At 46.2% G+C, this 72089-nt stretch overlaps 1 protein-coding gene across 4 annotated transcripts; it reads left to right on the top strand.

The window, feature by feature from the left end:
• Positions 1–20453: 20453 nt before the first annotated feature.
• LOC125509296 (putative 1-phosphatidylinositol-3-phosphate 5-kinase FAB1C) lies at positions 20454–27695 on the top strand. Of its 4 annotated transcripts, none has more exons than XM_048674234.1 (12): positions 20454–20876; positions 20970–21261; positions 21546–22247; positions 22333–22486; positions 22568–22909; positions 23099–23791; positions 23889–24220; positions 24300–24426; positions 24523–24681; positions 24788–26269; positions 26351–26617; positions 27121–27695. In XM_048674234.1, the coding sequence occupies exons 2-12, from the start codon at positions 20972–20974 to the stop codon at positions 27373–27375; spliced, it is 4803 nt and encodes a 1600-aa protein (XP_048530191.1). In that variant the 5' UTR covers positions 20454–20876; positions 20970–20971; the 3' UTR covers positions 27376–27695. The 4 variants fall into 4 exon arrangements, with proteins under 4 accessions (XP_048530191.1, XP_048530193.1, XP_048530190.1 ...); XM_048674236.1 differs by having other exon boundaries at positions 20954–21261; XM_048674233.1 differs by having other exon boundaries at positions 20454–20880.
• The last annotated feature ends 44394 nt before the right edge of the window (positions 27696–72089 follow it).

Raw genomic sequence — 72089 nt, 5'->3', positions numbered from 1 at the left:
CAGGGAGGTACCAAAGTAATCCAGGAGTGGATCATTGGACAGCGGTCAAGAACATCCTGAAGTACCTGAAAAGGACTAAGGATATGTTTCTCATATATGGAGGTGACAAAGAGCTCATCGTAAACGGTTACGTTGATGCAAGATTTGACACTGATCCGGACGATTCTAAATCGCAAACTGGATACTTGTTTACATTAAACGGTGGAGCTGTCAGTTGGTGAAATTCTAAACAGAGCATCGTGGCAGGATCTACGTGTGAAGCGGAATACATAGCTGCTTCGGAAGCAGCGAATGAAGGAGTCTGGATGAAGGAGTTCATATCCGATCTAGGTGTCATACCTAGTGCATCGGGTCCAATGAAAATCTTTTGTGACAATACTGGTGCAATTGCCTTGGCGAAGGAATCCAGATTTCACAAGAGAACTAAGCACATCAAGAGACGCTTCAATTCCATCCGGGATCTAGTCCAGGTGGGAGACATAGAGATTTGCAAGATACATACGGATCTGAATGTTGCAGACCCGTTGACTAAGCCTCTTCCACGAGCAAAACATGATCAGCACCAAGTCTCCATGGGTGTTAGAATCATTACTGTGTAATCTAGATTATTGACTCTAGTGCAAGTGGGAGACTGAAGGAAATATGCCCTAGAGGCAATAATAAAGTTATTATTTATTTCCTTATATCATGATAAATGTTTATTATTCATGCTAGAATTGTATTAACCGGAAACATAATACATGTGTGAATACATAGACAAACAGAGTGTCACTAGTATGCCTCTACTTGACTAGCTTGTTAATCAAAGATGGTTATGTTTCCTAACCATGGACAAAGAGTTGTTATTTGATTAACGGGATCACATCATTAGTTGAATGATCTGATTGACATGACCCATTCCATTAGCTTAGCACCCGATCGTTTAGTATGTTGCTATTGCTTTCTTCATGACTTATACATGTTCCTATGACTATGAGATTATGCAACTCCCATTTGCCAGAGGAACACTTTGTGTGCTACCAAACATCACAACGTAACTGGGTGATTATAAAGGAGCTCTACAGGTGTCTCCAAAGGTACATGTTGGGTTGGCGTATTTCAAGATTAGGATTTGTCACTCCGATTGTCGGAGAGGTATCTCTGGGCCCTCTCGGTAATGCACATCACTTAAGCCTTGCAAGCATTGCAACTAATGAGTTAGTTGCGGGATGATGTATTACAGAACGAGTAAAGAGACTTGCCGGTAACGAGATTGAACTAGGTATTGAGATACCGACGATCGAATCTCGGGCAAGTAAAATACCGATGACAAAGGGAACAACGTATGTTGTTATGCGGTCTGAACGATAAAGATCTTCGTAGAATATGTAGGAGCCAATATGAGCATCCAGGTTCTGCTATTGCTTATTGACCGGAGACGTGTCTCGGTCATGTCTACATTGTTCTCGAACCCGTAGGGTCCGCACGCTTAAGGTTTCGATGATAGTTGTATTATGAGTTTATGAGTTTTGATGTACCGAAGTTAGTTCGGAGTCCCGGATGTGATCACGGACATAACGAGGAGTCTCGAAATGGTCGAGACATAAAGATTGATATATTAGACGGCTATATTCGGACACCGGAAGTGTTCCGGGTGATTTCGGAGAAAACCGGAGAGCCGGAGGGTTACCGGAACCCTACCGGGAGAAGTAATGGGCCATATGGGCCTTAGTGGAGAGAGAGAGGGGCAGCCAGGGTGGGACGCGCGCCTCCTCCCCCTGGTCCGAATTGGACTAGGAGAGGGGGGGCGGCGCCCCCCTTTCCTTCTCCCTCCCCACTTCCTTCCCCCTCCTAGTAGGAGTCCTACTCCTACTAGGAGGAGGACTCCTCCTGACGCGCCAATAGGGGCCGGCCGGCCTCCTCCCCTTGCTCCTTTATATACGGCGGCAGGGGGCACCCCTAGACACACAGTTGATCCTCATGATCATATTCTTAGCCGTGTGCGGTGCCCCCTTCCACCATAATCCTCGAAAATATTGTAGCGGTGCTTAGGCGAAGCCCTGCGACGGTAGTACATCAAGATCGTCACCACGCCGTCGTGCTGACGGAACTCTACCCCGACACTTTGCTGGATCGGAGTCCGGGGATCGTCATCGAGCTAAACGTGTGCTAAAACTCGAAGGTGCCGTAGTTTCGGTGCTTGATCGGTCGGGCCATGAAGACGTATGACTACATCAACCGCGTTGTGCTAACACTTCCGTTGTCGGTCTACAAGGGTACGTAGATCACACTCTCCCCTCTCGTTGCTATGCATCACCATGATCTTGCGTGTGCGTAGGAAAATTTTGAAATTACTACGTTCCCCAACAGAGGCATCCGAGCCTAGGTTTTATGTGTTGATGTTATATGCACGAGTAGAACACAAGTGAGTTGTGGGTGATATAAGTCATACTGCTTACCAGCATGTCATACTTTGGTTCGGCGGTATTGTTGGACGAAGCGGCCCGGACCGACATTACGCGTACGCTTACGCGAGACCGGTTCTCCCGACGTGCTTTGCACAAAGGTGGCTAGCGGGTGACAGTTTCTCCAACTTTAGTTGAACCGAGTGTGGCTACGCCCGGTCCTTGCGAAGGTTAAAACAGCACCAACTTGACAAACTATCGTTGTGGTTTTGATGCGTAGGTAAGATTGGTTCTTGCTTAAGCCCGTAGCAGCCACGTAAAACTTGCAACAACAAAGTAGAGGACGTCTAACTTGTTTTTGCAGGGCATGTTGTGATGTGATATGGTCAAGACATGATGCTAAATTTTATTGTATGAGATGATCATGTTTTGTAACCAAGTTATCGGCAACTGGCAGGAGCCATATGGTTGTCGCTTTATTGTATGCAATGCAATTGCGCTATAATGCTTTACTTTATCACTAAGCGGTAGCGATAGTCGTGGAAGCATAAGATTGGCGAGACGACAACGATGCTACGATGGTGATCAAGGTGTCGCGCCGGTGACGATGGTGATCACAACGGTGCTTCGAAGATGGAGATCACAAGCACAAGATGATGATGGCCATATCATATCACTTATATTGATTGCATGTGATGTTTATCTTTTATGCATCTTATCTTGCTTTGATTGATGGTAGCATTTTAAGATGATCTCTCACTAATTATTAAGAAGTGTTCTCTCTGAGTATGCACCGTTGCGAAAGTTCTTCGTGCTGAGACACCACGTGATGATCGGGTGTGATAGGCTCTACGTTCAAATACAACAGGTGCAAAACAGTTGCACACGCAGAATACTCAGGTTATACTTGATGATCCAAGCATATACAGATATGGCCTCGGAACACGGAGACCGAAAGGTCGAGCGTGAATCATATAGTAGATATGATCAACATAGCGATGTTCACCAATGAAACTACTCCATCTCACGTGATGATCGGACATGGTTTAGTTGATTTGGATCACGTAATCACTTAGAGGATTAGAGGGATGTCTATCTAAGTGGGAGTTCTTTAGTAATATGATTAATCGAACCTAAATTTATCATGAACTTAGTACCTGACAGTATCTTGCTTGTTTATGTTTGATTGTAGATAGATGGCCCGTGCTGTTGTTCCATTGAATTTTAATGCGTTCCTTGAGAAAGCAAAGTTGAAACATGAAGGTAGCAATTACACGGACTGGGTCCGTAACTTGAGGATTATCCTCATTGCTGCACAGAAGAATTACGTCCTGGAAGCACCGCTGGGTGCCAGGCCTGCTGCTGGAGCAACACCAGATGTTATGAACGTCTGGCAGAGCAAAGCTGATGACTACTCGATAGTTCAGTGTGCCATGCTTTACAGCTTAGAATCGGGACTTCAACGACGTTTTGAACGTCATGGAGCATATGAGATGTTCCAGGAGTTGAAGTTAATATTTCAAGCAAATGCCCGAATTGAGAGATATGAAGTCTCCAATAAGTTCTATAGCTGCAAGATGGAGGAGAACAGTTCTGTCAGTGAGCATATACTCAAAATGTCTGGGTATAATAATCACTTGATTCAATTGGGAGTTAATCTTCCAGATGATTGCGTCATTGACAGAATTCTCCAATCACTGCCACCAAGCTACAAGAGCTTCGCGATGAACTATAATATGCAAGGGATGAATAAGACTATTCCCGAGCTCTTCGTAGTGCTGAAAGCCGCGGAGGTAGAAATCAAAAAGGAGCATCAAGTGTTGATGGTCAACAAGACCACTAGTTTCAAGAAAAAGGGCAAAGGGAAGAAGAAGGGGAACTTCAAAAAGAACAGCAAGCAAGTTGCTACTCAAGAGAAGAAACCCAAACCTGGACCTAAGCCTGAAACTGAGTGCTTCTACTGCAAGCAGACTGGTCACTGGAAGCGGAACTGCCCCAAGTATTTGGCGGATAAGAAGGATGGCAAGGTGAACAAAGGTATATGTGATATACATGTTATTGATGTGTACCTTACTAATGCTCGCAGTAGCACCTGGGTATTTGATACTGGTTCTGTTGCTAATATTTGCAACTCGAAACAGGGACTACGGATTAAGCGAAGATTGGCTAAGGACGAGGTGACGATGCGCGTGGGAAATGGTTCCAAAGTCGATGTGATCGCAGTCGGCACGCTACCTCTACATCTACCTTTGGGATTAGTATTAGACCTAAATAATTGTTATTTGGTGCCAGCGTTAAGCATGAACATTATATCTGGATCTTGTTTGATGCGAGACGGTTATTCATTTAAATCTGAGAATAATGGTTGTTCTATTTATATGAGTAATATCTTTTATGGTCATGCACCCTTAAAGAGTGGTCTATTCTTATTAAATCTCGATAGTAGTGACACACATATTCATAGTGTTGAAGCCAAAAGATGCAGAGTTGATAATGATAGTGCAACTTATTTGTGGCACTGCCGTTTAGGTCATATCGGTATAAAGCGCGTGAAGAAACTCCATACTGATGGGCTTTTGGAACCACTTGATTATGAATCACTTGGTACTTGTGAACCGTGCCTTATGGGTAAGATGACAAAAACACCGTTCTCCGGTACTATGGAGAGAGTAACAGATTTATTGGAAATCATACATACAGATGTATGTGGTCCGATGAATGTTGAGGCTCGTGGCGAATATCGTTATTTTCTCACCTTCACAGATGACTTAAGCAGATATGGGTATATCTACTTAATGAAACATAAGTCTGAAACGTTTGAAAAGTTCAAAGAATTTGAGAGTGAAATTGAAAATCATCGTAACAAGAAAATAAAATTCCTACGATTTGATCGTGGAGGAGAATATTTGAGTTACGAGTTTGGTGTACATTTGAAACAATGTGGAATAGTTTCACAACTCACGCCACCCGGAACACCACAGCGTAATGGTTTGTCCGAACGTCGTAATCGTACTTTACTAGATATGGTGCGATCTATGATGTCTCTTACTGATTTACCGCTATTGTTTTGGGGATATGCTCTAGAGACGGCCGCATTCACGTTAAATAGGGCACCATCAAAATCCGTTGAGACGACGCCTTATGAACTGTGGTTTGGCAAGAAACCAAAGTTGTCGTTTCTGAAAGTGTGGGGCTGCGATGCTTATGTGAAAAAGCTTCAACCTGATAAGCTCGAACCCAAATCGGAGAAATGTGTCTTCATAGGATATCCAAAGGAAACCATTGGATACACCTTCTATCACAGATCCGAAGGCAAGACTTTTGTTGCTAAATTCAGAAACTTTCTGGAGAAGGAGTTTCTCTCGAAAGAAGTGAGTGGGAGGAAAGTAGAACTTGACGAGGTAACTGTACCTGCTCCCTTATTGGAAAGTAGTACATCACAGAAACCTGTTTCTGAGACACCTACACCAATTAGTGAGGAAGCTAATGATAATGATCATGAAATTTCAGAACAAGATACTACTGAACCTCGTAGATCAACCAGAGTAAGATCCGCGCCAGAGTGGTACGGTAATCCTGTTCTGGAAGTCATGCTACTAGATCATGATGAACCTACGAACTATGAAGAAGCGATGGTGAGCCCAGATTCCGCAAAATGGCTTGAAGCCATGAAATCTGAGATGGGATCCATGTATGAGAACAAAGTATGGACTTTGGTTGACTTGCCCAATGATCGGCAAGCAATTGAGAATAAATGGATCTTCAAGAAGAAGACTGACGCTGACGGTAATGTTACTGTCTACAAAGCTCGACTTGTCGCAAAAGGTTTTTGGCAAGTTCAAGGGATTGACTACGATGAGACCTTCTCACCCATAGCGATGCTTAAGTCTGTCCGAATCATGTTAGCAATTGCCGCATTTTATGATTATGAAATTTGGCAAATGGATGTCAAAACTGCATTCCTGAATGGATTTCTGCAAGAAGAGTTGTATATGATGCAGCCGGAAGGTTTTGTCGATCCAAAGGGAGCTAACAAAGTGTGCAAGCTCCAGTGATCCATTTATGGACTGGTGCAAGCCTCTCGGAGTTGGAATAAACGCTTTGATAGTGTGATCAAAGCATTTGGTTTTTTACAGACTTTTGGAGAAGTCTGTATTTAGAAGAAAGTGAGTGGGAGCTCTGTAGCATTTCTGATATTATATGTAGATGACATATTGCTAATCGGAAATGATATAGAATTTCTGGATAGCATAAAAGGATACTTGAATAAGAGTTTTTCAATGAAAGACCTCGGTGAAGCTGCTTACATATTGGGCATTAAGATCTATAGAGATAGATCAAGACGCTTAATTGGACTTTCACAAAGCACATACCTTGACAAAGTTTTGAAGAAGTTCAAAATGGATCAAGCTAAGAAAGGATTCTTGCCTGTGTTACAAGGTGTGAAATTGAGTAAGACTCAATCCCCGACCAATGCAGAAGATAGAGAGAAAATGAAAGATGTTCCCTATGCTTCAGCCATAGGCTCTATCATATATGCAATGCTGTGTACCAGACCTGATGTGTGTCTTGCTATAAGTCTAGCAGGGAGGTACCAAAGTAATCCAGGAGTGGATCACTGGACAGCGGTCAAGAACATCCTGAAATACCTGAAAAGGACTAAGGATATGTTTCTCATATATGGAGGTGACAAAGACCTCATCGTAAAAGGTTACGTTGATGCAAGCTTTGACACTGATCCGGACGATTCTACATCGCAAACCGGATACGTGTTTATGAAAGTGCAACTATCCCTAGGTGGTTTTGGTAATTCATAACAACATATAGCTCATTGAGCTAATACTATTCCAAGATAATTATTTCAGGAAAGCTCAATGATTGGCATGGCATGGATGTGAAAGTGGAACCCTCAAAATGCTAAGGACAATGGATTGGCTCAAGCTCAAAAGCTCAAGACTCTTCATTTTATATTTTAGTGATCCAAGATCACATTGAGTCCATAGAAAAACCCAATACTATTAAGGAGGGATGAGGTGTTGCTTAATGAGCCTCTTGCTTCATGTGCTTAGTGATATGCTCCAAAAACCCTCAACTACTTTCCCATATCCACATTTGACCTAAACCCTAAGCCAAACTCGGTCCTACCGATTCTTCCTATCCGGCGCCACCGAGTTTCACTTGTCATTAGCCACTGCCAAACCGTAGCAATTCGGTCCTACCGATAAGGATCTCGGTCCCACCGAGATGGGGTTGCAAACTCTCTGTTTCCCTTTCGTAACTTTTCGGTCCCACCGAAAGAGCGAATCGGTCCCACCGAGATTGCAATGTAAACTCAGTGTTTCCCCTTTGTAACTTTTCGGTCTCACCGAGTTCCACTCGGTCTCACCGAAAGAGCAAATCGGTCCCACCGAGTTTGCCTGACCAACTCTCTGGTTAGCTAATTACCAAATTCGGTCTCACCGAGTTTGTGTAATCGGTCTCACCGAGATTATGTTATGCCCAAACCCTAACCGAATCGGTCCTACCGAGTTGCATGTCAGTCCCACCGAAATTCCTAACGGTCACTAGGTTTACTATTTCGGTCAGACCGAGTTTTCTGATTCGGTCCCACCGAGATTGGTAAATTGTGTGTAACTGTTGGATTTTGTGTGGAGGCTATATATACCCCTCCACCTCTTTCTCATTCGATGAGAGAGCCATCAGAACACACACACCATTCCAACTCATATGTTCTGAGAGAGAACCACCTACTCATGTGTTGAGACCAAGACATTCCATTCCTACCATATGAATCTTGATCTCTAGCCTTCCCAAGTTGCTTTCCACTCAAAATCTTCTTTCCACCAAATCCAAATCCTATGAGAGAGAGTTGAGTGTTGGGGAGACTATCATTTGAAGCACAAGAGCAAGGAGTTCATTACCTACACACCATTTGTTACTTCTTGGAGAGTGGTGTCTCCTAGATTGGCTAGGTGTCACTTGGGAGCCTCCGACAAGATTGTGGAGTTGAACCAAGGAGTTTGTAAGGGCAAGGAGATCGCCTACTTCGTGAAGATCTACCGCTAGTGAGGCAAGTCCTTCGTGGGCGATGGCCATGGTGGGATAGACAAGGTTGCTTCTTCGTGGACCCTTTGTGGGTGGTTGCTTCTTCGTGGACCCTTCATGGGTGGAGCCCTTCGTGGACTCGCGCAACCGTTGCCCTTGGGTGGAGCCCTGTGTGGACTCGCGCAACCGTTACCCTTCGTGGGTTGAAGTCTCCATCAACGTGGATGTAGGATAGCACCACCTATCCGAACCACGGGAAAAACATCCGTGTCTCCAATAGCGTTTGAATTCTCCAAACCCTTCCATTTATATTCTTGCAAGTTGCATGCTTTACTTTCCGCTGCCCATAAACTCTTTGCATGCTTGCTTGAATTGTGTGATGACTGCTTGACTTGTCCTAAAATAGCTAAAATCTGCCAGGAACTAAAATTGGGAAAAGGTTAAGTTTTTATTTGGTCAAGTAGTCTAATCACCCCCCTCTAGACATACTTTCGATCCTACAGTTTATATTAAACGGTGGAGCTGTCAGTTGGTGCAGTTCTAAACAAAGCGTTGTGGCGGGATCTACATGTGAAGCGGAGTACATAGCTGCTTCGGAAGCAGCAAACGAAGGAGTCTGGATGAAGGAGTTCATATCCGATCTAGGTGTCATACCTAGTGCATCGGGTCCAATGAAAATCTTTTGTGACAATACTGGTGCAATTGCCTTGGCAAAGGAATCCAGATTTCACAAGAGAACCAAGCACATCAGGAGACGCTACAATTCCATCCGGGATCTAGTCCAGGTGGGAGACATAGAGATTTGCAATATACATACGGATCTGAATATAGCAGACCCGTTGACTAAGCCTCTTCCACGAGCAAAACATGATCAGCAGCAAAGCTCCATGGGTGTTAGAATCATTACTGTGTAATCTAGATTATTGACTCTAGTGCAAGTGGGAGACTGAAGGAAATATGCCCTAGAGGCAATAATAATGTTATTATTTTATTTCCTTATATCATGATAATGTTTATTATTCATGCTAGAATTGTATTATCCGGAAACATAATACTTGTGTGAATACATAGACAAACCAAACGTCACTAGTATGCCTCTACTTGACTAGCTCATTAATCAAAGATGGTTATGTTTCCTAACCATAGACATGTGTTGTCATTTGATTAACGGGATCACATCATTAGGAGAATGATGTGATTGACATGACCCATTCCATTAGCTTAGCACCCGATCGTTTAGTATGTTGCTATTGCTTCCTTCATGACTTATACATGTTCCTATGACTATGAGATTATGCAACTCCCGTTTACCGGAGGAACACTTTGTGTGCTACCAAACGTCACAACGTAAATGGGTGATTATAAAGGAGCTCTACAGGTGTCTCCAAAGGTAAATGTTGGGTTGGCGTATTTCAAGATTAGGATTTGTCACTCCGATTGTCGGAGAGGTATCTCTGGGCCCTCTCGGTAATGCACATCACTTAAGCCTTGCAAGCATTGCAACTAATGAGTTAGTTGCGAGATGATGTATTACGAAACGAGTAAAGATACTTGCCAGTAACGAGATTGAACTAGGTATTGAGATACCGACGATCGAATCTCGGGCAAGTAACATACCGATGACAAAGGGAACAAAGTATGTTGTTATGCGATCTGACCGATAAAGATCTTCGTAGAATATGTAGGAGCCAATATGAGTATCCAGGTTCCGCTATTGGTTATTGACCGAAGACGTGTCTCGGTCATGTCTACATTGTTCTCGAACCCGTAGGGTCCGCACGCTTAAGGTTTCGATGATAGTTATATTATGAGTTTATGCTTTTTGATGTACCGAAGTTTGTTCGGAGTCCCGGATGTGATCACGGACATGACGAGGAGTCTCGAAATGGTCGAGACATAAATATTGATATATTGGAAGCCTATATTTGGATATCGGAAGTGTTCCGGGTGAAATCGGGATTTTACCGGAGTACCGGGAGGTTACCGGAACCCCCCGGGAGGTATATGGGCCTTAGTGGGCTTTAGTGGAAGAGAGGAGAGGTGGCCAGGGCTGGGCCGCGCGCCCGTCCCCCTCTTAGTCCGAATAGGACAAGGAGAAGGGGGCGGCGCCCCCCTTCCTTCTCTCTCTCCTCTTTCCCCCTTCCCGAATTCTATTCCAACTAGTAAAGGGGGGAATCCTACTCCCGGTGGGAGTAGGACTCCTCTTGGCGCGCCCTCCTCCTGGCCGGCCGCACCCCCCCCCTTGATCCTTTATATACGGGGGCAGGGGGCACCCCTAGACACACAAGTTGATCCACGTGACCATATTCTTAGCCGTGTGCGGTGCCCCCTTCCACCATAATCCTTGATAATATTGTAGCGGTGCTTAGGCGAAGCCCTGCGACGGTAGTACATCAAGATCGTCACCACGCCGTCGTGCTGACGGAACTCTTCCCCGACACTTTGCTGGATCGGAGTCCGGGGATCGTCATCGAGCTGAACGTGTGCTAGAACTCGGAGGTGTTGTAGTTTCGGTGCTTGATCGGTCGGGCCGTGAAGACGTACGACTACATCAACCGCGTTGTACTAACGCTTCCGCTGTCGGTCTACAAGGGTACGTAGATCACACTCTCCCCTCTCGTTGCTATGCATCACCATGATCTTGCGTGTGCGTAGGAATTTTTTTTGAAATTACTACGTTCTCCGGCACTTGGATGAATCAAAATCTATGAGATTGCAAATCACTCACATCTTGAGCAATATCTACATCACCAAGTCTCAACAACATGGTGGTGAAAGAAAAGGAAGCATGAAACCTTTCAAAATATCCTTTGACAAAATCTTTATATCAAATTTCAATTGGTATCAAATTCATGACTGTCATTTTGGATACACAAGTGCTCTTCCTTGCAAGACTAAAACCCGTGTAGGTAGATGAACTCAAACTACAAGTGATGCTCCCAATCATTGATGAGCTACATCAACCTTGAGCATCCCACACAAGTTCAACTACATAATCAAGTTCAACACCACAAACCAAGGTATGTTATTCCATCTTAGAGAAGCTTTACCCCAAGTCATGGGTCAAAGCAACTCAACAAGATGAGAATACATCAAATGCTTAAACGAAAATGGTAACCCCATTTTGAGCTTAAACAATGAGTATGACCTATGATCAAGTGTTCTCACTTGACTCCTAAGTCAATATACTCTAACATAGGTGACTTTGTCGCCGACCAATTCTACATGAAGTTCTCTAGTGCTTCTTTGTGTTCTTGCATTTTTCTCTTGCGTATTTGTTCCTCTTCATCTAGATTTCTTTTCTTTTCTTTGTCTTGTTCTGCATTCCCTGCATCCAATTCATTGCAAATCCTTCAGTTAATTCCTTGCAAATATTTTTGAGATCTTATTTACCTAGTGAGTTAAGATGACAAATGTTCTTTCTGTGTTGAACTCGGACACACCGGTTTGTCTCTTTCGGTCAAACGAACCATCTTGGTGCCACCGAAGAAAACAACTCGGTGTTACCGATTTCAATGCTGAGAAAACACTTTGCCATTTGCATCCTACATATTTACTCCAGCTCCACTCAATGATTCTTGTCCTCTACCTGCATCACATTCTATATGCTGCTTTGCTCTGTGACTCAAGGACCAAACCTATTTTGACTCACACTCCAGAAGATCCCTTATTGGAAATTGATGTCAAAGGGGGAGAGAGATCACATCAAAGCTTAATCACTTCAAAAGGGGAGAGTACTTCAAAGGGGGAGAATGCTCAATCACATCAAAGAGCCCCGAATGCTTGGTATTCAAGAGGAGAGAAGTCACATGTCTTTAAGAGGGGAAAGACATGTTAGTTTGTGCTATGTTTCTGTGTGATCTGATTTATTTTGCTCTGATTTTCTTTTCCCTATATTCTCCCATTATCCAATATAAGATTCAAGGGGAGAAAGACTTCTAAGGGAAGGAAATCTTTGAATTCATTTCATATCTCTACCCTTGGGGTCATGTCTATATACAATAGAGTACCTAGTACTCACTCTCTACATGTCATCCCAGTCTTGGTACTCTTGTGGTTTGCTGTTCTTGCTCTGTTTAGTAGATGTTTCTGTGTTATCTAACCTTGTTTACTCAGGTTCATCTCTTCCAAATCTTGCTCAAGACCACAAGGTAAGTATATGCATCACACTCATGTGCATGATGATCTCTTGCTGATGTACATATTGTTTGCAAGAAGGACTCATGAACATGAAAGTACAATTCCTATATTCACATCACTTGCTCTCATGCATATAGCAAAGTTACATGTAACACATTGCTTGCTCTGTCATGCTTATGCAGTCACATGCTCTTATATTCCATATTTACATGATTGCATACATGTAGGGGGAGCCTGTGCATGTTAAATGTCTTTCCAAAGCTTTACTTGCTATTCTTTATATCTTTATCTAAAGCTTTGATGTATGTTATCATCAATTACCAAAAAGGTGGAGATTGAAAGCACAAGTGCTCCCTGGGTGGTTTTGGTAATTAATGTCAACATATCTCTTATTGGACTAATGTTTTATCTAGTATATTTAAGATAAGTTCAACAAATGGAGTGGCATGGACAAGAGGATGTGGAACCCCTGCAAGATGCTAAGAACAAAGGATTGGCAAAAGCTCAAAAGCTCAAGACTCTACATTTTCATTTTAGTGATCCAAGATCACATTGAGTCCATAGGAAAGCCAATACTATTAAAAGGGGATGAGGTGTTGCTTAATGGTTTGCTTGCTCAAAGTGCTTAGTGATATGCTCCAAAGCCCTCAACCACTTTCTCATATCCACATATGTCCCAAACCAAAAGTCAAACTCGGCCCCACTGATTTGATCTATCCGGCGCCACCGGGTTCACTTGACATAGCCACTGCCAGAAACCCTAATCAATTCATTCTCACCGATGGGATCCCGATCTCACCGAGATGGGCTTGCAAACTCTGTGTTACCTGTTGCAATTATTTCGGTCCCACCGAGATAGGCAATCGGTCCCATCGAGTTTGCCTGACCAACTCTCTGTTTAGCTTATTACCAAAATCGGTCCCATCGAGTTTGTGTAATTGGTCAAACCGAGTTGAGGTTTTACCCTAACCCTATCACATCGGTCCCACCGAGTTGATCATATCGGTCCCACCGAAAAGCCTAACGTTCACATTTTGAACTAAATCGGCCTGATCGAGTTTAACGATTCGGTCCCACCGAGTTTGGTGATTTGTGTGTAACGGCTAGATTTTGTGTGGAGGCTATAAATGCCCTTCCACCCACTCTTCATTCGTAGAGAGAGAGCCATCAGAACGTCCCTACACTTCCGGCATACATTTTCCGAGAGAGAACCACCTACTCATGTGTTGAGACCAAGATATTCCATTCCAACCACAAGAATCTTGATCTCTAGCCTTCCCCAAGTTGCTTTCCACTCAAATCATCTTTCCACAAAATCCAAATCTATGTGAGAGAGTTAAGTGTTGGGGAGACTATCATTTGAAGCACAAGAGCAAGGAGTTCATCATCAACACACCATCTATCACCTTTTGGATAGTGGTGTCTCCTAGATTGGTTAGGTGTCACTTGGGAGCCTCCCACAAGATTGTGGAGTTGAACCAAGGAGTTTGTAAGGGCAAGGAGATCGCCTACTTCGTGAAGATCTACCCTAGTGAGGCAAGTCCTTCGTGGGCCATGGCCATGGTGGGATAGACAAGGTTACTTCTTCGTGGACCCTTCGTGGGTGGAGCCCTCTGTGGACTCGCGCAACCGTTACCCTCTGTGGGTTGAAGTCTCTATCAACGTGGATTTACGATAGCACCACCTATCGGAACCACACCAAAAATTTTCGTGTCTCCAATTGCATTTGCATACTCCAATCCCATCCGTTTACATTCTCGCAACTTGCATGCTTTACTTTCCGCTACTCATATACTCTTGTCATGCTTGCTTGAAATGTATTGTGAATGTTTAAACTTGTGCAAAATATCTACCTTAACTTGAAGAAAATAAAAATTGCTACTTTTATTTGTTAAGAATCTATTCACCCCCCCTCTAGACACCTCTTCTTGATCCTTTCAGCACTCAACTCGCGGATTCCCGAGGTGACATTGGGGTAATCTATGCATAGGGGTTGATGCACGTTCTTGTCTTTGTTTCTCTGGTAGAAATCTCGGTGCACTCTTTGAAGGTTCTTTGTGTTGGATCGAGTATTATGAATTTGAAATTGTTTGATGCGTATCATATAATTAACTCATGGATACTTATGGTGACATTGGAGAATCTAGGTGACATTAGAGTTGGTTGATGCATATCATATGGTGTTATTTTAGTACAAACTCTTGGATAGATCGAACAGAAAGAATAACTTTGCGTTATTTTAGTACGAACTCTTGAATAGATCGAACAAAAAGAATAACTTTAAGGTGGTTTCGTACCCTATAAACAATTTCTTCTTATGTTCTCTGCTAGATAAGAACTTTGGAGTGATTCTTCATCACACGTTGAGGGATGGTTATATGATCCAATTATATTAGCATTGTTGAGAGATTGCACTAGCGAAAGTACGGACCCTAGGCCTTGTTTTCAAGCATTGCAATACCGTTTGTGCTCACTTTTGTTACTTGCCACGTTGCTGTTTTCTATTGCTCCTATTACAAAAATCAATATATACTATCATTACTACACTTGTATCATCATCTCTTCGCCGAACTAGTGCACCTATACAATTTATCATTGTATTTGGTGTGTTGGGGACACGAGAGACTTTTTATTATTTGGTTGCTGGGTTGTTTGAGAGAGACCATCTTCATCCTACACCTCCCACAGATTGATAAACCTTAGGTCATCCACTTGAGAGAAATTTGCTACTATCCTACGAAACTCTATGCTTGGAGGCTCAACACGGGTCTACAAGAACAAGTTGTGTAGTAAACATCAACTTCCTAGTTTCTTCACAAGCTTGAAGACCGCGCATATCGCTTTACAAGAGTGGGCCAGCCTAGCTAACCAGCTAGGATGACGACCCGTCAATGACCCATGAAGCATGCCACATTTTCCCTTAGGTATCCACCCACCAGATTTTTTTAACCAATTCGCAATATTTGTAGAGAGGCCCCAAACTTTGACAGAATTGCAAGGAAGTCCTTCCACCTTAGAAAACTTTATAGAGTAGCAATTTTTCAGTAGAAGGACCCTAGATGTTCTGAAAATGGCGCCCAGGCCCTTGGAATTTTGGAAAATTACACAAATACCCTTGATTTCACCAGAATTTTGTCACGATGCCTAAAAAATTATCAAAAAATTCAAAAAAAATAGAATCCCCGAAATTCACTCGAAAATGCACCGAGGACTCCGGGAAAAATTGATGTAAGAAAATCACCAAATGATCATGGAAGGTGATGGGGAGCTATGAAAAGTGCGAGAAAAATACCGGGACGAACAGGGACCCATAAGGCACGATATCCTGGTGAAATACTCCATGTTCATGCAGTATATCTTTGAGTATAATAAAAAATAATCGGAGGAACCCTAGATTCCCGCAATGTATCCTCGGATCCTCAAAATTTGTGCAGGTGCCCCAAATTAATGCAAGGTATTCCTTGATCCTCAAAATTTGCGGAGCTGCCCCAAATTCCCGCAAGGTGTTCTTGGATCCTCAAAATTTGCGAAGGTGCCCCAGATTCCTGCAAGGTATTCCCTGATCATGGATTTTGCAGAGGTGCCCCGGTTTCTCATAAGGTGTTCTCAGATCCTCAAAATTTGCGGAGGTGCCCAAAATTCCCTCAAGGTATACTCAGATCCTTGAAATTTGAGGAGGTGCCCCACATTCCCATGGAGCTTTGCGACGACCTGAATCGCCTAATCCGCAACTATTATTGGGGTGCAGAGAAGGGAAAGAGGAAGACTCATTGGCATGCATGGCATAAAATTACTCGGCCAAAGAAACAAGGTGGCCTGGGGTTCAAAGATTTTTGCTTGTTCAACCAAGCTTTGTTGGCACGCCAAGCCTGGAGGATTCTGGAGTTTCCACATACTTTGTGTGCCAGGTTACTTAAAGCCAAATACTTCCCAAATGGATGTCTCTTGGATACTGTGTTTTCTCGCAGCCCATCGCCTACTTGGCAAGCGACTGTCCATGGTCTAGATCTCTTGAAAAAAAGCATGGTATGGAGGATTGGGATGGGCCAAAATGTTCGCATCTAGAGGGATCGATGGATTGTTAGGGAGCCATTTGGTGGCCTTATTTCTTCACGAGGGAGGTGCCGCCTCAAATGGGTCTTGGAGCTCATAAACCTCCATGGTAATTGGGACATGGATAAACTAACTCAGTTTTTTCTCGCAATGGATATTGTGGAAATTCTGAAAATCCGTTTGTTTACTCGCTTTGGGGAGGATTTCTTAGCATGGGCACCTGAAAAGAATGGTGTGTTCTCTGTCCGGAGTGCATAAAAACATGCTAGTGATGAGTTGATGAACCCACGGGGACACTCCTCCAGCGTCAGATCAGATGGTTCATGGGAGTGCTGGAACCACATATGGCAAAGTATGGCTCCACCAAAAGTTCAGAGTTTTGCGTGGAGATTGGCCACGGACTCATTGGCAAACTGGACTAACGAAGTCAAAATGAAACTAGAGGCGTCACCGTTATGCCCAATGTGTGGTATGGAAGAGGAGGATTCATTCCATGTTTTATGCAGTTGTAATCATGCTAGGGTGCTATGGAAGCTGGTGGCAAAGGAGTGGAAGCTCCCATCTAGATCATTGTTAAAGCCGGTCGGCTCTGATTGGTTTATCAATCTCTTGTCTGAACTGAATGATGAAGGCAGAGTGCATGTGATTATGTTATTCTGGAGAATCTGGTTCATTCATAATGAGATTGTTCACCACAAGCAGCCACCTCCAATGGATGTGTCAGTGCGGTTTTTGTCTAGTTACCTGTCTTCACTTTATAACATCAAAGTCGATCCACACTCTGATCCTATCAAAGGGAAGGCCGTCGTGGATACAAGTATTAATCCAATTCGGCCTTTTGGCTGCTCTGTGGATGGGTTGGTTGAGGCCCTTTGGGCTAAACAAGACATTGGTAGAGTGAAACTAAACACAGATGCTTCGGTGGCTGGCGAGGAAGCATGATCTGGTATGATTCTAAGGGATCATGAGGGTTCCATTGTCTTCACTTCATGCAGACACATACAGGGATGCAGTGATGTTCTGGAAGCCGAGCTCCTGGCCTTGCGAGAGGGTATTTTGTTGGCGTTGCAATGGAGCAACTTACCCTTGGATATTGAGTCGGATTGTCTGGAAGCGGTCAAGATGATAAACGGATGCAGCAGCAATAAGTCTAAGTATGCTTTCATTATAAGAGAGATCTCCAGTAGTTTGGGGGAACGAAGTTCTTGCATTGCTCATACTCGTCGGAGTTGTAATAGGGCTAGTCATTCCTTGGCTAACTTTGGTAGGTTGCATCACCGAACTATTGTTTGGCTAGGCTCTGGTCCGGAGGAAGTCCTGGAAATTGTTGGACGAGATTGTAACCTGTAAACCTAAGTGAGTAATGCAAGGACTTTATATCGCAAAAAAATCTCGATCCTTAATTTGCGGAGTGCCCCAAATTCCCGCAAGGTATTCTAAGATCCTCAGATTTGTGGAGGTGCCCTAGGTTCCTGCAAGGTATTCTCAGATCCTCGAAATTTGTGGAGGCACCCCACATTCCCACAAGGTATTCTCGGATCCTCGAAATTCATAGAGGTGCGTGCGCCAAATTCCCGTAAGGTATTTCCAGATCCTCGAAATTTGTGGTGGTGTCTCAAAAATGCCCGCAAGGTATTCTCGGAGCAATTCATGGCTCTACAAAAATAGTGAAAGGACCCGAATTCCCGTTGGATATTCGTAGAGATTGAAATGAAAATTTTCAAGACCGCAAGGACATGCCCGAACTCCCAAGATGACGATCATGAGGGATAAGGGACTCGAGTCAAGATATCGTATTTCTTGACCCGACGAATACCTCGCCTTGATCTCCACTAGCAAGAAATACTAGAGCTCATCAAGCATCCTCATGGCTTAAAGAACATCTGTAAGGACATGACATCAATAAGAAGTACACCAAGGCCAAGTTTATTGACCTGAAGCCACAAAGAATACTTTGATGACTCCGGCGCAAGTCCATTCTTGTTGTAGTAGTGGATTTTAACCCTACTTGAGGTCCACCCTACATGGAGTGGCACCCATGCAGTCAACAGTAGTACAAGTCACCCCCTGGGTCCAAGCAGACTGCTCCGACCAACGAAAATCCAAGCAAGGCTTCATATCAATAAGTCAAAGGAGGAAGACCACAAAAAAAGAATAAGTCAATGGAGGAGTCAAGGGAGCAAAGAGGTCCAAGACCAAGCAAGAAGGCCTCTTCTAGTGTAGGGATTTCCCCCCTGATGGGACACAACCCACCTTCTAGCCCAATAAGGAGCACATGGTCTAAAGAACGGAAAATTACCTAGTTCTACCCTTCCACCTCCTTTCTTCGAGGGTAGCCTTGGTCATTTATCAAGGACACCTAGGCTATATAAAGCCCTGCATGGGCATGTAATTTACTCACTCCCCCTTCCAATCCCTTCAGGAGGGCAAATGAAAGCCGAGAGCCCGGAGTCAGAGGGACCTAGTATGGCTCAGACTGGTCAAGAGTCGTGGGACTCTGGAAATGGCCGCACTCTAAGTGCCCCGTGCACTACTCTCAATGACCCTCCCATAGGACGTAGGTCATGCACCCATGAGGCGGCTGAATTTAAAAAACATCGTCTTATCACTTTGGGGAGTGTACGGTGACCTTCAACATAAGGATGTCGTACACACCCTCGCTAATTTCTGGCCACGCTACTACGGATACCCCCTAGTACAAAGTCGATTCTTGAACCCTCAACACATAGTGTTTCCCCGAAAAAAACAGATAATGTTACTATCAACATCCTAAAATGCATGATTTCACATTAAACTAAAACTAAATCTTCTCTAACTTTGACAAATAATTAACATGCTAGGAAAATATTGTACCATCAGACTATTCATAATTTTTCTCTTGAATTTAAATATCATTTAACTAGTATATACATTTTAAACAACAGTCAAAGTAGCATCTCAAAGATTGTGCCCATATAGAAAAAGATAATGTATTTTGGCGCCGACTAAGTATTTAATGTTGTCTTGTAACATTAAAGTATCCTAATATTATGTATATACTTGCTCAAATACGTGTATCCAGTATTCCAGTGCATTGATAACGAATATATAAGCAAATAAATTACCCATACATCAAAATCTACAAATCTGCCATTAATAATGTCCGGTTATTAAGACATAGATTAAAAAATTCCATCCAATCCACTTTCCTTACATCATGCAAGCTTTTACAATTATTGTCAGTAACAAGCAATAACGAGTGTTATAGATGAGGTTATGTTTATGTTTATCATATTCTCCTTACCGCCAATAGTCATCATTTACTCTCCACATCCCTTTTTATAAGTATTATGTTTTTTTTCATAACCGTCATGAATTGTAAGGTATATCTTACTTTATGAGAGATTTTCATTGATCTTTCCCAAGCTTTCTTCTTCAAAATTGAACTTAGTGAAATAAGTATACTTAAAACCCGACATTATATGCCATTGATAATGACCCATTATCAACAACTGCAAACACAATTTTTTTTTATTTCATTTCATTTTAAGTACCGTCCACGTACACGTGTGTAGAACACGCGCGTTGCGTGGACAGTCGTGCGGTGTGAAGCGAGTCGTAAGACCTGGTTCTGCACGTTCATGTTTTTAATAGCAGACAATTAATTAGGAGTATTTCACAACCGGGGTTGTTAATAATCACCAAAAGAGAAGAGAGAAAAGATGGATATCATTAAGTGCTACAGATAAGATTACATCCACATCCATTCCATATTTCCTTGGATTAATAATCATCCATCCTTTATAGGTACTCCTATATGGATATCCACCCTACACAAGGCGAGGCCGAAAGGAGGAAGGAAACGGGGTTTCGACAGCGCACGCAGCCTCCCCTCGCCGTTAGCGTCCCCATTTTACGGCGTCACTTTCCTAGTATTCACTCTCAAATCTCCCTCCCAATCTCCATATCCGTATAATAAGCACCGCCGCTTCGCCGCCGCCGCCCCCGCCTTCCCCTGCTCTGCTCTCTCCTCCCTCCTCCAAGCCTCCCAAATCTGCAACCAAGCCGCGCTTCTCCGGCCCCGATCCTCTGGCCGCCGCCCGCCGCTCCCGCATTGGCTGAATCACCGCTCCGCCGCCTCCTCGCCGGAGCCCCGCTCCATCTCCGACCGCCCCCGCCCCCCGGGGCCTGGGCACACCAGTTAGTTCCGCGCGCGTTGGTGGGGAGGTGGACGGTGGCTTTGGGAGGAAGGAATCTTCCGCGCGTCCGCGTCGCGTAGGTTCGGCGCGCCCCGGTGTTTCTTGCTCCATTTTTTTTTGGCAGTTTTTTTTAGTCGGTTGGTTTGAACGTAGCGTGGTGGCCTGGTAGGGATGGGTGTTCTGGATTTCGCGGTGATGGGCGCACCGGAGAAGACCAGATCCCTCGTCGCCGACCACCCGCAGCGCTACATGCACAAGGGCGGCGCCGATGGGGACGCACTCGCGCGCATAGAGACGCGACGCCGCCGATCGGTGGGCCTTGGCGGCGGCCCGCCCGGGCGGCCAAACAGCCCGGCGTCGCCTGCTGAGCCGCCCACGACGCCGCTGCGGGCGCCCGAGGCGAGATCCAGGAGCAAAGGCGACGTGGCGCCGCGCTCCCCTCCTCCAGACCGCGATATTAGGTAACGGAAATCTCTGTCTCTGTCTGTAGTGCAAAATTAATTGGTTCCTAACACTAAACTATAGTAGTACTCCTGATGATATGGAAGTTAGTAAATCAGTTAGTATTATTTACTTCCGTTGCCTTCTAATAAGTGCAAAATGTCTGGTCAATTGACTTAGAATGGCTTTAATTATCGCCCCTCTTTCTTTGGAAGTAGTGGTTGATGGACGCTGATGTCTTGAGTAGAGGTAGGTTGTCTAGCTCTGGCCACTGTTGACGAGTTCTGAATAATCTTTGATGCAGGCAAGCGGACGACGAGGAGGCTCATGAACCCAGGGTCCAGTTTTTAGCCCCAGGGACTTACTTCTTAAATGACTTTTCAGATACAGATTCTAGTGTTAGTGTTAGTAACTCAACATACAGATCGATGACCCCAAGCCCCACAGAGAGTCCTACTTGTGCGGCGAGGCAGAATGATGGTGCAATTGCAGCAATCGACTCAGATGATGCTCATGATCTGGCTGATGTTAGCATCGTTGAGAACAGCAAAGCAAGCCATGTGCCGTCCTGTATCTTCGACTTTGGTGAAAATATTTGGTGCCCACCACCGCCTGAAGATGAGATTGATGATGCTGAATCGAGGTTATTTGGATTCGATGACGATGATGATGAAATTGGGGACTCCAACAACATTTTCGCCCCAAGTTGTTTCAGTGCTAAAACTAATAGAGCAACTGGTGTTAGTAATATTAATTGTGGGTCCCACCAAGAGAGTGTTCAGAAGGATCTATTTAGGCATTTTCAAGCTCTAGTTGCACAGTTACTGAAGGCGGAAGGTGTTGGGTTGGCCAGTGAGAAGGATTCCAAAATCTGGCTCGATATTGTGTCCTCGTTAGCATGGCAAGCCGCTTACTTTGTGAAACCTGACACCAAGAAAGGCGGCAGCATGGATCCTAGTGATTATGTGAAGATCAAGTGCATAGCATCTGGGAACCCAACTGATAGGTATGTGCTCACTTCCGTTGTTTCTACGCATTGCATGCTTCTACTGATCATAATTTGGAACTGATTGATAACCCGTTGATTGCAGCAATTTTATAAGAGGAATTGTTTGCTCCAAGAATGTAAAACACAAACGCATGGTCTCTGAGTACAGTAATGCCAAATTGCTCATTTTAGGAGGTGCACTCGAGTACCAGAAAGCTTCTAATAAGTTAGCATCAATTGGAACTATACTCGAACAGGTTTGTGTCTGTGCATGTTTTTGAAATTTAAGTATGATGTTTAGTTGTTTGCAGTCTTGCTGACAAATATTCTATCTGTAGGAGAAGGAATATCTACGAACTGTTGTTGGAAAGATTGAGTCTAGGAAACCTAATGTGCTGATAGTTGAGAAGAGTGTCTCATCTTATGCCCAGGAGCTCTTAGCGAAAGATATCTCATTAGTTCTGAATGTAAAGAGGACACTTTTGGAGAGAATATCAAAATGCACAGGTGGTCAGATTGCCTCGTCAATTGATAACATTGCTTCAGCAAGGCTAGGGCAATGTGACATGTTCAAGGTGGAAAAGGTTCTGGAATCATTTGCATCAGGACATGCAGAGAAGAGACCAACAACAAAAACACTGATGTTTTTTGAAGGCTGTCTGAAGCGCCTGGGTTGCACGGTAATTATCCCTTTGTGAAGATACTTGATTGGAATAATAAAATGGTTTGTTGGCATTTATTTACACTTCTCCTATCATTTGATGTGCTCAGCTGTTGATCTTATATACTTTGGAACTGTTCTTGAATTGCTTACTCATATATTATTCCAGAACCATTCTGCAAGCTAAACGTGCAATGCTTTTATTTAGGTCCTACTAAGAGGAAATTGTCGAGAAGAACTGAAGAAGATTAAGCATGCAATGCAACTTGCAGTGTTTGCTGCTTATCATCTGTCCCTCGAGACATCATTCCTTGCTGATGAGGGCGCAACAATTCCACGAGTTATTTCAGTAACTGCAATGAGTGCACAAGAAGCATGGACCAATACAGATCACATTTCTGCTAAGTCTGCTGGTCGTGATACTACTGATAGTTTCAGAGCTGCTGAAGAGAAATGGCCTCATACTGCTGCCATCACGCAAATGTTTGATGGTATTTCTGCATCACCGCCTTCATTACGATTGGATGGGGAAAGCCTTGGAAGTGCACCTGAGTGTACCAAATCTGAATTTCCTGTTAATCATGCCAATTCTCTGAATGCCGTTAATGCCTGCCAAAAAGCTGTCTTGGCAAAGATGCCCGTGGATTTATCTCATTTGGAAAACAGTGGGAGTGGCCTACCACCAGATGACTTCCAAGCAGGAGGCCTAGATAACCGGAACAGGCTTTCATGTAGCTACTTACCTGGTACTGACAATCATCAGAGCATCTTAGTTTCCCTTTCAAGCACCTGTATCCCCAAAAACATAGCATGTGAGCGTTCCCACCTCTTCCGCATCAAGTTTTATGGTAGCTTTGATAAGCCACTTGGGAGATACCTTCGTGAAAACTTATTTGACCAGGTACATCTGATATGTGCCTATGCATTGTATTCTGTTTTCTCAAATATTCCTTATCATTTTTTTCAAAATAGAAATGTGTTGTTGTATTTCTTTTCAGGCATATTGCTGTCCGTCATGCAAGGAGCCTTCAGAATCACATGCCAGATGCTACATGCACCAGAACGGCAGCCTAACAATAAGTGTTAGGCGTCTCTTATCCCAAAAGCTGCCAGGTGAACACGATGGAAGGATATGGATGTGGCACAGATGTATGAAGTGCAAATTTGAAGATGGATTGCCGCCTGCTACACATAGAGTGGTCATGTCTGATTCTGCTTGGGGTCTATCCTTTGGGAAGTTTCTAGAGCTCAGCTTTTCTAATCATGCAACTGCCAACCGAATTGCGAGCTGTGGGCATTCTCTACAACGGGACTGCCTTCGTTTCTATGGGTCTGTAGCTCATTCATATGTTTCAGCTCTCTGTATCCAGTCCTATCGTGAAATTGAATCTGCTTACAAAACATTGCAGGTATGGAAATATGGTAGCAGCCTTCCATTATAGTCCCATGGTTACTCGGTCAGTTAACCTCCCACCCTCGGTGCTGAATTTCAATTGCCACGGCATGCAAGACTGGGTGAAAGGAGAAACAGTCATGGTATGCTGTTTAATGTTCTATGTTAAACAGTTCAGTGATTCATTTCTGTGCTCTTCATTCTCAACTTTGGTTATTTGCAATAATTTTCTTATGTAGGTATTTGATGAAATGGAATCCTTACATATGGAGGTATATGGTTTCCTTAATAGTATTGAGAGGAGTATCACCACCTTGGACGAGCCAGTAAAAACAGGTATACGGAGGCAGATTATAGAGATGAAGGATTTGCTTAACAGGGAAAGAAATGAATACGAGGTCCGCCTTCTATTTTTTTCTTTGTTTATTGTCTGAGTCTTTAGCGCCTTTTGTGTGTGTATGTTTTCCATTGTTTTTCTTATCCTCATTTTGTTTTGTTTTGCAGGGTTTGCTTCTACCAGTTATAAAGGGGAGTGTTCATTCCATGAAATCAACTATTGATACTTTGGAACTCAACCGTGTGAGACGTGGTCTCCTCCTAGATGCATACGTTTGGGACTGCAGGTTGTGTAACATTGATTCGCTTAAAGCAAATGGCCATATTGCCAGAACTGATTCTTCCAATTCAGAAAATCTCCAAGCCACCAGCATAAAGGAAGATAAATCTGAGCTACTGACCACTGTTACACAGCATGGAGAAACACATGAAGGACCTGCTACATACAGAAGGTGCTCCTCTGGAAGTCCAAGGAGATCTCTACTATCCAGAGAGGCCTCAATGGATAACGGGAATATCTTGGTTGAGACAAATTTGCCGATTGGGCAGGTGGATGGTGTGAGTGGTGCAGGAGATCTTGACGTGGTCTTTAGCCAATTCAGTGTGTCTGAAAATGGACGTCGCCTTTCCATGAATTCTATCGAGACGGTACCAGTCGAGAGGTTACCCTCTCTTGCATCTATTTTATCTGATAAAATAGATATGTTATGGAGTGGATCTACTGAAGCACACTGCAGTCTTCCACAAGATTTGATCAAAGCTGATGGAAAGGGGTCTTTTAGTTTGTTGGGCAATCCAAATTACAAGAAGGCAATCTCCCCAGTTCGAGTCCATTCATTTGATTCTATATTCAGATTGCATGAACGGGAACAAACTGGATTGTTGCCTGCTTCATTACATTTGTCCTTGAAAATGAGATCAGTTGATTCCTTCAGAGATTTGACAAGCCTTGTAAAGGATCCGATGACAAACATGCGTAGGGCTTTTTCTCAAATATCTCCTAGATCAAGGGGAAACTTAAATGTTATTCTTACTCGCGCACCTACATATCTCAAGTCTGCTTCTCATATGGTGAGTGATGGGGCACGGCTGCTGCTGCCTCATATTGGTTCTGAAGGTGCCCTTGTTGTTGCTGTCTATGATGATGAGCCAACCAGTATCGTATCATATGCCATGACGTCACAAGAATATGTTGAGCATGTTACGCATAAACTGGATTCAAAATCCAGCTTTCAACATATGTCAAATTGCTCTGCGGTCAGCAATAGCGGACTTGAGAAAGCTTTGCCTTCACAAGAAGGAGCCCACTTTAAGTATTCGTTTGACGATGAAGCATTTTGTGCAGATAATACAAAGTTTTCAGTGACCTGTTATTTTGCAAGGCAGTTTGCTTCACTTAGAAAGAAGTGCTGTCCAAGTGATGTTGATTACATACGTTCTCTCAGTCGCTGTAAAAGATGGAGTGCTGATGGTGGAAAAAGCAATGTTTACTTTGCAAAGACAATGGATGAGAGATTCATTATTAAACAAGTCACCAAGACGGAGCTAGACTCTTTTGTTGGGTTTGCTCCTCACTACTTCAGGCACTTGACTCAATCATTGACTTCTGGAAGCCCAACTTGTCTGGCCAAAATATTAGGAATTTATCAGGTTCGCCACTTTGCACATTTGATCCGGCAGCACACTTTTTTGTTCAATCTTTTATTAATTTATTGTGTTGCTCTCATCCAGGTTAATATCAAGGGCTTGAAAGGAGGGCGTGAGGTTAAGATGGATCTTATGGTTATGGAGAACATTTTCTTCCAGAAAACAATATCGAGGGTGTATGATCTAAAGGGTTCCGTGCGTTCACGCTATAATTCAGATACATCTAGCCACAATAAAGTACTTTTGGACTCTAATCTCATCGAGGAATTACATACAAAGCCTATATTTTTGGGCCGTAACGCGAAGCGAACATTGGAAAGAGCTGTCTGGAATGATACATCAATTCTTGCGGTATGCAGCTCTCTCAACTTACGTTGTTTCATACAACCAAATTATAGGAACCTTTATGATGCCAAAAGGAACATTTTACCAGCAGCACCCCTGTAGTCTTGTTCACCTTAATTTCACAAATAAAGTACTGCTGATCACACTTTGTTTCACTGATATGAAGACCATCATTTACATGACACAAAAAAAGGAGCAAGAAGAAGCATCTTTCTCAATGCACCGTTTTTACTGGATTGTGTTCATAGAACCGCACAGCTGAGCCTAACATATAATTTTGAGAACCCATGAAAATTGAACAGCCCTAGTTCCTGGTCTTCCTCATGAAGTCAGAATAGCTTGTGTTTTTCTCCACAAAGATTGCTCGTATTCATTATCTTCTACCAGGCCTTATTTACGTATTACTTGTTGCAAACCTAAAACATAAGTACTTATTTGATTTCACTTTGCGTCATCCTGATGATTTTAGAGAAACATCTGCGCTTAATTAATTCAATTCACTTTTGCAGTCGTTGGATGTCATGGACTACTCGCTTCTGGTGGGCATTGACGAGGAGAATAATGAGCTTGTGATCGGCATCATCGACTTCCTGCGACAGTACACCTGGGACAAGCAGCTGGAGACGTGGGTGAAGGCCTCAGGCATCCTAGGCGGCCCCAAGAATGAGACCCCAACTGTCATATCGCCGGTCCAGTATAAGAAGAGGTTCAGAAAGGCCATGTCGAGGTACTTCATTGCCATCCCCGACCAATGGTCCTCTTGAAGATCGCTCCTTCTTCTGTCACCTGTCAGCAGAAACCGCATCGTTCATTCCTCCATGGTAATTTTTTGACCAAGGATACCGTGAATCGATACGGATAGCCATTCTTTGGTTGTTTGTGTTCTTTTTAGCAGATCGCATCATTGTGGCAGCTTACTTAGCTGTAGGATATTCATATGGCTCGCTCCATGTAAATTGGTGATCGACGGCGGAGTTTTAACGCCGAGATGCGCCGGCTCCTTTTGATGTAACCCGGCTTCTATACCGACAGTTGTAGGACAAAGATGAGAGATTTTATGACATGTAACAGCTCAGTTACTTCATCTGTACATTTGCATTGTGGTCTCATGTTTTTGTAGGGGATTAGCGCCTCATGTTTTTTTTAGGGAAAGGCAGCTGACTTTATCCAATAAAAATAGGATCAGTCTAGTCTTAAGGCCTGTTCGGCAATCCACCGCTCCGAGAAATACGAGAATCTACGGATGTTACGGCATATCTCTCTCAAGATAGTTTTGGTAATTGATGACAACATGTTTGCGGACTAATCTTGTGTTTTGAATAATTCACAGATTCTCCCCTGGCACGAGACGCTTTCTTTCCCTCGGAGTGTATTTCAAGACGGTGTAGCTCTTTCGTTTCTTTCTCGGTGGACTAGTTGCGTAGAGGGCACCGTACTATCAAGAGGCGGTCCGCTAGGGTATTGCATGGGTGGAATCATCACGAACACATCAGCTTCTCATCCTCCGAGCGTCTCCATTCCATTGAAGAGATCTCTCCTCTCTTCCTTGTCCTGACCGGGTCCAAGCGGTAGTACCGCGCAACCCAGCGGTAGTGCTGCTGAGGAGCCACAAGCGGCAGTACCGCTCCATAGCGGTAGTACCGCCCGTGGCTCTACAGCAGTAGTACCGCTGGGGTGTCTGGCACCTCCGCCTCGTCCTCAGCATCTTTGAGAGATTCTCTCTCTCTTTTGCGCCCCAGCGGTAGTACGGCCGAAGGGTCACAAGCGGCAGTACCGCTCCACAGCGGTAGTACCGCCCGTGACCCCGCTGCCGTAGTACCGCTTCGAGAGGTCTTTTTCTCGTGTCGGGTTTTGCGGCACTAGTCGCGGTTGTAGAGGCGGTAGTACCGTTCTAGGAGCGGCAGTACCGTCCCTACCACCGCGGTAGTACCGCGGTTGGGTCCTTTCCTACTAGTCTCCTCTGCGCGGCAGTGCCGCTGGCTGGTGCGGCAGTACCGCTGTCCTGGCGGTAGTACCGCCCCCTCTCAGCGGTAGTACCACCCTGTGCGCGGCTGGTTGGTGGGGAGCAACGGTTGGATTGTTGCCCCCACTATAAAAGGGAGTCCCCTTCTTCTCTTTGACCTACCTCTTCCTCCCCCAAGCTCCATTTATTGCTCAAGCTCCATTAAATGCTCCAAGCTTCATTTTCATCCGATCTATCTCTCTAGCCAATCAAACTTGTTGACTTGCTCGGGAGTGGTTGAGAAGGCCCCGATCTACACTTCCACCAAGGGATTTTCGATTCCCCCACTCATCCCTAGCGGATCTTATTACTCTTAGGTGTTTGAGCACCCTAGACGGTTGAGGTCACCACGGAGCCATAGTCCATTGTGGTGAAGCTTCGTGGTCTTGTTGGGAGCCTCCGATTAAGTTGTGGAGATTGCCCCAACCTTGTTTGTAAAGGTTCGGTCGCCGCCTTCAAGGGCACCAATAGTGGAATCACGGCATCTCGCATTTATGTGAGGGCGTGAGGAGAATACGATGGCCCTAGTGGCTTTTTGGGGAGCATTATGCCTCCACACCGCTCTAACGGAGACGTACTTCCCCTCAAAAGGAAGGAACTTCGGTAACACATCCTCATCTTCACCGGATCCACTCTTGGTTATCTCTTACCTTTACTTGTGCAAACTCTTTAGTGTTTTTTTCCTTGCTTGCTTGTATGCTTGTTGTTATTGCATCATATAGGTTGCTCACCTAGTTGCACATCTAGAAAACCTACTTTGATGCAAAGTTTAATTTTGTAAAGAAAAGTAAAAATTGGTAGTTGCCTATTCATCCCCCCTCTAGTCAACCATATCGATCCTTTCAATTGGTATGAGAGCCTCGTCTCTTTATTAAGGACTTTACCGTCCAAAGAGTATGGTTGATACCGTAGACGGTGTGGAGGAACACTCCGGTGTGAATCCGATCTCGTCTACGGGAGATGGGGGAACCTCGGTCTCTCGTGAGGAGTTCAATGTGGCCTTGGAGATATTGAAAACCTCCATGACGACCGAAGTTGAAAGCATGTTTACTAAATTTCTTGAGGGGCTTAAACTATCCACCGCACCGTTGAAAGTGGGTGACCCCGCCAACAAGGTGATGGATGCTATCCCCGACAAGGGGGAAGCTAGTAGTGAAAAGGCTCCTTCTTCTAGTGGTAAGAATGGCACCGGCATCTTTGCCCATGTGGAACCACCACTTGTTTATGGTGGACCGGTTCCTTCTACTCATTTGAATCATGCCGCCCCCCCTAAGATTGTGAAAAATGAGGATTTTGATTCTTGGGTTTACCGCTTTAAACGTCATTTAAATCATGTGAACACTAACCTTTGGAGAATCATTGAAGAAGGTTTCTATCCACATGATCCAAGCAACTTCACTCCTCGGGAAGCTGCGGACAATCAATTCAATGAGAATGCTCTCTTCATCATTCAAGATGCAATTCCACCCGAAGACCTACCTCATCTTCGTCCCTTCGCCTTGGCCAAAGATGCATGGCATTGTGTTGTCTCTCTCTACCGGGGAAGCGCAAGCATTCAACGCTCCAATTATGAAGTGATACAAGATGAGGCCGATGAGTTTGCAATGAAAGAAGATGAAGAACCTCATGAACTTTATCGGAGAGTAACCAAACTTGCGGTCTCACTACGAGATCACGGGAGCAAGGACACGGATGACAATTGGATCAAGCGCAAATTCCTCAAGGAAATGATGCCCTATCACAAGGCCATGTCCTTCGTCATTCGTCAGAGACCGGACTTCCACACTTTGACCTCAAGCGAAGTGTTGGATGAGTTTGTGGCCATGAACATTTTGGACAAGATCGCCGACAATGCGATGCTCCGTTCTCAACGGGCAAAGAAGCCTAACCTTGCATTGAAGGCCAAGCTTACCGTGGAAGAAGAAGAAGAGGAAGAAGAGGAGAGCAACCCCGAAGATACGAAGTATGCATATCATGAACACATGGCACTTGCTTCAAGGCAATTTTGGAGCAAGAAAAACTCGAGGCCAAACTTTAGCAAAAACAACTCGAGTGGCACAAGGGGCAAGCAACTTGTAAGGACTTGCTACAATTGCGGCAACATGAGTCATTTTGTCGCGGAATGTACGTATGAGAAGAGGGAAGACAATGGTGGCAAGCTCATCTGAAAGGACAAGGCCAAGTCGTTCCCCAATAAGAACAACTTCACCAAGAAGACTCCTCCCAAGGCTTTGGTTGTGCAAGAAGAGTACAATGAGGATGATGACGATGATGAGTCGGTTGCCATGGCCTCCATTGCCATTGCAACAACGTCACGGGTGTCTCTCTTCGACTCACCCAATGAGAGCATCACCGCCAAGTGCCTCATGGCTAAAGCCACCAACAAGGTAACCTCCAACATCAAAACTACCATCATTAATCATCCTTCCCCGACGGATAGCATTAATGAACTTGAGGGAGCTAATGTGGAGGCTAACGAGTTTGAGGCCTTTATGGGCAAACTCAAGGAAAAATCCAAGAAGCACTTTGTTGCTCTCTTGGAACAACTTGGTGAAGCCAATGACATGATCGAGGCTCACGAAGACACCATCTCTAAGATGGAAGGGCATAGTCGTGACTATGCCGATGAGATTTTGGATCTTTCCAATGCTCTTGAGGAAGAGCGTGGTCTTCGTTTGGCTCTTGAGAAGTCACACAACGTTGATCATGCTAAGTTAAAGAAAGATTATGATCATGTCCTCATCGTTTCTCGTGTGCTAAATTCCGAGAAGGCTATACTCGGGGTTGATCTTGCTAGACTCAAAGAGGAGTTTGATATACTTGACAAGGCCCACAAGGCCTTGAAGGGTATTCACGCTAGTCTCAAGGAGTCTCATGATCAACTCCAAGTGAAGCTAACTAAGGAGAAAGCAACTTTTCCTCATATGGTTTTAATTGATAATGCAAATGCTACTAACCCGTGTTGTGAGCATATACATCTTGTTGAGGAAAATGCTAAGTTGAAGGAGCAACTTGAGAGAGGTCTTGCGACTTGCATACAAGGCAAGAAGAACCTCAACGATCTCTTGATCAACCAAAAGGGAAGTGTGGTCAAGGAAGGGGTTGGGTACGTGCCCGACTCCAAGAACAAGAAGAAGAATGACAAGACCAAACGACCTCCCCCCCTCATGCAAACCTTTGTGAGGGAGGAAGAGAGTGCCCCCGAGGAGAAGAAGAAGAACAATGTCAAGAAGGGCAATGTCACCCCTCTCAACAAAGCCGGCGATTTTAACCCTTCTTATGTGTTATGCCGTGCTAGTGATGGGCATGTTTATGCTAAATTCATTGGTTCTCTTCATGAGTACATTGAATGGTCTATTTGGGTTCCTAAGACCCTTGTTACTAACCTCAAAGGACCCATTACAAAATGGGTACCTAAAACCAAGCATTGATCTCTTGTAGGTGTTTGCTTCCGGTGGTGGATCATGGTTGCTCGATAGCGGAGCTACAAATCATATGACCGGAAGCAAGGACTTGGTGGTGGACGTGCACAAAGTTCCATCTATGCCCACCAATGTCGAGTGGGGTGACGCCTCATCTTCTAAGGTATTGGGACTTGGCAAGGTGGTCATCTCTCATGATCTCACGATCGAGAAGGTCATGCTTGTTGAGTCCCTTGCATACAATTTACTTTTCGTTCGTCAACTTGCAATCATGGGCTTTGCCACGTTCTTTGATATCGATACCGTGGCCCTCTTGTGGAGCAAGACTCTTAAAGTAGCTTTTGTTGGGCATGTCGAGAACGGTCTATATGTGATTAACTTTTCGGAGCGACCCACTAAGACCGCGACATGCCTAATGGCTAAAGTTGATGTGGGATGGCTTTGGCATCGCCGTTTAGCCCATGTCAATATGAGATCTTTGCAAAGTCTCCTCAAGGGGGACCATGTCCGTGGACTAACGAATGTTAGTTTTGCTAAAGGTCGTGCTTGCAGTGCCTGTTTCGAAGGAAAGCTACATGAGAAGGCTCACCCTCCCACGACTATCATTTATTCAAAGAGGCCCTTGGAGATCCTTCACATGGATCTCTTTGGGCCCCCATCCTTTGATAGTCTTGGAGGTAGGAAGTATTGCTTGGTGATTGTGGATGACTACTCAAGGTACACGTGGGTGTACTTCTTCAAAAGGAAGAGCGAGACCCAACAAACCGTCATTGACTTTGCAAATGAAGCACAACGTCAACACAATGCAAAGATCTTGACAATAAGAAGTGACAACGGCACCGAGTTCAAGAACTACACCTTGGATGAATTTCTTAGTGATGAGGGAATCAAGCATCAATATTCCGCACCATACACCCCTCAACAAAACGGTGTTGCGGAGAGGAAGAACCGGACGTTGATGGATGCGGCAAGGACCATGATGGCGGAGTTCAACTCTTCGTACAACTTTTGGGCTGAAGCCATCAACACCGCGTGTCATGCATCCAATCGGCTCTACCTCCGCAAGGGCTTGAACAAGACTCCATACGAGATACTCACCGGTAACAATCCCAACCTCAAGTACTTCCGGGTATTCGGGTGTAAGTGTTTCATTCTCAAGAAAGGTGTTCGGTTGTCTAAATTTGAGGCTAGAGCTTATGAGGGCATATTTGTTGGCTATGCTACAAACTCTCATGCTTACCATGTCCTCAATAAATCCACGGGACTTATTGAGGAGACGTGTAACGTGGAGTTTGATGAGAATAACGGCTCCCAAGTGGAGCAAAGTGGCACTTGTGATGTAGGTGATGAAATTCCTCCCCAAGACATAAGAAGAAGGGTGTTGGATTTATCCTACCCATTGAAGAACCCCTTATGGCCGAAGGAGAAGGACAAAGCTCCACTCAAGTGGACCCATCACCAACCCAAGGTCCACACGCTTCCGAAGAACAACATGAAGGCCCTCATCCTCAAGAACATGATCAAGGGCAAGATCACGCTCAAGATGGTGTTGACACATCAAGTGATGCCCAAGGTCAAGTTCTCTCCTCCGAGCAAGTTCAATAACAAGAACAAGTCCAAGACGACGCTCAAGATGATCAAGTGACCACTCCTCGTCTCACCCCCAAGGAGGAATTAGAGCATCGTGCCGCCAAGGTTGCTTCCAAGCTCTCCACCAAGGATCATCTCATGACGAATATTCTTGGAAGCTTAAGAAAGGGGGTAAGCACTCGTAGACAATTAGCAAATTATTGTGAGCATCACGTGTTTGTCTCTTGTGTGGAACCCCACAAGGTCTATGAAGCGCTAGAAGATCCGGATTGGCTCAATGCCATGCATGAAGAACTCAACAACTTCGAGCGCAACAAAGTGTGGAGATTGGTGCCAAGACCGACTAGGAATCACAATGTCATAGGAACCAAGTGGATATTTAAGAACAAGCAAGATGCCCATGGGATTATCATTCGCAACAAGGCTCGTTTGGTATCACAAGGCTACTCCCAAGTCGAGGGTATCGACTACGGTGAAACCTTTGCTCCCGTTGCTCGTCTTGAATCCATTCGCATGTTGATTGCATATGCTTCTCATCATAACTTTAAGTTACAACAAATGGATGTGAAGAGTGCTTTTCTTAATGGTCCTATTAATGAATTTGTTTACGTCAAGCAACCCCCCGGGTTCGAGGATCCCTACTTCCCCGATCATGTGTATCAACTCAATAAGGCACTCTATGGCCTTAAACAAGCCCCACGTGCATGGTATGACCACCTTACCGAGTTGCTACAAGACCGTGGTTTTGAAGTTGGGCTAATCGACCCCACTCTTTTTACTAAGAAGGTCAAAGGGGAGTTGTTTGTGTGCCAATTATATGTTGATGATATTATCTTTGGTTCCCCTAACAAAGCTTTCAATGAGGAATTTGCCGCTCTCATGACCTCAAAGTTCGAGATGTCCTCCATGGGAGAGTTGAAGTTCTTTCTAGGGTTCGAAGTGAAGCAAAGAAGAGAAGGAACCTTCATCAATCAATCCAAATACACTCAAGACATGCTCAAGAGATTCAAGCTAAGTGACGTCAAGCCGGCCTCCACTCCAATGCCCACCAAGTGCCAACTTGACTTAGATCCCAATGGTAAAGTGGTGGATCAAAAGGTATATCGCTCCATGATTGGATCCTTGCTTTACCTTTGTGCATCTAGACCGGACATCATGTTGAGTGTGGGAATTTGTGCACGGTTTCAAGCCGCACCTAAGGAAAGTCACTATGTGGCGGTCAAACGAATCTTTCGATATTTGGCTCATACCCCAAACTTTGGCTTATGGTACCCAAGAGGATCAAACTTCAAGCTTGTAGGGTACTCGGATTCCGATTGGGCGGGAGACAAAGTGGATAGGAAGTCCACTTCCGGAGGGTGCCAATTCCTTGGTTGCTCTTTGGTAAGTTGGTCTTCCAAAAAGCAAAGTTGTGTGTCTCTCTCGTCCACTGAGGCGGAGTATGTTGCCGCCGGTAGTTGTTGTGCACAACTCCTATGGATGAGGCAAAATTTAAAGGATTACGGTGTTAGTTGTGACAAAGTGCCTCTTTGGTGTGACAATGAAAGTGCCATCAAGATTTCTCTCAACCCGGTGCAACACTTCAAGACGAAGCATATTGAGATTCGGTATCACTTCATCCGGGATCACATTAGGCGAGGAGAGATCGAGCTCAACTATGTCAACACTCATGACAACCTTGCAGATATTTTCATGAAACCCTTGGATGAAGCAAGATTTCGCGAGTTAAGGCATGAGCTAAATATCATTGATTCGAGCAATGTGGCTTGAACCCTTGCACACCCTACCACGCTCAATTTGTTGTCTAGTTTAGGTGTAGGCATGGACATAGGGGGAGTGTTGTTCTCTCAATGAACTCTCCCTCCCCCCATTATACATAAATTGATCAAGTCTTTCACTTTAGCCATTGTTGATGGTACTTGTGCTTCAAAGACGAGTTTTGGTCATGGGCCCAAGGTTAAAATCTTCGCGGCGCCATACCTTTTGACTCAAACATAGGTGGCCTCGGCCACCGCCCTCGTTTGAAGAGGTGTGTCTTGGTCTTTTTGCTGGCTCTTTTTTTTCTCTTGCCGTTTTTGTCGTTCCTTCGAGCAAAAGCCTTGTTGGTTTGGTTGCCATGGCGTGCTGGGCGGTACTACCGCTGGTGGTGCGCGGTACTACCGCTCATGAGCGGTACTACCGCCCCCAGCACGGTACTACCGCTGAGGGACGGGACCAGGGGGTTAAGTCGGGGCAGGGGGAGGTTTCTTCTCCCCCATACCCATTCACTTCTCCCCCTATTTCCTCTTCCTCTCTCCAGCCTCCACTCGCCGCGGGAGGGCTCCGGCGGATCTCCGTCTCCGGGGCGTCCCTCTCCATTTCCTTTGGTGGAGTCGATCCCCACCTCGTTCTCTTGCCATGGATGCCGGCATTGCCCCCGTTCCTTCTTTCGTTTTGTCTCGTTTTCAGATCTTGTTTCTTAGGGGAAATGGTGGTTGCATCTCTAGATTTTTGGCCAAATCTAGGCTTGAGTTGGTTGGAGAAGGCAACTAGACTATCTCGATTAGAGTTTGGTAGGAATATTTTTGAATTTGGTAGGCCGGTAGTGCCGGATCTGACCACGATAGTAGGAAACCGCTGTTTCACCGCCTCATGCTGTAGGAAACTGCTGTTTCTCCGCCTCGAGAAGTACTACTGCTCTCATTGGAGTGGTACTACCGCTTGACCTCGAGTGGTACTACCGCTCTCTTTGGGGCGATACTACCGCTTGGGGCGGTACTACCGCGGGCATGTCACGGTACTACCGCTGCATGCCAAATTCCATCATTTTCCTGCCTTACCTTGATCATTTTTGTTGAGTTTTTTGGCTTATGCTCGTTCTTTCTGGTTGTTTTGCGTGTTCTTGTGTTTGGCTCCAGGTGATGACCATTCCGAGCAGCAAGGTCGCCCTATCAACCCCGGGCACCTCAGAGCCAGCCGGTGGTTCCTCGAGCACCCAACCGCCTCCAGCAAGTGCATCTGCAAGTGTTCCTCCACCTCCTCAGCAATCGAAGCGATCCGCCAACAAGCCAAAGGGGAAGACTGTGACTGAGATGACCAACAAGGAGTTTTAGGAGAAGCGTCGCCGCAACCCCTATGCGGTGGACCAAGAACCCACTTTGGTCAACCACCCGTTCTGGAACCGTTTTCAGTTTGCCATCTACTTTGATGTGATCAAGGCCAAGAAGAATCTTTTTGTTGATGTTCGCTCCATTGACACTGATGCTATGGAGAAGGACCCGGAGTACTTTGGCGAAGCCCTTCAGATGTGCACTCAGCTGAACATTCTCAGGATCATGCAATTCAACAAGGATTTCGATGCAGATTTAGTGGCTCAATTCTATGCCACAGTCCATCTTGGGACGAATGTCGAGAGGACTCTGACATGGATGACCAATGGCAAGCTGCTTTCGGTCAAGTGGAAGGCTTTCATGGAGTTACTTGATGTGGTGGATCACGGGCTTGGGACTCCTGTCGGTTTCCGCCCTCACCGTAATGCTACGTCCACCCACAAGCAAGCCCTTTGGCCCTACTACACTGTGAAAGTTCACGCAATAACTGAGAATAAGACCTATGAGCTGTCTCCGTATCTGGACATTCTTCATCGCATCTTCCGTGAGACTCTCTTCCCTCGGATAGGGAATCTGGATATGGTCCACTCTTACCTCGTGGACATGCTCCTTTTCTGTCAGCATGAGAAGGAAGCAAGCACTGGAGAGAGCCTGGATATTTCTCATGTCATGTGGTCTGAACTTCTCTCTGCCGTGTCTGAGCGCAAGTGCCCTATATATGGTCCATTCATCATGAGGCTCATTGAGAGGGCCTGGGCACATACTTATCCCAGAGTGTTGCTAGAAACTGGAGACTTGGTTTCTCATGAGATCAAGCGTCTGAGGAAGAAGGACAATTGGACAGCGCCTCACACAGGGGGTCCATCTGCTACTGCTGCCACAGGGGGTCCGTCTGCTGCTACTGATGATCATGAGGAGGACTTTGGCCCCTCTAGTACAGAACCGTCGTGGGCACAGAAGCTTAAGCGCAAGATGAAGAAGCTTTTCTGCATGGAGTCTCATGGTCAGTACATGACTCATGTGGCGGAGAAGCATGCCAGGATGCGCCACAAGGAGCTCATGTGTCAGATGGGAGCAACAGTTGCCAGTGGGTCTGAGGGTCAGATCACTGAAGAGGAGGAATGGATTCATCAGCATTGCCCTTGGACCGACTCCGATGCCGAGCAGTTTTCGACCCACGATGAACATGCAGAGATGTGATGTTCGAGATCTTCATCTTCCCATCACCTGGAGTCGTAGCATCACTGTTTGTCCTTTTTGGTGTCTCGCTGCCAAAGGGGGAGAGAGTGTAGGGATTTGTGTTTGTTGCCGTGCTTTGAGTTGTCTTGTGGGTTCTTGTGTGTTTTCTCGGTGTCTTTATTTGGTTTGGTTTGGTGTGAGACCTAAGTTCTAGACATATGGTGTGAGACATATGCTCCCTTTCGCTACCTTATTACTTATGTCTATTCAGAGTACTGTAGTTTATTATGAGATGCATGCTTGTCCTGTTTATTCTCTTCTCTCATATATCTTGTGCTTAGTATTGTTGGACTATAAAATATAGGGGGAGTGTTGATCCGAATGTGTGTGTCTTGCCATATCTAGGTGCACACATTCTGGGGGAGCCCGTCTATATTTTGTAGTTCTTAGTTTTCTTCGTTTTATTTCTTTTCCTTGCGCAAATCCCTAGTTGTCATCAATCCACCAAAAAGGGGGAGATTGTTACGGCATATCTCTCTCAAGGTAGTTTTGGTGATTGATGACAACATGTTTGCGGACTAATCTTGTGCTTTCAATAATTCACAGATTCTCCCCTGGCACGAGACGCTTTCTTCCCCTCGGAGTGTATTTCAAGACGGTGTAGCTCTTTCGTTTCTTTCTCGGTGGACTAGTTGCATAGAGGGCACCGTACTATCAAGAGGGGGTCCGCTGGGGTATTGCATGGGTGGAATCATCACGCACACATCAGCTTCTCACCCTCCGAGCGTCTCCATTCCATTGAAGAGATCTCTCCTCTCTTCCTTGTCCTATCTGGGTCCAAGCGGTAGTATCGCGCAACCCAGCGGTAGTGCCGCTGAGGAGCCACAAGCGGCAGTACCGCTCCACAGCGGTAGTACCGCCCTTGGCTCCACAGCAGTAGTACTGCTGGGGTGCCTGGCACCTCCGCCTCGTCCTTAGCATCTTTGGGAGATTCTCTCTCTCTCTTTTGTGCCCCAGCGGTAGTACCGCACTGCCAGCGGTAGTACGACCGAAGGGTCACAAGCGGCAGTACCGCTCCACAGCGGTAGTACCGCCCATGACCCCGCTGCCGTAGTACCGTTGGGCAGTCTGGCTCCTACCGCCTCGATTCGAGAGGTCTTTTTCTTGTGTCAGGTTTTGCGGCACTAGTCGCGGTTGTAGAGGCGGTAGTACCGTTCTAGGAGCGGTAGTATCGTCCCTACCACCGCGGTAGTACCGTGGTTGGGTCCTTTCCTACTAGTCTCCTCTACGCGGCAGTGCCGCTGGCTGGCGCGGCAGTACCGCTGTCCTGGCGGTAGTACTGCCCCCTCTCAGCGGTAGTACCGCCCTGTGCTGGGCTGGTTGGGGGGGGGCAACGGTTGGATTGTTGCCCCCACTATAAAAGGGAGTCCCCTTCTTCTCTTTGACCTACCTCTTCCTCCCCCAAGCTCCATTTATTGCTCAAGCTCCATTAAATGCTCCAAGCTCCATTTTCGCCCGATCTATGTCTCTAGCCAATCAAACTTGTTGACTTGCTCGGGAGTGGTTGAGAAGGCCCCGATCTACACTTCCACCAAGGGATTTTCGATTCCCCCACTCATCCCTAGCGGATCTTGTTACTCTTGGGTGTTTGAGCACCCTAGACGGTTGAGGTCACCACAGAGCCATAGTCCATTGTGGTGAAGCTTCGTGGTCTTGTTGGGAGCCTCCGATTAAGTTGTGGAGATTGCCCCAACCTTGTTTGTAAAGGTTCGGTCGCCGCCTTCAAGGGCACCAATAGTGGAATCATGGCATCTCGCATTGTGTGAGGGCGTGGGGAGAATACGGTGGCCCTAGTGGCTTCTTGGGGAGCATTGTGCCTCCACACCGCTCTAACGGAGACGTACTTCCCCTCAAAAGGAAGGAACTTCGGTAACACATCCTCGTCTTCACCGGATCCACTCTTGGTTATCTCTTACCTTTACTTGTGCAAGCTCTTTAGTGTTTTTTCCCTTGCTTGCTTGTATGCTTGTTGTTATTGCATCATATAGGTTGCTCACCTAGTTGCACATCTAGACAACCTACTTTGATGCAAAGTTTAATTTGGTAAAGAAAAGTAAAAATTGGTAGTTGCCTATTCATCCCCTTCTAGTCAACCATATCGATCCTTTCAACGGAGCATCCATTTCTCCACTCCGTATTTTCAACTAAAGCTCGGGCCACTCCGGGTGCGGAGTGGCGAGACTCCGAACAGGGCTTTACAAGTTGTCTGCTCCTCATTTGCCCTGGGGAGCCAGCAACCTAGGAGCTGGGAGTGGAGCTAAGGATTTGACGAAGTGGAGTGGATCCGAACAGCCCCTTAGTCGCCTAGTCGACTGAGACTTGGAGACTTAGCTATGTCTCAGTCAAATGATGTCATTCATGTATGATCGTCCGGTTTGATCGCTATTTCTGGTCGCTGGTTTTTTGCTTTTATATTTTTTGAGATGATTTTGTGATGTTTGCTTGTTGGGCTTGTTTGTGGCTCGGTTGTCCTTTTTCCGTTGTTTTATGTGATGGGCTTGATTGAGTTGGGCTGGCTTGCGTTGATTTTTTTATCTCTTTTCTTTTTTCTTTTTGCATATAGATAGTTAAAGGGAAAAGAAAAAGGAATGACAAAAACAAAAACAAAAAACTAGCTATGGAAAAGGGAACATGCCGTCCCACGTGACCAAGAAAGGGGAATGGTAGTGTTACACACAAACCAGTAGACACACATGCTAAGAAAACAAAATAACTAGAAGTGATAGAACGCTAGAATTGGTAGTATGGATATTGCTAGAGAAGATAAAGCGGTGAATGACGGTCTTGTTCTCTGCAAACCAATAGAAGTGGTATTAACGCTAGAATGAAAAACAGTAGGCCACGAGTGCTAAAAATACACAATATAATAAAATAAAATTAGAAGGGGTAAATGATAGTAACTCAGAAATGATGAAACAATTTTTAGTTTCTTGTGCCTTGGATGACTATGATCGTTTAATCAAAATAAAAGAAAGCTAAAAATATTTTCAAGAAAAAAACTCAACTTAGGATGGCCTTTACTACTTAATTTTTTTGATATAAGAACAATTACTTTGATTGTATTTATGTGCAAGTGGGCCTTTGGCCGGCTCACAAGTAAGGACAAACGCTTGCCCCCTTTGGCCCTTCCCCTAGTTGCAGTTGAATTACAACGTGTAAAGTTGTGAATCGGGAATGGACATGCAACTTCCGCACGAGGTTTTTTGTAAACAAAAAATCCTACGGTGAAAAAACATCCCCCATAGGGGATCTTGTATTAGGATGTTCCTTCATGCACTGGGGAAAAATTGAAGAAAAGGAAAAAAGAGAAAATGCCCCTGTTGGGCACCCTCCTCTCCCAAGCGGCACATGCCACACAAGGTTTTTGTTGTTCAAAAAACGAGTACAATGAAAAAACATCCCCGCACCACTCGAGATCTCGCCTTACATGTTTTGCACTGGGAAAAAAGAAGAAAAAAGGAAAAATAGAAATGCCCCAGCGGCTCCTCCCTCCCGCACCCCCACCGACTTCACACAACAAGAACACACACTCACTCCCCTTCCCCCTCTATCTAGTTGCAACTCACCAACACAACACTACACAAAAGAATTGCCCTCACCCGACACGACAAAAGCAAGATAGAAAAGAGGGGCTAAAAACCAAACAAAATAAGAAAAAAGAAGACAACTTAAAGTTTGTGCCCCACATTGAACACATGCAGTTGCAGCCAAGAGCGCCACTTGCAGTTGCATGCCTGGTGGCAGACATGCAATTGTCCTACATCCATCCTCCTTCAGTTGCAGTCGTGATGTACCCTTGCAATTGTAGGTGGGTTGCAACTCCTGTAGTTGCAACTCTAGTGGCGGGCATGCAACTAACCAACATCCCTCCCCTCTAGTTGCAGTTACATTGACCCCCTTGAAGTTGTAGACTGGTTATGACACATGCAGTCGCAACTCTAGTGGTGGACATGCAATTGGCCAACATCCCTCCCCACTACAGTTGGAGGAGGGTTAAGACTTCCACCCCAAGTTGCAGCCATCTTTAAGACATGTAGTTACAGTTGAGGGTGACACTTGCAATTGAGTACCTAGTGGTAGACATGCAAATCCCCCCAGACAAAACATAACCCCCAGTTGCAGTCGCGTTGAAGACATGTAGTTGCAGTCATGGGTGACGCTTGTAGTTGGATGCCTAGTACCCCCAATTGCATCCCCTCACTCAACAAAACAGCACTAAGTTGCGTTCGTGTTTGAAGATATGCAGTTGCAGTTGGGGAAGACACTTGCAGTTGTGTGCCTACTGATAGACATGCAACTCCCTCTCCTTTGACAAAACACCATTAAATTGCACTCGCGTTGAAGACATGCCATTGCAGTTAGGGGACACACTTGTAGTTGCGTACCCAGTGGCAAACATGCAATTACCCATGCCCTACAAACATCACTAAGTTGCAGACGTTTTGAAGACATGCAATTCCAATCGGGGGTGATACTTGCAGTTGTGTGCCTACTGACAGACATGCAACTGCCTCCCTCACCCCAAAGATAAAACACCACTAAGTCGCAGTTGCGTTGAAGACATGTAATTGCAGTCGGGCGACACTTGTAGTTACGTGCTTAGTGGCAGACATGCAACCGCCCCATCCCTGACAAACACCACTAAGCTATAGTCACGTTGAAGACATGCGGTTGTAATCAGGGGCGACACTTGCAGTTACGTGCCCAGTGTCAGACATGCAATTGCCCACCCCCAACAAACAAGACATGCAACTGCCTTCCTCACCTCAAAAGACAAAAACACCACTAAGTTGCAGTCACGTTGAAGACATGCAATTCCAATTAGGGGTGACATTTGTAGTTGTGTGCCTAGTGACAGAATGCAACCGCCCCCTCCCCAACAAAGACCACTAAGTTGTAGTCACATTGAAGACATGCAGTTGCAGTCAGGGGCGACACTTGCATTTGCATGCCTAGTAGCACACATGCAATTCATTCCCCTCCCCCTGCGGACAAAACACCACTAAGTTGTAGTCACTTTGAAGACATGCAATTCTAGTCAGGGTCCACACTTGCCTATCTAGGGAAAACATGCAGTCGTCCTACTCCCGAGAAAGCACCACTTCTGCCCTCAAGTCGCAGTCGGGGACGACACTTGCAGTTGTGTTCCCTAGTGGTAGACATGCAATGCCCCCACCCCCCACACACAGCACACCACAAACACCATAAAGTTGCAATTGCGTTAAAGATGACCAGTTGCGGTTGGGGGTGAAACCTGCAGTTGCATCCCTAGTGGCAGACATGCAACCCCCACCCCTCCTTCGAAAAACACCACAAAGTCAGCCGCGTAGAAGACATGTAGTCCAGTCGGGGCGACACTTGCAGTTGCGTGCATAGTAGTAGATACGCAACTACCCCCTCACTCTTCGAAGAAACACTAGTAAGTTGCAGCCATGTTGAAGGCATGTAGTTGCAGTCGGGGGCTACACTTAACCCCAACAAAACACCACTAAGTTGATGTCGCATTGAAGACAGCTACAAGCAGGGGCGACACTTGGAGCTTTGTATCTAGTGGCATACATGCAATTGACCTTCCCTTACCTTTTCTTTGCATGTGGATTAGAACACTTGTAATTGCACGCCGACACTAAGAAGTGCAACTGTACGTGGCAATTTCACAACATAAATGCATATTACAGTGGTCTCGACTTTTGGTGTTTTTGCACGTGGATCAAAAATAAGAAAATTATAAAAGAATACAAAAATGTAAAATTATGAAATGCCTGGGCATGTTCCCAAACTCATCTTCGCACACACGCCACCCCAGTTGTGGTCGTGTTATATGATGACCCACAAGTATAGGGGATCCTCGTAGTCCTCCCGATAAGTAAGAGTGTCGAACCCAACGAGGAGCATAAGGAAATGACAAGCGGCTTTCAGCAAGGTATTCTCTGCAACTGCTGTAAGTAACAGTGATAGATAGTTTTGTAGCAAGATAATCTGTAACAAGTAACAAGTAAAAATAGTAGCAAAGGTGCAACAAGGTAGCCCAATCCTTTTTGTAGCAAAGGACAAGCCTGAAAGTTCTCTTATATAAAGTAAAGTGCTCTCGAGGACACATGGGAATTGTCGGCTAGTCATGTTCATCATGTTTAGTTGATTAGCGTTTGCTACTTTGATAATTTGATATGTGGGTGGACCGGTGCTTGGGTGTTGTTCTTACTTGAACAAGCAACCCACTTATGATTACCCCCTCTAGCAAGCATCCACAACTATGAAAGAAGAATTAAGATAAATCTAACCATAGCATGAAACATATGGATCCAAATCAGCACCTTACGGAATAACACATAAACCAGGATGCAAGCTTCTGTCACTCTAGCAACCCATCATCTACTTATTACCCCCCAATGCCTTCCCTTAGGACCAAGTATGGTGAAGTGTCACATAGTCGACGTTCACATGACACCACTAAAGAAAGAAACAACATACATATCATCAAAATATCGAACGAATATCAACTTCACATGACTACTTATAACAACACTTATCCCATGTCCTCAAGAACAAAAGCAACTACTCACAACTCATATTCATGTTCAAGATCAGAGGGGCATTGAATATTATTAAGGATCTAAACATATAATCTTCCACCAAATAAACCAACTAGCATCAACTACAAGATGCAATCAACACTACTAGTAACCCACAAGTACTAATATGAGGTTTTGGGACAAAGATTGAATACAAGAGATGAACTAGGATTTGAGATGAGATGGTGTTGGTGAAGATGTTGATGAAGATTGGTCCTCCCACGGTGAGAGGATCGTTGGTGATGTCGATGGCTTCGATTTCCCCCTCCCGGAGGGAAGTTTCCCCTGCTAAATCGCTCCGTCAGAGAGCAAAAGTGCTCCTGCCCAGGTTTCGCCTCAAGACGGCGGCGCTTCGCCCCGAAAGTCTTCTCTTTATTTTTAGGACAAATGGCTTCATATAGTAGAAGATGGGCACCAGAGGCTGATACGTCTCCAACGTATCTATGATTTTTTATTGTTCCATGCTATTATATTATCTGCTTTGGATGTTTTATATGCATTAATATGCTATTTCATATTATTTTTGGGACTAACTTATTAACCTAGTGCCCAGTGCTAGTTTTTGTTTTTTCCTTGTTTTTGGCTTTTACAAAAAAATCAATATCAAACGGAGTCCAAATGGAATAAAACTTTACGATGATTTTTCTTGGACCAGAAGAAACCCAGGAAGCTTCGGGAGGAAGCCAAAAGACCTACGAGGAGGCCATAAGCCGTAGGGGCACGCCCTAGGGGGCGCCCCTAGGCATGTGGGCCCCTTGCATACCTTCTAACCCTAACTCTACCACTATAAATTCTCAAATATCCCCCCTACGTCAGGGGGCACACCAAAAATAATTTTCCGCCGCCGCAAACTTCTGTTCCCATGAGATCCCATCTTGGGGCCTTTTCTGGCACTCCGCCGGAGGGGGATTCGATCATAGAGGGCATCTACATCAACCTTGCTGCCCTTCCGATGAAGCGTGAGTAGTTTACCATGGACCTAACGGTCCATAGCTAGTAGCTAGATGGCTTCTTCTCTATCTTTGATCTTCAATACATTGTTCTCCTCGATGTTCTATGAGAATTATTCGATGTAATCTTCTTTTGTGGTGCGTTTGTTGAGATCCGGTGAATTGTGGATTTATAATCAGATTATCGATGAATATTATTTGAGTCTTCTCTGAACTCTTTTATGCATGATTGATATAGTTTAGTATTTCTCTCCAATCTATCGATTTGGTTTGGCCTACTAGATTGGTTTTTCTTGCAATGGGAGAGGTGCTTTGTGATGGGTTCTATATTGCGGTGTCCTCACCCAGTGATAGTAGGGGTAGCGAGGCACGTATTGTATTGTTGCCATTAAGGATAAAAAGATGGGGTTTATATCATATTGCTTGAGTTTATCCCTCTACATCATGTCATCTTGCTTAAGGCATTACTCTATTCTTATGAACTTAATACTCTAGATGCAGGTAGGAGTCGGTCGATGTGTGGAGTAATAGTAGTAGATGCAGAATCGTTTCGGTCTACTTGTCACGGACGTGATGCCTGAAGAAAATATGCCCTAGTGGCAATAATAAAGTTGTTATTTATATTTTCCTTATATCATGATAAATGTTTATTATTCATGCTAGAATTGTATTAACCGGAAACTTAGTACATGTGTGAATACATAGACAAAATAGAGTGTCCCTAGTATGCCTCTACTTGACTAGCTCTTTAATAAAAATGGTTAAGTTTCCTGACCATAGACATGTGTTGTCATTTGATGAATGGGATCACATCAATAGAGAATGATGTGATGGACAAGACTCATCCGTTAGCTTAGCATAATGATCGTTAAGTTTTATTGCTATTGCTTTCTTCATGACTTATACATATTCCTCTGACTATGAGTTTATGCAACTCCCGAATACCGGAGGAACACCTTGTGTGCTATCGAACATCACAACATAACTAGGTGATTATAAATATGCTCTACAGGTGTCTCCGAAGGTGTTTGTTGGGTTGGCATAGATCAACATTAGGATTTGTCACTCCGAATATCGGAGAGGTATCTCTGGGCCCTCTTGGTAATGCACATCACTATATGCCTTACAAGCAATGTGACTAATGAGTTAGTTATGGGATGATGCATTACAGAACGAGTAAAGAGACTTGCGGGTAACGAGATTGAACTAGGTATGATGATACCAACGATCGAATCTTGGGCAAGTAACATACCGATGACAAAGGGAATAATGTATGTTGTTATTGTGGTTTGACCGATAAAGATCATCGTAGAATATGTAGGAACCAATATGAGCATCCAGGTTCCGCTATTGGTTATTTACCGAAGATGTGTCTCTGTCATGTCATGTCTACATAGTTCTCGAACCCGTAGGGTCCGCACAATTAATGTTCGATGATGATTTGTATTATGAGTTATGTGTTTTGGTGACCGAAGTTTGTTCGGAGTCCCGGATGAGATCAAGGACATGACGAGGAGTCTCAAAATGGTCGGGAGGTAAATATTGATATATTGGAAGGTGGTATTCAGACAACGGAATGGTTTCAAGTGGTTCGGGTATTTTACCGGAGTACCGAGGGGTTACCGAAAACACTGGGGGAAGTATTGGGCCTACATGGGCCTTAGGGGAGAGAGAGGGAAGCCCGCGAGGGGTGGCGCGCGCCCCCTCCAAGGGAGTACAAATAGGACAAGGAGGAGGGGGCGCGGACCCCTTTCCCTCTCCCTCTCCCTCTCCTTCCTTTCCCCTTCGGGAAGAAAGGAAAAAGGGGGGAGGGGTGAATCCTACTAGGAGGGGAGTCCTAGTAGGACTCCCCCCCCATGGCATGCCCCTTGGTGGCCGGCCTCCTCCTCCCCTCCTTTATATACGGGGGCAGGGGGCACCCCATAGCACATCCGTTGTTCTCTTAGCCGTGTGCGGTGCCCCCCTCCACAGTTTACTCCTCCGGTCATAGCGTCGTAGTGCTTAGGCGAAGCCCTGCGCGGATCACATCACCATCACTATCACCATGCCGTCGTGCTGATAGAACTCTCCCTAGACCCTTTGTTGGATCAAGAGTTCGAGGGACGTCATCGAGCTGAACGTGTGCTGAACTCGGAGGTGTCGTACGTTCGGTACTAGATCAGTTGGATCGTGAAGACGTTCGACTACATCAACCGTGTTAAACTAACGCTTCCGCTTTCGGTCTACGAGGGTACGTGGACACACTCTCCCCTTCTCGTTGCTATGCATCTCCTAGATAGATCTTGCGTGATCATATAATTTTTTTTGAAATTGCATGCTACATTCCCCAACAGTGGTATCGGAGCCAGGTCTATGCGTAGATGATATGCACGAGTAGAACACAAAGAGTTGTGGGCGATAATAGTCATACTGCTTACCACCAATGTCTTACTTTGATTCGGCGGTATTGTTGGATGAAGCGGCCCGGACCAACCTTACATGACCATGCTCATGAGACCGGTTCCACCGACAGACATGCAACTTGTTTTGCATAAACTTGGTTGGCGGGTGTCTGTTTCTCCAACTTTACTTGAATCGAGTTTGACTACAACCGGTCCTTGTTGAAGGTTAAAACAACACACTTGACGAAAAATCATTGTGGTTTTGATGCGTAGGTAAGAACGGTCCTTGCTAGAAGCCCGTAGCAGCCACGTAAAACTTGCAACAACAAAGTAGAGGACGTCTAACTTGTTCTTGCAGGGCATGTTGTGATGTGATATGGTCAAGACATGATGTGATATAAGTTATTGTATGAGATGATCATGTTTCGTAAAAGTTATCAGCAACTGGTAGGAGCCTTATGGTTGAGGGAGTCCTGGATTAAGGGGTCCTCGGGCGTCCGGGCTATGTAACATGGGCCGGACTGATGGGCTATGAAGATACAAGACAGAAGACTCCCCCCCATGTCCGGATGGGACTCTCCTTTGCGTGGATGGCAAGCTTGGCGTTCGGATATGTAGATTCCTTCCTTTGTAAACCGACTCTGTACAACCCTAGGCCCCTCCGATGTCTACATAAACCGGAGGGTTTAGTCCGTAGAGGCAAGATCAATCATACAGACTAGACTTCTAGGTTTTAGCCACAACGATCTCGTGGTAGATCAACTCTTTTAATCCTCATATTCATCAATATCAATCAAGCAGGACGTAGGGTATTACCTCCATCAAGAGGGCCCAAACCTGGGTAAAACATCGTGTCCCCTGTCTCCTGTTACCATCAACCCCAGACGCACAGTTCTGGACCCCCTACCCGAGGTCCGCCGGTTTTGACACCGACATTGGCGCTTTCATTGACAGTTCCACTGTGTCGCCGTCAGAAGGTTCGATGGCTCCATCAATCATCTACAACAATGCTGCCCGGGGGGGGGGGGTTCCGTCCTGGTCAGATCTTTGTGTTTGGCGTCTTCGCACTGCGGGCCAATTCGCTTGGACATCTTTGTGTCTGAAGGAAATATGCCCTAGAGGCAATAATAAAGTTATTATTTATTTCCTTATTTCATGATAAATGTTTATTATTCATTCTAGAATTGTATTAACCGGAAACATAATACATGTGTGAATACATAGACAAACAGAGTGTCACTAGTATGCCTCTACTTGACTAGCTCGTTGATCAAAGATGGTTAAGTTTCCTAACCATAGACATGAGTTGTCATTTGATTAACAGGATCACATCATTAGGAGAATTATGTGATTGACTTGACCCATTCCGTTAGCATAGCACTTGATCGTTTAGTTTGTTGCTATTGCTTTCTTCATGACTTATACATGTTCCTATGACTATGAGATTATGCAACTCCCATTTACCGGAGGAACACTTTGTGTGCCACCAAACGCCACAACGTAACTGGGTGATTATAAAGGTGCTCTACAGGTGTCTCCAAAGGTACTTGTTGGGTTGGCGTATTTCGACATTAGGATTTGTCACTCCAATTGTCAGAGAGGTATCTCTGGGCCCACTCGGTAATGCACATCACTATAAGCCTTGCAAGCATTGCAACTAATGAGTTAGTTGCGGGATGATGTATTACGGAACGAGTAAAGAGACTTGCCGGTAACGAGATTGAACTATGTATTGAGATACCGACGATCGAATCTCGGGCAAGTAACATACCGATGACAAAGGGAACAACGTATGTTGTTATGTGGTCTGACCGATAAAGATCTTCGTAGAATATGTAGGAGCTAATATGGGCATCCATGTCCCGCTATTGGTTATTGACCAGAGAGGTGTCTCGGTCATGTCTACATAGTTCTCGAACCCGTAGGGTCCGCACGCTTAACGTTCGTTGACGATATAGTACCATATGAGTTATGTATGTTGATGACCGAATGTTGTTCGGAGTCCGGGATGAGATCATGAACATGACGAGGAACTCCGGAATGGTCCGGAGATAAAGTTTGATATATGGGATAGTAGTGTTTGATCTCCGGAAGGGGTTCCGGATGTTTCCTGAAATGTTTGGGCACGAGAACACTTTATCTGGGCCAAAGGGGAAAGCCCACGAGGCTGTTGGAAAGTGCAAAAGGAAGCTTTGCGGAGACTAGAGGCTAGACGCCAGGAACCCTGGCGTCTAGGGGGTAGACGCCGGGAACCCTGGCATCTAGCCCTGGAGTCCGAGAAGGACTCTTGCCTTTCGGGTGAAACCGACTTTGAGGAGGCTTTTACTCCAAGTTTCGACCCCAGGGCTCAACATATAAATAGAGGGGTAGGGCTAGCACCAAAGACACATCAAGAAACACCAAGCCGTGTGCCGGCAACCCCGCCCCCTCTAGTTTATCCTCTGTCATAGTTCTCGTAGTGCTTAGGCGAAGCCCTGCAGAGATTGTTCTTCACCAACACCGTCGCCACGCCGTCGTGCTGCCGGAACTCATCTACTACTTCGCTCCTCTTGCTGGATCGAGAAAGCGAGGACGTCATCGAGCCGAACGTTTGCAGAACTCGGAGGTGCCGTGCTTTCGCTACTTGGATCGGTCGGACGTGAAGACGTACGACTACATCAACCGCGTTGATATAACGCTTCCGCGAATGGTCTACGAGGGTACGTAGATAACACTCTCCCCTGTCGTTGCTATGCATCACCATGATCTTGCGTGTGCGTAGGAATTTTTTTGAAATTACTACGTTCCCCAACAGTGGCATCCGAGCCAGGTTTTATGCATTGATGTAATATGCACGAGTAGAACACAAGTGAGTTGTGGGCGATATAAGTCATACTGCTTACCAGCATGTCACACTTTGGTTCGGCGGTATTGTTGGATGAAGCGGCCCGGACCGACATTACGCGTACGCTTACGCGAGACTGGTTTTACCGCCGTGCTATGCACACAGGTGACTAGCGGGTGTCAGTTTCTCCAACTTTAGTTGAACCGAGTGTGGCTACGCCCGGTCCTTGAGAAGGTTAAAACAGCACGAACTTGACAAACTATCGTTGTGGTTTTGATGCATAGGTAAGAACGGTTCTTGCTCAGCCCGTAGCAGCCACGTAAAACTTGCAACAACAAAGTAGAGGACGTCTACCTTGTTTTTGCAGGGCATGTTGTGATGTGATATGGTCAAGACGTGATGAGATATAAGTTGTTGTATGAGATGATCATGTTTTGTTGAAGTTATCGGCAACTGGCAAAAGCCTTATCATTGTCTCTCTATTGCATAAGATGCAAGCGCCAAATAATTGCTTTACTTTATCGCTATGCGATAGCAATAGTTGCAAAAGCAATTGTTGGCGAGACAACCATGTGACGACACATTGATATAGATCAAGATGATGGAGATCATGGTGACATTGTTGGGGATCGTAGCAGAAATTTAAAATTTTCTACGCATCACCAAGATCAATCTATGGAGTAATCTAGCAACGAGGGGAAGGAGAGTGCATCTACATACCCTTGTAGATCGCTAAGCAGAAGCGTTGCAAGAATGCGGATGAAGGAGTCGTACTCGCAGCGATTCCGATCGCGGTTGATTCCGATCTAGCGCCGAACAGACGGCACCTCCGCGTTCAACACACGTACAGCCCGCGGACGTCTCCTCCTTCTTGATCCAGCAAGGGGAGAGGAGCAGTTGAGGGAGAACTCCAGCAGCACGACGGCATGGTGGCAATGGAGCTCGTGGTTCTCCAGCAGGGCTTCGCCAAGCACTATGGAGGAGGAGGAGGTGTAGGAGGAGGGAGGGCTGCGCCAGGGAAGAGGTCACGGCTGCCCTCCCACCCCTCCACTATATATAGGGGCAAGGGGAGAGGGGGAGGCGCCCTAGGGTTTCCCCTAGGGGGCGGCGGCTAGGTAGATTGGATCTCCCTAGGGAAAATCCTAGGGAGACTTGCCCCCCAAGCCAAGCAGGTGGAGGCTTGCCTCCAAAGCCAGGTGGAGGTGCCCCAACCCCCCAAGTAACGTGGGAAAGGGTGTGGGGGGCGCACCACCCCTTAGTGGGCTGGTTTGCCCCTTCCCCTTTGGCCCATGAGGCCCTCCCACACTTGCCGGGGCTCCCGAAACACCTTTCGGTCATGCTGGCCATAGCCTGATACCCCCGGAACAGTTCCGGACTCCAATACCCTTCGTCCAATATACCAATCTTCACCTCCGGACCATTCCGGAGCTCCTCTTCATGTCCAGGATCTCATCCGGGACTCCGAACAACCTTCGGTAACCACATACTATTTCCCATAACAACTCTAGCGTCACCGAACCTTAAGTGTGTAGACCCTACGGGTTCGGGAACCATGCAGACATGACCGAGACAACTCTCCGGCCAATAACCAACAGCGGGATCTGGATACCCATGTTGGCTCCCACATGTTCCACGATGATCTCATCGGATGAACCACGATGTCGAGGATTCAATCAATCCCGTATACAATTCCCTTTGTCCAGCGGTATTGTACTTGCCCGAGATTCGATCGTCGGTATCCCGATACCTTGTTCAATCTTGTTACCGGCAAGTCTCTTTACTCGTTCCGTAACACATCATCCCATGATCAACTCCTTGGTCACATTGTGCACATTATGATGATGTCCTACCGAGTGGGCCCAGAGATACCTCTCCGTTTACACGGAGTGACAAATCCCAGTCTCGATTCGTGCCAACCCAACAGACACTTTCGGAGATACCTGTAGTGAACCTTTATAGCCACCCAGTTACGTTGTGACGTTTGGCACACCCAAAGCACTCCTACGGTATCCGGGAGTTGCACAATCTCATGGTCTAAGGAAATGATACTTGACATTAGAAAAGCTTTAGCATACGAACTACACGATCTTTGTGCTAGGCTTAGGATTGGGTCTTGTCCATCACATCATTCTCCTAATGATGTGATCCCGTTATCAACGACATCCAATGTCCATGGTCAGGAAACCGTAACCATCTATTGATCAACGAGCTAGTCAACTAGAGGCTTACTAGGGACATGGTGTTGTCTATGTATCCACACATGTATCTGAGTTTCCTATCAATACAATTCTAGCATGGATAATAAATGATTATCATGAACAAGGAAATATAATAATAACCAATTTATTATTGCCTCTAGGGCATATTTCCAACAGTCATGCCGGTGACGATGGAGATCATGATGATACTTTGGAGATGGAGATCAAAGGCACAAGATGATGATGGCCATATCATGTCACATATTTTGATTGCATGTGATGTTTATCTTTTATACATCTTATTTTGCTTAGTTCGACGTTAGCTTTATAAGATGATCTCTCACTAATTATCAAGGTACAAGTGTTCTCCCTGAGTATGCACCGTTGCGAAAGTTCTTCGTGCTGAGACACCACGTGATGATCGGGTGTGATAGGCTCTACGTTCAAATACAACGGGTGCAAAACAGTTGCACACGCGGAATAGTCAGGTTAAACTTGACGAGCTTAGCATATAAAAGATATGGCCTCGGAACACGGAGACCGAAAGGTCGAGCGTGAATCATATAGTAGATATGATCAACATAGTGATGTTCACCATTGAAACTACTCCATCTCACGTGATGATCGGACATGGTTTAGTTGATATGGATCACGTGATCACTTAGAAGATTAGAGGGATGTTTGTCTAAGTGGGAGTTCTTAAGTAATATGATTAATTGAACTTTAATTTATCATGAACTTAGTCCTGGTAGTATTAGCATATCTATGTTGTAGATCAATAGCTCGCGATGTTGCTCCCAGTTTATTGTGTTCCTAGAGAAAACTAAGTTGAAAAATGTTAGTAGCAATGATGCATTGGATCCGTGATCTAAGGATTATCCTCATTGCTGCATAGAAGAATTATGTCCTTGATGCACCGCTAGGTGACAGACCTATTGCAGGAGGAGATGCCGACGTTCTAAACGTTTGGCTAGCTCAATATGATGACTACTTGATAGTTTAGTGCACCATGCTTAACGGCTTAGAATCGGGACTTCAAAGACGTTTTGAACGTCATGGACCATATGAGATGTTCCAGGAGTTGAAATTAATATTTCAAGCAAATACCCGAGTTGAGATATATGAAGTCTCCAACAAGTTCTATAGCTAAAAGATGGAGCAGAATAGCTCAAGCAGTGAGCATGTGCTCAGATTGTCTGGGTACTACAATCGCTTGAATCAAGTGGGAGTTAATCTTCTAGATAAAATAGTGATTGATAGAGTTCTCTAGTCACCATCACCAAGTTAGTAGAACTTAGTGATGAACTATAATATGCAAGGCATGACGAAAACAATTCCCAAGCTCTCCGCGATGCAAAAATCGGCGAAGGTAGCAATCAAGAAAAACATCAAGTGTTGATGGTTGACAAGACCACTAGTTTCAAGAGAAAGGGCAAAGGGAAGAAGGGGAAATTCAAGAAGAATGGCAAACAAGTTGCTGCTCAAGTGAAGAAACCCAAGTCTGGACCTAAGCCTGAGACTAAGTGCTTCTAGTGCAAAGGGACTGGTCACTAGAAGCGGAACTACCCCAAGTATTTGGTGGATAAGAAGGATGACAAAGTGAACAAAGCTATATTTGATATACATGTTATTGATGTGTACTTTACTAGTGTTTATAGCAACCCCTCGGTATTTGATACTGGATCAATTGCTAAGAGTAGTAACTCGAAATGGGAGTTGCAAAATAAACAGAGACTAGTTAAGAGTGAAGTGACGATGTGTGTTGGAAGTGGTTCCAAGATTGATATGATCATCATCGCACACTCCCTATACTTTCGGGATTAGTGTTGAACCTAAATAAATGTTATTTGGTGTTTGCGTTGAGCATAAATATGATTGGATCAAGTTTATTGCAATACGGTTATTCATGTAAGTTAGAGAATAATTGTTGTTCTGTTTACATGAATAAAACCTTCTATGGTCATACACCCAATGAAAATGGTTTGTTGGATCTTGATCGTGGTGATACACATTTTCATAATATTGAAGCCAAAAGATGCAAAGTTAATCATGATAGTGCAACTTATTTGTAGCGCTACCGTTTAGGTCATATTGGTGTAAAGCGCATGAAGAAAATCCATGCTGATGGGCTTTTGGAATCACTTGATTATGAATCAGTTGATGCTTGCGAACCATGCCTCATGGGCAAGATGACTAAGACTCCGTTCTCTGGAACAATGGAGCGAGCAACAGATTTGTTGGAAATCATACATACTGATGTATGTGGTCCAATGAATATTGAGGCTCGCAGCAGGTATCATTATTTTCTGATCTTCACAGATGATTTGAGCAGATATGAGTATATCTACTTGATGAAACACAAGTCTAAAATATTTGTAATGTTCAAAGAATTTCAGAGTGAAGTGGAGAATCATCGTAACAAAAATAAAAGTTTCTACGATATGATCGTAGAAGTAAAATATTTGAGTTGCGAGTTTGGCCTTCAGTTAAAACAACGTGAAATAGTTTCACTACTCACGCCACCTCGAACACCACAATGTAATGGTGTGTCCGAACGTCGTAACCGTGCTTTATTAGATATGGTGCGATCTATGATGTCTCTTACCGATTTACCACTATCGTTTTGGGGTTATGCATTAGAGACAACTACATTCACATTAAATAGGGCACCATCTAAATCCATTGAGACGACACCGTATGAACTATGGTTTGGCAAGAAACCTAAGTTGTCGTTTCTTAAAGTTTGGGACTGCGATGCTTATATGAAAAAGTTTCATCCTGATAAGCTCAAACCCAAATTGGAGAAATGTGTCTTCATAGGATACCCAAAGGAGAATGTTGGGTACACCTTCTATCACAGATCCGAAGGCAAGACTTTTGTTGCTAAATTCAGAGTCTTTCTTGAGAAGGAGTTTCTCTCGAAAGAAGTGAGTGGGAGGAAAGTAGAACTTGATGAGGTAACTGTACCTGCTCCCTTATTGGAAAGTAGTTCATCACAGAAATCTGTTCCTGTGACTACTACACCAATTAGAGAGGAAGCTAATGATGAAGATCATGTAACTTCAGATCAAGTTACTACCGAAACCTCGTAGGTAAACCAGAGTGAGATCCTCACCAAAGTGGTACGATAATCCTATTCTGAAGGTCATGTTACTTGACCATGACGAACCTACGAACTATGAGGAAGCGATGATGAGCCTAGATTCCGCGAAATGGCTTGAGGCCATGAAATCTAAGATGAGATCCATGTATGAGAACAAAGTATGGACTTTGATTGACTTGCCCATTGATCGGCGAGCCATTGAGATTAAATGGATCTTCAAGAGGAACACGGACGCTGATAGTGGTGTTACTATCTACAAAGCTAGAATTGTCGCAAAAGGTTTTCGACAAGTTCAAGGTGTTGACTACGATAAGAGTTTGTCACTCGTAACTATGCTTAAGTCTGTCTGAATCATGTTAGCAATTGCCACATTTTATGAAATCTGGCAAATGGATAAACAAAACTACATCCCTTAATGGATTTATTAAAGAAGAGTTGTATATGATGCAACAAGAAAGTTTTGTCAATCCTAAAGGTGCTAACAAAATATGCAAGCTCCAGCGATCCATCTATGGACTGGTGCAAGCATCTCGGAGTTGGAATATACGCTTTGATAAGTTGATCAAAGCATATAGTTTTATACAGACTTGCGGTGAAGCCTATATTTACAAGAAAGTGAGTGGGAGCACTACAGCATTTCTGATAACTATATGTGAATGACATATTGTTGATCAAAGATAATGTAGAATTATTCTGCAAAGAATAAAGGAATGTTTGAAAGGAGTTTTTCAAAGAAAGACCTCGGTGAAGCTGCTTACATATTGAGCATCAAGATCTATAGAGATAGATCAAGACGCTTGATAAGTTTTTCAATGAGTACATACCTTGACAAGATTTTGAAATAGTTCAAAATGGAATAGTCAAAGAAAGAGTTCTTGCCTGTGTTACAAGGTGTGAAATTGAGTAAGACTCAAAGCCCGACCACGGCAGAAGATAGAAAGAGAATGAAAGTCATTCCCTATGCCTCAGCCATAGGTTCTATAAAGTATGCCATGCTGTGTACCAGACCTATTGTATACCCTACCCTGAGTTTGGCAAGCGGGTGCAATAGTGATCTAGGAGTAGATCACTGGACATTGGTCAAAATTATCCTTACTGGAGTAAGGATATGTTTCTCGATTATGGAGGTGACAAAAGGTTCGTCGTAAAGGGTTACGACGATGCAAGTTTTGACACTGATCCAGATAACTCTAAGTATCAATCTGGATACATATTGAAAGTGGGAGCAATTAGCTAGAGTAGCTCCGTGCAGAGCATTGTTGACATAGAAATTTGCAAAATACATACGGATCTGAATGTTGCAGACCCGTTGACTAAACTTCTCTCACAAGCAAAACATGATCACACCTTACTACTCTTTGGGTGTTAATCACATAGCGATGTGAACTAGATTATTGACTCTAGTAAACCCTTTGGGTGTTGGTCACATGACGATGTGAACTATGGGTGTTAATCACATGGTGATGTGAACTATTGATGTTAAATCACATGGCGATGTGATCTAGATTATTGACTCTAGTGCAAGTGGGAGACTGAAGGAAATATGCCCTAGAGGCAATAATAAAGTTATTATTTATTTCCTTATATCATGATAAATGTTTATTATTCATGCTAGAATTGTATTAACCGGAAACATAATACATGTGTGAATACATAGACAAACAGAGTGTCACTAGTATGCCTCTACTTGACTAGCTCGTTGATCAAAGATGGTTGTTGTCATTTGATTAATGGGATAACATCATTAGGAGAATGATGTGATTGACTTAACCCATTCCGTTAGCTTAGCACTTGATCGTTTAGTTTGTTGCTATTGCTTTCTTCATGACTTATACATGTTCCTATGACTATGAGATTATGCAACTCTCGTTTACCGGAGGAACACTTTGTGCGCTACCAAACGGCACAATGTAACTGGCTGATTATAAAGGTGCTCTACAGGTGTCTCCGAAGGTACTTGTTGGGTTGGCGTATTTCGAGATTAGGATTTGTCACTCCGATTGTCGGAGAGGTATCTATGGGCCCTCTCGGTAATGCACATCACTTAAGCCTTGCAAGCATTGCAACTAATGAGTTAGTTGTGGAATGATGTATTACGGAACGAGTAAAGAGACTTGCCAGTAACGAGATTGAACTAGGTATTGGAATATCGACGATCAAATCTCGGTCAAGTAACATACTGATGACAAAGGGAACAACGTATGTTGTTATGCGGTCTGACCGATAAAGATCTTCGCAGAATATGTAGGAGCCAATATGAGCATACAGGTCCCGCTATTGGTTATTGACCGGAGACGTGTCTCGGTCATGTCTACATAGTTCTCGAACCCGTAGGGTCCGCACGCTTAAAGTTCAGTGACGATCGTAATTAGGGTTTTTGTGTTTTGATGTACTGAAGGTTGTTCGGAGTCCCGGATGTGATCACGGACATGACGAGGAGTCTCGAAATGGCCGAGACATAAAGATTGATATATTGGAAGCCTATATTTGGATATCGGAATCATTCTGGGTGAAATCGGGATTTTACCGGAGTACCGGGGGGTTACCGGAACCCCCCACCCCCCGGGGGATAATGGGCCTACATGAGCCCTAAGGGAGAAGAGGAGGGCCGGCCTGGGCAGGCCGCGCGCCCCCTCCCCCCCTAGTCCGAATAGGACAAGGAAGGGGGGACGGCGCCCCTTTCCTCTTTCCCCCTTCCCCTTTCCTTCTCCAACAAGGCAAGAGGGGGGAGTCCTACTCCCGGTGGGAGTAGGACTCCTCCAGGAGCACCCCTAGGGGCCGACCGCACCTCCCCCTCCCTCCTTCGGGAGCAGGGGGCACCCCATGACACGCAAGTTGATCTTCGTGATTGTTCCTTAGCCGTGTGCGGTGCCCCCTTCCACCATATTCCACCTCGGTCATATCATAGCGGTGCTTAGGCGAAGCCCTGCGTCGGTAGAACATCATCACTGTCATCACGCCATCATGCTGCCGAAACTCTCACTCAACACTCGGCTGGATCGTAGCTCGAGGGACGTCACCGAGTTGAACGTGTGCAGAACTCGTAGGTGCCGTACGTTCGGTACTTGGATCGGTCGGATCGGGAAGACGTACGACTACTTCCTCTACGTTGTGTCAACACTTCCATTGTCGGTCTACGAGGGTACGTAGACAACACTCTCCCCTCTCGTTGCTATGCATCACCATGATCTTGCGTGTGCGTAGGAAAATTTTGAAATTACTACGTTCCCCAACAGGTGGTTCTGTTCGTCTCCTGCATCGTCGTCCATATTGTCGATGTCTTCGGAGTCGAAGTCGAGCATGTCGGTTAAATCATCGACAGTGGCTACTAAGTGGGTGGTGGGTGGGCAGCGAATTTCTTTGTTGCCCGCATCCCATTCTAGCCGCACATAGTTCGGCCAAGGTTCTCCTGACAAGGAGAGACACCTTAATGAATTTAGCACATCGCCGAAAGGCGAGTTGAGGGAGTCCTGGATTAGGGGGTGTCCGGATAGCCGGACTATACCTTCGGCCGGACTCCTGGACTATGAAGATACAAGATTGAAGACTTCGTCCCGTGTCCGGAAGGGACTTTCCTTGGCGTGGAAGGCAAGCTTGGCGATACGGATATGTAGATCTCCTAGCATTGTAACCGACTCTGTGTAACCCTAGCCCTCTCCGGTGTGTATATAAACCGGAGGGTTTTAGTCCGTAGGACAAAAAAACAATCATACCATAGGCTAGCTTCTAGGGTTTAGCCTCCTTGATCTCGTGGTAGATCTAGTCTTGTACTACCCATATCATCAATATTAATCAAGCAGGACATAGGGTTTTACCTCCATCAAGAGGGCCTGAACCTGGGTAAAACATTGTGTCCCCTGCCTCCTGTTACCATCCGCCTAGACGCACAGTTCGGGACCCCCTACCCGAGATCCGCCGATTTTGACGCCGACATTGGTGCTTTCATTGAGAGAGTTCCTCTGTGTCGTCACTTTTAGGCCCGATGGCTTCTCCGATCATCAACAGCGATGTGATCCAGGGTGAGACTTTTCTCCCCGGACAGATCTTTGTATTTGGCGGCTTTGCACTGCGGGCCAATTCGCTTGGCCATCTGGAGCAGATCGAAAGCTATGCCCCTGGCCATCAGGTCAGATTTGGAAGTTTGAGCTACACGGCCGACCTCCGCGCAGACTTGATCTTCGACGGATTCGAGCCGCAGCCGAGCGCGCCGCACTGTCACGATGGGCATGATCTAGCTCTGCGGCCGAACAGTGCCCTGGAGGCCGCACCCGCATTAGCTCTGACCCTTAATTCGGAGCCAACTGCGGCAATCGAGGATGGGTGGTTGGACACCGCCTCGGGGGCTGCAATCTCTACGGCGATCGAGCCAAACACCAGCCCTATTCTCTGCGAAGCCCGTGACTCCAAGGAGCCGGATTCCTCTCCAGACTCCGATCCCTCCATGCCCCTACCGATCGAACCCGATTGGGCGCCGATCATGGAGTTCACCGCCGCGGACATCTTTCAGCACTCGCCCTTCGGCGATATTCTGAATTCACTAAAGTCTCTCTCTTTATCAGGAGAGCCCTGGCCGGACTATGGTCAGCAAGGTTGGGATACGGATGATGAAGAAATTCAAAGCCCACCCACCACCCACTTCGTAGCCACTGTCGATGATTTAACCGACATGCTCAACTTCGACTCCGAAGACATCGACGGTATGGACGCCGATGCAGGAGATGATCAAGAACCAGTGCCTATAGGGCACTGGAAAGCCACCTCGTCGTATGATATATACATGGTGGACACCCCAAAAGAAGGCAATGGCGATGGAACAGCGGAGGATGACCCCTCCAAGAAGCAGCCTAAGCGCCGGCGTCAGCGGCGCCACTCTAAATCCCGCCAAAGCAAAAACGGTGATTCCGGCACGGGAGATAATAACACCCCGGACAGTGCCGAAGACAACCACCTCCAGCAAGATTCAGCACAGGAGGATGGACAAGCCAGCCCTCATGAGAGAGCGGCAGACAGAGAGGTCAAGGACGATAATTATATGCCTCCCTCCGAAGACGAGGCAAGCCTCGACGACGACGAATTTGTCGTGCCGGAGGATCCCGTTGAACAAGAGCATTTCAAACGCAGGCTTATGGCCACGGCGAGCAGCCTCAAGAAAAAACAGCAACAGCGTAGAGCTGATCAAGATTTGCTAGCCGACAGATGGACTGAAGTCCTTGTGGCCGAAGAGTATGAACTCGGACGCCCCTCCAAGAGCTACCCAAAGCGCAGGTTGCTACCCCGATTAGAGGAGGAAGCACCTAAACCTACATCACCAGTGCATGATGCGGCCGACCGGCCACCCCGTGGCCGCGACAGAGAGGCCTCCTGGCCCTCCACTCAAGCCGCACCCCGGCGCCACTCAAAAAATACCAAGGCACGGGAAAATACGCCAGACCTGCAAGATATATTGGAGGACAAGGCAAGGCAAACAAGATCGATCTACGGAGCGCGTGGGCGCCCCACGGCACGAGATGGTAATCATCACTCCGGATATAGTAAATCCGGCCGGGCCGAACACAGTAGACAAAGCTCGTTTGAGCTGCGTCGTGATATAGCCCAATACAGAGGCGCCGCACACCCACTATGCTTCATAGATGAAGTAATGGATCATCAAATCCCCGAGGGTTTCAAACCTGTGAACATCGAATCATACGATGGCACAACAGATCCTGCGGTATGGATCGAGGACTATCTCCTTCATATCCACATGGCCCGCGGCGATGACCTACACGCCATCAAATACCTCCCACTCAAGCTTGAAGGACCAGCTCGGCATTGGCTTAACAGCTTGCCAGCAGAATCAATTGGTTGTTGGGAGGACCTGGAAACCGCATCCCTCGACAATTTCCATGGCACTTATGTGCGACCACCAGACACCGATGACCTTAGCCACATAATTCAGCAGCCAGAGGAATCGGCCAGACAATTCTGGACACGGTTCCTAACCAAGAAAAATCAAATCGTCGACTGTCCGGATGCAGAGGCCCTAGCAGCCTTCAAGCATAACATCCGCGACAAGTGGCTTGCACGACACCTAGGACAGGAAAAGCTGAAATCTATGGCAGCCCTCACGACACTTATGACCTGCTTTTGTGCGGGAGAAGACAGCTGGCTAGCTTGCAGCAATAATATGACCAAGAGCCCTGGTAATTCGGATACCAAGGACAGCAGTGGCAGGTCGCGTCGCAACAAGCAAAAGCGCCGCATTAACGGCGACAATGCTGAGGATACGGCAGTTAATGCCGGATTCAGAGGCTCTAAACCCGGTCAGCGGAAAAAGCCATTCAAAAGAAATACTCCGGGCCCGTCCAGTTTGGACCGAATACTCGACCGCTCATGCCAGATACATAGCACCCCCGAAAAACCAGCCAATCACACCAACAGGGATTGTTGGGTGTTCAAGCAGGCAGGCAAGTTAAATGCCGAAAGCAGAGACAAGGGGCTGCATAGCGATGACGAGGAGGACCCCCGGCTGCCGAACAACAGTGGACAGAAAGGTTTTCCCCCACAAGTGCGGACGGTGAACATGATATACGCAACCCACGTCCCCAAGAGGGAGCGGAAGCGTGCGCTAAGGGACGTATATGCGATGAAGCCAGTCGCCCCAAAGTTCAACCCATGGTCTTCCTGCCCGATCACTTTTGATCGAAGGGACCACCCCACTAGCATCCGTCATGGCGGATTCGCCGCATTGGTTCTAGACCCAATTATTGATGGATTTCACCTCACTAGAGTCCTTATGGACGGCGGCAGCAGCCTGAACCCGCTTTACCAGGATACAGTGCGGAAAATGGGCATCGATCCCTCGAGGATTCAACCCACTAAAACGACCTTTAAAGGCATCATACCAGGTGTAGAGGCCAACTGTACAGGCTCAGTTACACTTGAAGTGGTCTTTGGATCTCCGGATAATTTCCGAAGCAAGGAGTTAATCTTCGACATAGTCCCGTTCCGCAGTGGCTATCACGCACTGCTCGGGCGAACCGCATTTTCCAAGTTCAATGCGGTGCCGCACTACGCATACCTCAAGCTCAAGATGCCAGGCGCTCGAGGAGTCATCACGGTCAATGGAAACACCGAACGCTCTCTCCAAACGGAGGAGCATACGGCGGCTATCGCAGCGGAAGTACAAAGCAGCCTCTCAAGGCAATTCTCCAGTCCGGCCATTAAACGTCTGGACACCGTCCAGCGCGCCCGGAGTAACCTACAACAAGACCGCCTGGCACGTTCCGAGCAAGCGTAGCAATGCGGCCCCAACCCCAGCCCTCGCGAACTTGCGAAACCAGTATTGCGTGTACATAACTACGCTCTGGAAATACCATGGGCACAGGGGAAGGGGCACCATCACGGCACGCCCGAAATGCGCCTTAAACCGCACTAGGGGCTGCCGATTTCTTAATTTTCTCTTATTTCCAGGACTCCATTCTTTGGAAGGCTTGTCCGGCAGAACAATTGCCGCACAAATGATACAACCAGGGAAGCAGAAAGCTACGCCACACTATGGAACTCTAAGGTGGTCTCTATAACGAGTAGTATACCTGTTTCACATAACATTCCACAACTCGCCCCTAGAAAGGACATGTTAAATAGTCCCATCTTTTGCTTATTGCACTATTTGTATCGTTCTGCTTTGATTGCAGCTTTTTAAATAAACAATGCATAGCTTCTGTCCATTATTGCATTACTCTTTTTTACGAATATATGTTCATTAATGACATGTTGCACCCGTACACTTTGGTACGGCCAATACGCCAGGGGCTTAAGTACCCCACAATACGGTGTGAGAAGTCCGAACACTTTCACAAGTGCGGCACCTCGAACTTATAGCATTATATGCATCGGCTCCGAATCATGTCTTGGGTCAATAGTTGGGTTTGCCCGGCTCCTATGTTTTGGTACCTTACGTTCCGTTATATCAGCTAAGGTAGCACTAGGAGAACTACTGCGATTGTGCCCCAGTTGAGCTGGGCTAAGCACCTCAGTAGAGAAAGCTAAAACTGACCGTCATGATGAGGCGAGAGCTGGTCGCTGTTCGAGAGGTTTTCGAGTCCCTAAAGACTTATGCCGCTTAGAGCGAGGAGTCGGCTTTGTCCGACCTAGGCGTGGATAGCGCCCCGAACTCGGTCTTCCGAACACTAGGGGCTTCGCCGAAATTTAAAATTATAGAATTCTATGGCTAGGTGAGAGTGTTCAAGCATTATAGTCCGATTGCCTTGTTCGTTGTGTTGAGCGCCTCCCTCGAAGGACCCAAGAATGGGAAAAAGAGCGCTCATGTTTATCCCGAACACCCCAGCACTCGTGGCATGGGGGCAGAAGCCGACGACTCGCCATCTCTCAAATTTGATAAACGGCCGCACAGAAGGTAATATTTTAAATTCAAAAGCGTTGCTTAGCGCATATGAACAAGTTTTCAGCGTACAGGATCACAAATGCGAGTTTACTCAAATTACATCTTTGGAGCATTCATCCGCTATAAGGCGGGCACCCTTCAAGACGCCCTCATAATACGCTTCCGGGACGCGATGCTCCTTGCCTGGCGGTGGCCCGTCCTTCACCAGCTTCTCCGCATCCATCTTGCCCCAATGCACTTTAGCATGGGCAAGCGCCCTACGGGCACCTTCGATGCAGACGGAGCGCTTGATTACTTCAAGCCGTGGACAAGCATCCACCAGCCGCCTCACCAGCCCGAAGTAGCTCCCAGGCAGAGCCTCTCCAGGCCAAAGCCGAACTACGAGGCCCTTTATGGCCTGTTCGGCCACCTTGTGGAGCTCGACCATTTGCTTCAGCTGGTCGCTCAAAGGCACCAGGTGTCCGGCCTCAGCATACTGAGACCAGAACACCTTCTCCGTCGAGCTCCCCTCTTCGGATCGGTAGTAGGCGGCGGGGAGCTCCTGCAGAGCTCTGGACTCGGGTAAGTAACAAGTAATTCACTTTCACGTGCTTGCCTTGCATAATGAATGCCTTACCCGCCGCTATCTTCTTCATCGCTTCAATTTCTTGGAGGGCTTTTTGGGCTTCGGCCTTGGCAGACTTCGCGCTTTCGAGGGCTGCCGCAAGCTCAGACGCTTGCGTCTTTGAGTCAAGCTCCAAACTCTCGTGTTTTTTCACGAGAGCCTGGAGCTCTTTCTCACCTCCTCCACCCGCGCCTCCTGCTTCCCTCTCTCTGTGCGCTCCGGGGCCGCTCTGTTTTCAGCCTCGGACATCGCTTTCTTAAAGGTTGCCACCTCGGTCGTGGCCCCTATAATAGCATGTTGATCCTGTCATTTTTTGCAACCACATCTTCTCTATATACTTGCGCAAGGTATTAATTACCTTCCCTCTCCTCGAGTTGCCTCTTGGCATGGCCGAGCTCGTTCTCGGACCGCGTGAGGTTTTGCTTTAGCGTATCCACCTCCGCAGTCAATGCGGCGGAGGCCAGCAGCGAAGCCTGCATACGCATATTGAATTGATTATGTTAGACTCCTGCAAATGTTATTAGATCCTCTATTCGGCTTTTCTTTCCGAACGCCGAACAAAGCATCAGGGGCTACTGTCTATGCAGTAATATTTTTACATATTCTTTACTTACCTCAAAGTCTGTTAGAAGGCTGGCATAGGTTTCAGTCAGTCCGCTCTTGGCGGACTGAACCTTCTGGATCACCGCACTCATAATAGTGCGGTGCTCCTCGTCGATGGAGGCGCCGTTAAGCACCTCCGACAAATTGTCCGGTGCCTCTGGTTGGACGGAGGTCGCCGGCTCAGTAGGCTTGCTCCTCTTGGAAGGAGGCTGCCTACCAGAGTCCGGAACCGTTGAAGGTTCCGGCGCGGTGTCCGGCTCAAGGCCGGACTTGGAGCCCTTGGGGGTTCTATCCCCTTTACGCCTGGAATCCGGGAGGTCGCCTTGCGGCGCCTCCAGGACCACCTCCTCCTGGCTTGGAACCTGTTGGGACGCCACCTCGGCGTCGTTCGTAAGGTGGGGGGAGGTAGCCGTCGGAAGCGAATTCACATCCGATGAATCCAGGGAACCGCTCAACGACACGTCGAGCCGGTCTTTGGGTGGACTGCATAAACATGTTCGACGTAAGGAAAAGCTGTGCAATGGGGGAATACTATGAATCACTCTGGTACCCGGATACTTACAATTTCGCCAGGGGCTTGGCCCTGAGCGGCCACTCCTCTTCGCCGTCGTCGGCGTTGGTGGAGTAGTCCGGAGGAAGGGTTTTCCCCTTCTTGGACCCTTCGGCCTCCTTTTCTTCCCTTCCCCCGCTGGAGGGGGAGAGGTCTCATCTTCCTCCTCCTCGTCTTCATGGGAGGAGTGCGTCTTGGAGTCGTCGGATGATGAATCCGACACCTCCTGGCACCGGGCACTCTTTGGAGTACCCGTGGCCTTCTTCTTGGCCTTCTTCTCCGGCACCACATAGGGTGCCGGAACCAGCAGCTTCGCCAAGCAAGCGTCCGCTGGGCCTTCGGGCAAAGGAGCCGGACAGTTGATCTGTCCGGACGTCTCCTGCCAATCCTGTCAAAGGTAAGGGAGCTTAGATCCCGCATGGAGTCAAACTATGAAAAATTAATACCCTGTAAAAGGTAAAAACAGCTTACCGCACAAGCGTGACGCTGCGTGCTGAATCCACGATCCTCGGTAGCGGATGCGGGGGCCTCGGCGCCCTTGAAAAGCACCTTCCAGGCATCTTCGTACGTCGTGTCGAAGAGCCTGCTCAAAGTTCGGTGCCGCGCCGGGTCGAACTCCCACAGGTTGAAAGCCTGTTGTTGAGATGGGAGGACCCGGTGGATGAGCATAACCTGGACTACGTTGACAAGTTTGAGCTTCTTGTCCACCAGGGTTTGGACGCATGTTTGGAGTCCTGTCAGCTCTCTTTTTTACCCTATGACAGGCCCATCTCTTTCCAGGAGGTGAGCCGCGTAGGGCGGCCGAGTCGGAACTTAGGGGCTGCGACCCATGCAGGGTCGCGCGGCTCGGTGATGTAAAACCACCCCGATTGCCACCCCTTTAGGGACTCCACGAAGGAGCCCTCGATCCATAGGATGTTGGGAATCTTGCCCACCATGGCGCCTCCGCACTCCGCCTGGGTGCCGCGCACCACCTTCGGCTTGACATTGAAAGTCTTGAGCCATAGGCCGAAATGGGGGCGGATGCAGAAGAAAGCCTCGCACACGACGATAAACGCTGAGATGTTGAGGACAAAGTTCAGGGCCAGATCATGGAAATCCAGGCCATAGTAGAACATGAGCCCCCGGACAAATGGGTGGATAGGGAAACCCAGTCCGCGGAGGAAATGGGGGAGGAACACCACCCTCTCATGGGGCCTAGGGGTGGGAATGAGCAGCCCCTCTTCGGGAAGCCGGTGCGCAATGTCGTTAGACAAGTATCCGGCCTTCCTCGGTTTTTTGATGTGTCCCTCCGTGATGGAGGAGACCATCCACTTGCCTCCCGCTCCGGACATGGCTGGAGAAGGTTGAGGTGGGGTGTGCGGACTTGGGCGCTGGAGCTCGAGTGCGCGGAAATGGATAGGCAAAGGAGGAAGAAGGCGCGGATGAAAAGGTGGATCCTTATCCCCTTATATGGGCGGACGCGACTATGCGTCCCCACCAGCCTGGTAAAACTCGCATATCTCCCCAACGCCGTAATCAATGGCGCGGTTGGGTTACCCACGCCGTATTGATGAGAATCCCGAAATAAGGGGACACGATCTCTGCTTTGACAAGACGTGCCAAGGAAACCGCCTTGCTAAACACGCTGAGGTGGGACAGTAAAACGATTTGAATAAAGACTTGGCCGTGGTGTGATGTCACGCTATGGAATACGTCAGCAGATTAGATTTGTGTAAATATTATTCTCTCTATGGCAATATGTGGAAACTTATTTTGCAGAGCCGAACACTACCTTTGTGTTCAAAATCTTCTATGAAGTACTTGGAGGAGGAACCCGCCTTGCAATGCCGAAGACAATCTGCGTGTCGGACTCGTCGTCATTGAAGCCTGGTTCAGGGGCTACTGAGGGAGTCCTGGATTAGGGGGTGTCCGGATAGCCGGACTATACCTTCGGCCGGACTCCTGGACTATGAAGATACAAGATTGAAGACTTCGTCCCGTGTCCGGAAGGGACTTTCCTTGGCGTGGAAGGCAACCTTGGCGATACGGATATGTAGATCTCCTACCATTTTAACCGACTCTGTGTAACCCTAGCCCTCTCCGGTGTCTATATAAACCGGAGGGTTTTAGTCCGTAGGACGAAAAAACAATCATACCATAGGCTAGCTTCTAGGGTTTAGCCTCCTTGATCTCGTGGTAGATCTACTCTTGTACTACCCATATCATCAATATTAATCAAGCAGGACGTAGGGTTTTACCTCCATCAAGAGGGCCCGAACCTAGGTAAAACATTGTGTCCCCTGCCTCCTGTTACCATCCGCCTAGACGCACAGTTCGGGACCCCCTACCCAAGATCCGCTGGTTTTGACACCGACATGAGTGTTGAAAGATATCCGCGGAGGTGAACTCCATGATCGGCGCCCAATCAGATTCGATAGGCATGGATGCAGGTGACTCGGAGTCCGTGGCCAGAGACAAATCCAGTGGTTCGGCAACACGGCTCTCGTAAGGGGTGAAGTCAGTATCCGGCTCCATCACCACTGAGAGTGCGGCCTCCATGGCGGGGTCTATCCCTCCGTCCTCGGATGGCGTAATTTGCTCCGGATTGAAGGCCAGAATAGTTGCAGATGCGATCTCCCGAACACTGTCCGACGGCAGAGTTACGTCTTGCTCATCGTGATTGTGCGGTGCACCTGACATGGGCTCGAGTCCGTCGAAGATCAAGTCTCTGTGGATGTCGGCAGTGTAGTTTAAGTTTCCGAACCTGACCTGATGGCCAGGGGCGTAGCTCTCGATCTGCTCTAGATGGCCAAGCGAATTGGCCCGCAGTGCGAAGCCGCCAAATACGAAGATCTGTCCGGGGAGGAAAACCTCACCCTGGACCGCATCGTTACCGATGATCGAAGGGTCCATCGAGCCTTATGGTGACGGCACAGTGGAACTCTCAATGAAAGCACCAATGTCGGTGTCAAAACCGACGGATCTCGGGTAGGGGGTCCCGAACTGTGCGTCTAAGGCGGATGGTAACAGGAGGCAGGGGACACGATGTTTACCCAGGTTCGGACCCTCTTGATGGAGGTAATACCCTACGTCCTGCTTGATTGATCTTGATGACATGAGTATTATAAGAGTTGATCTACCACGAGATCGTAGAGGCTAAACCCTAGAAACTAGCCTATGGTATGATTGTATGTTGTCCTACGGACTAAACCCTCCGGTTTATATAGACACCGGAGGGGGCTAGGGTTACACAGAGTCGATTACAAGGGAGGAGATCTACATATCTGTATTGCCAAGCTTGCCTTCCACGCTAAGGAAAGTCCCATCCGGACACGAGATGAAGTCTTCAATCTTGTATCTTCATAGTCCAACAGTCTGGCCAAAGGATATAATCCGGATGTCCGGAGACCCCCTAATCCAGGACTCCCTCAGCTACCGTGGGTCTTCCCCATGGGTGGAGCTTATGCGTCATACTCCGAGACCTATCATGAGTTTACTAGAGAGCACCCTACTCTCATAGATTACAACGTTTAACAATCAGACTCATATAGGTCTGTTCTTCAAAAGATGTTCTGCATGACAACATATTTGCTTAAATGTGCCACTTAGAACACATTAAAATATACATCAACCTGCCATGCTGATTAGGAGAGTATCGCATCTTCATGGAGTGCTATTATTAATAGTAAGGATACTCTCCTCTCAGTTGACCAACAGCTTGTCTTCCACATCTAATTCTCGGGATCTCCGATCACATAGACTAGGTTACCACTGTGAACAACTCATATTGTGGGTCTCATACCCATCACCTTCGATGCATTATCTATCACATTACATGGTATACCCTTAGTAAAAGGATCTGCCAGATTTTTAGATGTTTGGATATAAACCAATAAAATTACTCCGGAGTTTTTCATTTTCCTGACAGACTTCAACCTTCTCTGAACATGTCTTGATGACTTCATGTTATCCTTTGAGCTGCTCACTTTCGTGATCTTAGTTTGATTGTCGTTCAAGAGCCGGCGAAGCCAATCTGCTTCGACCGTAGTTGTATCTAGTGCTGTGATCAAGCATGTCAGTTAAGTCCTCGGCTGTGGCGATGAAGTGGGTGGTGGGTGGGACGTAAAATTTCCCGCTCTCAGCCCCTAGTCCGGGCTGGGCGTAGTTCAGACGTTGCTCCTCTGTAATCACAAGGGATTGCATCAAGTCCAGAGCCTCGCTTAAAGGCGAGGTTTGTCCAGGGAGAAAAGAATCCGTGGAGTATGGCGGGAAGGGAATTCCTCAGCCGAGCTCACACGATGCTGACTCCGAGAGTTCGGAGCCAGTACCCAGGGAAGATGTTGGGGAACGTAGTAATTTCAAAAAAATTCCTACGCACACGCAAGATCATGGTGATGCATAGCAACGAGAGGGGAGAGTGTTGTCTACGTACCCTCGTAGACCGTTCGCGAAAGCGTTATATCAACGCGGTTGATGTAGTCGTACGTCTTCACGTCCGACCGATCCAAGTACCGAAAGCACGGCACCTCCGAGTTCTGCACACGTTCGGCTCGGTGACGTCCTCGCCTTCTCGATCCAGCAAGAGGGGCGAAGTAGTAGATGAGTTCCGGCAGCACGACGGCGTGGTGACGGTGTTGGTGAAGAACAATCTCTGCAGGGCTTCACCTAAGCACTACGAAAACTATGACGGAGGATAAACTAGAGGGGACGGGGTTGCCGGCACACGGCTTGGTGTTTCTTGATGTGTCTTTGGTGCTAGCCCTACCCCTCTATTTATATGTTGAGCCCTGGGGTCGAAACTTGGAGTAAAAGCCTCCTCAAAGTCGGTTTCACCCGAAAGGCAAGAGTCCTTCTCGGACTCCAGGGCTAGACGCCAAGGTTCCCGGCGTCTACCCCCAAGACGCCAGGGTTCCTGGCGTCTAGCCTCTGGTCTCCGCAAAACTTCCTTTTGCACTTTCCAAAAGCCTCATGAGCTTTCCCCTTTGGCCCAGATAAAGTGTTCTCGTGCCCAAACATTTCGGGAAACATCCGGAACCCCTTCCGGTGAATTCCGGAACCCTTCCGGAGATCAAACACTACTATCCCATATATCAAACTTTATCTCCGGACCATTCCGGAGTTCCTCGTCATGTCCGTGATCTCATCTCGGACTCCGAACAACATTCGGTCATCAACATGCATAACTCATATAGTACTATATCGTCAACGAACGTTAAGCGTGCGGACCCTATGGGTTCGAGAACTATGTAGACATGACCGAGACACCTCTCTGGTCAATAACCAATAGCGGGACCTGGATGCCCATATTGGCTCCTACATATTCTACGAAGATCTTTATCGGTCAGACCGCATAACAACATACGTTGTTCCCTTTGTCATCGGTATGTTACTTGCCCGAGATTCGATCGTCGGTATCTCAATACCTAGTTCAATCTCGTTACCGGCAAGTCTCTTTACTCGTTCCATAATACATCATCCCGCAACTAACTCATTAGTTGCAATGCTTGCAAGGCTTATAGTGATGTGCATTACCGAGTGGGCCCAGAGATACCTCTCCGACAATCGGAGTGACAAATCCTAATCTCGAAATACGCCAACCCAACAAGTACCTTTGGAGACACCTGTAGAGCACCTTTATAATCACCCAGTTACGTTGTGACGTTTGGTGGCACACAAAGTGTTCCTACGGTAAACGGGAGTTGCATAATCTCATAGTCATAGGAACATGTATAAGTCATGAAGAAAGCAATAGCAACAAACTAAACGATCAAGTGCTATGCTAACGGAATGGGTCAAGTCAATCACATCATTCTCCTAATGATGTGATCCCGTTAATCAAATGACAACTCATGTCTATGGTTAGGAAACTTAACCATCTTTGATCAATGAGCTAGTCAAGTAGAGGTATACTAGTGACACTCTGTTTGTCTATGTATTCACACATGTATTATGTTTCCGGTTAATACAATTCTAGCATGAATAA

This window comes from Triticum urartu, chromosome 5, assembly GCF_003073215.2.
Source record: "Triticum urartu cultivar G1812 chromosome 5, Tu2.1, whole genome shotgun sequence".
Lineage (NCBI taxonomy): Eukaryota > Viridiplantae > Streptophyta > Magnoliopsida > Poales > Poaceae > Triticum > Triticum urartu.
Note: the sequence above shows the minus strand (reverse complement) of the source record. Positions and strands in the feature narration are given on the sequence as shown.

What these genes read in the sequence shown, in the direction of transcription:
- LOC125509296 (XM_048674234.1), top strand. Translation starts at nt 20,972, where the DNA reads ATGGGTGTTCTGGATTTCGCGGTGATGGGCGCACCGGAGAAGACCAGA. An exon ending in TTGGAACTATACTCGAACAG is followed by an intron (nt 22,487 to 22,567) that starts GTTTGTGTCTGT and finishes TTCTATCTGTAG; the next exon opens with GAGAAGGAATATCTACGAAC. An exon ending in TGAAAGGAGAAACAGTCATG is followed by an intron (nt 24,427 to 24,522) that starts GTATGCTGTTTA and finishes TTTCTTATGTAG; the next exon opens with GTATTTGATGAAATGGAATC.